The sequence below is a fragment of the Coffea arabica genome, chromosome 10e, assembly GCF_036785885.1.
Source record: "Coffea arabica cultivar ET-39 chromosome 10e, Coffea Arabica ET-39 HiFi, whole genome shotgun sequence".
Lineage (NCBI taxonomy): Eukaryota > Viridiplantae > Streptophyta > Magnoliopsida > Gentianales > Rubiaceae > Coffea > Coffea arabica.
Window position 1 is genome coordinate 13,957,715 of NC_092328.1, and position 72,089 is coordinate 14,029,803.

General features: G+C 36.7%; 5 protein-coding genes across 5 annotated transcripts; 2 read left to right on the forward strand and 3 right to left on the reverse strand.

The window, feature by feature from the left end:
* Positions 1 to 36,165: 36,165 nt before the first annotated feature.
* Positions 36,166 to 36,675, forward strand: LOC113711309 (uncharacterized). The gene has a single exon (XM_027234472.2). The coding sequence runs from the start codon at positions 36,166 to 36,168 to the stop codon at positions 36,673 to 36,675; it is 510 nt and encodes a 169-aa protein (XP_027090273.2).
* Positions 36,676 to 37,281: 606 nt separating this feature from the next.
* On the forward strand, positions 37,282 to 37,665 carry LOC140015120 (uncharacterized). Its single transcript, XM_072067010.1, has one exon. It carries the CDS (start codon positions 37,282 to 37,284, stop codon positions 37,663 to 37,665), a length of 384 nt encoding a protein of 127 aa, XP_071923111.1.
* A 10,556-nt stretch (positions 37,666 to 48,221) lies between these two features.
* On the reverse strand, positions 48,222 to 48,950 carry LOC113711310 (F-box protein At4g22390-like). The gene is made up of 2 exons (XM_027234473.1): positions 48,942 to 48,950; positions 48,222 to 48,818 (listed from the first exon to the last, which is right to left on the reverse strand). Exons 1-2 carry the CDS (start codon positions 48,948 to 48,950, stop codon positions 48,222 to 48,224), a joined length of 606 nt encoding a protein of 201 aa, XP_027090274.1.
* A 1,089-nt stretch (positions 48,951 to 50,039) lies between these two features.
* LOC113711311 (putative late blight resistance protein homolog R1B-17) lies at positions 50,040 to 51,617 on the reverse strand. The gene has a single exon (XM_027234475.1). It carries the CDS (start codon positions 51,615 to 51,617, stop codon positions 50,040 to 50,042), a length of 1,578 nt encoding a protein of 525 aa, XP_027090276.1.
* An 11-nt stretch (positions 51,618 to 51,628) lies between these two features.
* Positions 51,629 to 53,743, reverse strand: LOC113711313 (putative late blight resistance protein homolog R1B-13). The gene has a single exon (XM_027234476.1). The coding sequence runs from the start codon at positions 53,741 to 53,743 to the stop codon at positions 51,629 to 51,631; it is 2,115 nt and encodes a 704-aa protein (XP_027090277.1).
* Between the last annotated feature and the right edge of the window lie 18,346 nt (positions 53,744 to 72,089).

Genomic DNA, 72,089 nt, shown 5'->3' on the forward strand with positions numbered 1-72,089 from the left:
CGGTAACAAGGGGCAATGGCCAGTTCAGCCCAAAAGGCTTACATTCATGCGCAAGTAGCATTTAATCATTTATCATGAAAATTTCACATTGATTTAGGTCGAGTGCGATAAAGTACACACTCGCCTCGAAAACTCGTTTAGCAATCATTGAAAGCAAAATCAATAATAACAAGACACTGATATGCAAGCAAGCATGATATGTAAGAAAACAGTTCCAAAATTAACTTTGAAAACAGCTCAAAAGTAAATAATGCGGGAAAGCGGTTCAAGAGTAAATTTGGAAACAGTTCAAAAGTCACTAATGCAAGAAACGGTTCATAAATAATTTTAGAAAGAGTTTGAGGTCACTCACCTCAATGGCTCAGAAATCATCCATCATATAACATCGCCTTGCTCAAACCCAAGTCTTAGATCACAAACTCAATGCAAACAAGTCCCTTCAAAGTTCGGACAGCACTTCCCCTGAATTTGCTAACTTTTCCAGCCATCATGGCTTATTTCCTCATTCAAACCCAAAGGTACACACACAACAACAAGTTCATCCAATAGCCATTCAGCAAGCTCCAAGTAGTACAAAGACAAGTCAAGCTAGGGAAAAGTCCGAAAATGAACGTTTAGCTCAAACCAGAAAAAACAGTTTTGGACGTCACTTTGCGGTAATGGCACAACTTGCACTACGATTATCGGATTAGGGTGTAAGACCCACCATATCGAAGCTAAGAACCAGGTCTATAACAATGTAGAAGGTCACTCAGTCCAAATCCCAGCACAACCAAGTCAAAAATGCAGAATACCAAACCAGAACCGTAATTACAGGTTTACAAATCACACTATGCTGTAATTAGTCTAACTCAGTCTATACAGGTCCAAATGCAGTGATTCCAAAGGCATACGGTAGCTAAGACATCAAGCTACATTTCATCAGAAGACACCAACATCCAAATCCAAAGCAATTCCAGTCAAAACAGACGATTACAATCGCAGTTCGCACATTCTGATCACCCAGAACAGCAACAGTAAAATCGACATATCTCACTCTACACTACTCCAAATGACCTGAAATTTTGTAGGCACCTCTAAAATGTCATTCCCTACAACTTTCATGTTTTGAGCCAAGGCCAATTCGGCCTCCATCTATGACCTAAAATTTCGGACAGAATGTAGCTTCAAGAACCCTAGATTTTTCAATTTTCTTCCAAAACAGAAATTGGTTGCAATTGTCCACTTTTTCCACCTTCTAGCTTCATTACATAACATTTCCAATCATCATACAAGGCCACAACATCATGTTCATATTAAACCAGAAAAATCACCACTAAATTGTAAACTTCACCATTTCATCCAAAAACAAGAATTAAATCACAAAATTCAACACTTTAGCTTCCACTAAGCACAACTCAAGCTTCATTAAGTGTAGGGGAAAGTTCATATACCACTCACCTAGTAAACAAGAGAGGGGGAGTTGTAGGACACCTTAGCTTTTCCAAAAAACTTCACCAAATCACTCACTAGCACCAAATGGAGGGATTTTATGGAGTAGAAACTAGATCAAGCAAGTGTTTTGGAGGATTTGAGCTAGATAATTGCCAAACTTTGAAGAGGTTTTTCTTCCTTCTTTGCTAGAGAGAGAATCAGCCAAGAGGTTGAAGACAAGAATGAATTTTGTGTGATTTTTGAGATATTTAAGCAATTGGTCAAAAGTCAAGAAAATGAATAGTAAGTCATAAGCTATTTCCAATACAATGGTGAAACTTGTCACCTTTAGGTTTAAAACTTATCTTTCTGTCTCTCCAATACAAATATCTTAACACATTGTAAACTAATATCACTTAATACAAAATTCCAACAAGTTGTCAAAAATATAATGCATTTACCGCACTTGCGGGTCCCACGTCCAAAATACGCTTTTAATTGCTCAAAAACTAACCGATACTAGAAAAATCATTTTAAAACTATTTTTGCTCATAAACTTTACCTGGGGAATTTTCCAAACAAGAAAATGTAGATAAGGCGGGCGTTTAAAAAAAAATAAACCCTAGAAAATTGGAAAATTTTCGGGTTCTCACACTCATACTTTTCGGGGCGTCACAATCTCCCCTCCTTAAAAGAATGTCGTCCTCGACATTCCATCTTGTACCAATCGAGTCAAGACATCCCGCAAAAATCTCTCCAGAGTCAAATCAAACCCACAGTCCGGCATCCTAAACTTCAAGCCTATGATACACTACAGAGATCTGAAGCCTAAGCTCTGATACCAATTGTGACAGCCCCACCTCCCCCTAAGGCGAACCAGAGGGTTCGGCGGGCCGCCTGCCCAGCTCTCGCCGGGACTCAGTCGTTCACTACAATCCTCAAATAAATTACGAGAATAAACCTCAAATATTACAATATAAATCAAATACATCAAATACATCAAAGGTTCCCAAACTTTACATATCAAAAGCGAAGCGTCCACGCTTCCGCAGCGCCACTCTGATCCATGATCCCAATTTATTATACAGGAGGAAATCCAAAACTAGCCTATAAACATCCAATCAATTCTAAACGTTCAATAGAATCCCAATATGAATGATTACACAAAAGGAAATCCAAGTTCAATCCATACATGAGATAATCCATGAATAAACACTACAAGCCCTTCCTTCGTCTTGAGCCCTGTGGAGGGGAATAAAACATTTTGGGGTGAGCTAGAAGCTCAGCGAGTAACCAGTAAAATCAGTTATCAAATCAGTTTCACAATCGTTCATTTCAATGATGTCATTTCAATATGGAGTATCAATAATTCACGAAACATTTACAATGGAAAGCGATAGTAACATTCGTGCAAAGGATACATTCGCTCTCCTGTCATTTCATTGCATTTCATCATTTTCATTCGTGCATTCATTCACCCCGTCCCTGGCTTTTGGCCAGGCTCCACCAACCTACAAGGTAATACTCGAGTATACCGAAACGTTCACCCAAGTTCCTAATCGCCCGACCGAGTCCGTTTCTGGCTCGAGACGACCGGTAACAAGGGGCAATGGCCAGTTCAGCCCAAAAGGCTTACATTCATGCGCAAGTAGCATTTAATCATTTATCATGAAAATTTCACATTGATTTAGGTCGAGTGCGATAAAGTACACACTCGCCTCGAAAACTCGTTTAGCAATCATTGAAAGCAAAATCAATAATAACAAGACACTGATATGCAAGCAAGCATGATATGTAAGAAAACAGTTCCAAAATTAACTTTGAAAACAGCTCAAAAGTAAATAATGCGGGAAAGCGGTTCAAGAGTAAATTTGGAAACAGTTCAAAAGTCACTAATGCAAGAAACGGTTCATAAATAATTTTAGAAAGAGTTTGAGGTCACTCACCTCAATGGCTCAGAAATCATCCATCATATAACATCGCCTTGCTCAAACCCAAGTCTTAGATCACAAACTCAATGCAAACAAGTCCCTTCAAAGTTCGGACAGCACTTCCCCTGAATTTGCTAACTTTTCCAGCCATCATGGCTTATTTCCTCATTCAAACCCAAAGGTACACACACAACAACAAGTTCATCCAATAGCCATTCAGCAAGCTCCAAGTAGTACAAAGACAAGTCAAGCTAGGGAAAAGTCCGAAAATGAACGTTTAGCTCAAACCAGAAAAAACAGTTTTGGACGTCACTTTGCGGTAATGGCACAACTTGCACTACGATTATCGGATTAGGGTGTAAGACCCACCATATCGAAGCTAAGAACCAGGTCTATAACAATGTAGAAGGTCACTCAGTCCAAATCCCAGCACAACCAAGTCAAAAATGCAGAATACCAAACCAGAACCGTAATTACAGGTTTACAAATCACACTATGCTGTAATTAGTCTAACTCAGTCTATACAGGTCCAAATGCAGTGATTCCAAAGGCATACGGTAGCTAAGACATCAAGCTACATTTCATCAGAAGACACCAACATCCAAATCCAAAGCAATTCCAGTCAAAACAGACGATTACAATCGCAGTTCGCACATTCTGATCACCCAGAACAGCAACAGTAAAATCGACATATCTCACTCTACACTACTCCAAATGACCTGAAATTTTGTAGGCACCTCTAAAATGTCATTCCCTACAACTTTCATGTTTTGAGCCAAGGCCAATTCGGCCTCCATCTATGACCTAAAATTTCGGACAGAATGTAGCTTCAAGAACCCTAGATTTTTCAATTTTCTTCCAAAACAGAAATTGGTTGCAATTGTCCACTTTTTCCACCTTCTAGCTTCATTACATAACATTTCCAATCATCATACAAGGCCACAACATCATGTTCATATTAAACCAGAAAAATCACCACTAAATTGTAAACTTCACCATTTCATCCAAAAACAAGAATTAAATCACAAAATTCAACACTTTAGCTTCCACTAAGCACAACTCAAGCTTCATTAAGTGTAGGGGAAAGTTCATATACCACTCACCTAGTAAACAAGAGAGGGGGAGTTGTAGGACACCTTAGCTTTTCCAAAAAACTTCACCAAATCACTCACTAGCACCAAATGGAGGGATTTTATGGAGTAGAAACTAGATCAAGCAAGTGTTTTGGAGGATTTGAGCTAGATAATTGCCAAACTTTGAAGAGGTTTTTCTTCCTTCTTTGCTAGAGAGAGAATCAGCCAAGAGGTTGAAGACAAGAATGAATTTTGTGTGATTTTTGAGATATTTAAGCAATTGGTCAAAAGTCAAGAAAATGAATAGTAAGTCATAAGCTATTTCCAATACAATGGTGAAACTTGTCACCTTTAGGTTTAAAACTTATCTTTCTGTCTCTCCAATACAAATATCTTAACACATTGTAAACTAATATCACTTAATACAAAATTCCAACAAGTTGTCAAAAATATAATGCATTTACCGCACTTGCGGGTCCCACGTCCAAAATACGCTTTTAATTGCTCAAAAACTAACCGATACTAGAAAAATCATTTTAAAACTATTTTTGCTCATAAACTTTACCTGGGGAATTTTCCAAACAAGAAAATGTAGATAAGGCGGGCGTTTAAAAAAAAATAAACCCTAGAAAATTGGAAAATTTTCGGGTTCTCACACTCATACTTTTCGGGGCGTCACAATCTCCCCTCCTTAAAAGAATGTCGTCCTCGACATTCCATCTTGTACCAATCGAGTCAAGACATCCCGCAAAAATCTCTCCAGAGTCAAATCAAACCCACAGTCCGGCATCCTAAACTTCAAGCCTATGATACACTACAGAGATCTGAAGCCTAAGCTCTGATACCAATTGTGACAGCCCCACCTCCCCCTAAGGCGAACCAGAGGGTTCGGCGGGCCGCCTGCCCAGCTCTCGCCGGGACTCAGTCGTTCACTACAATCCTCAAATAAATTACGAGAATAAACCTCAAATATTACAATATAAATCAAATACATCAAATACATCAAAGGTTCCCAAACTTTACATATCAAAAGCGAAGCGTCCACGCTTCCGCAGCGCCACTCTGATCCATGATCCCAATTTATTATACAGGAGGAAATCCAAAACTAGCCTATAAACATCCAATCAATTCTAAACGTTCAATAGAATCCCAATATGAATGATTACACAAAAGGAAATCCAAGTTCAATCCATACATGAGATAATCCATGAATAAACACTACAAGCCCTTCCTTCGTCTTGAGCCCTGTGGAGGGGAATAAAACATTTTGGGGTGAGCTAGAAGCTCAGCGAGTAACCAGTAAAATCAGTTATCAAATCAGTTTCACAATCGTTCATTTCAATGATGTCATTTCAATATGGAGTATCAATAATTCACGAAACATTTACAATGGAAAGCGATAGTAACATTCGTGCAAAGGATACATTCGCTCTCCTGTCATTTCATTGCATTTCATCATTTTCATTCGTGCATTCATTCACCCCGTCCCTGGCTTTTGGCCAGGCTCCACCAACCTACAAGGTAATACTCGAGTATACCGAAACGTTCACCCAAGTTCCTAATCGCCCGACCGAGTCCGTTTCTGGCTCGAGACGACCGGTAACAAGGGGCAATGGCCAGTTCAGCCCAAAAGGCTTACATTCATGCGCAAGTAGCATTTAATCATTTATCATGAAAATTTCACATTGATTTAGGTCGAGTGCGATAAAGTACACACTCGCCTCGAAAACTCGTTTAGCAATCATTGAAAGCAAAATCAATAATAACAAGACACTGATATGCAAGCAAGCATGATATGTAAGAAAACAGTTCCAAAATTAACTTTGAAAACAGCTCAAAAGTAAATAATGCGGGAAAGCGGTTCAAGAGTAAATTTGGAAACAGTTCAAAAGTCACTAATGCAAGAAACGGTTCATAAATAATTTTAGAAAGAGTTTGAGGTCACTCACCTCAATGGCTCAGAAATCATCCATCATATAACATCGCCTTGCTCAAACCCAAGTCTTAGATCACAAACTCAATGCAAACAAGTCCCTTCAAAGTTCGGACAGCACTTCCCCTGAATTTGCTAACTTTTCCAGCCATCATGGCTTATTTCCTCATTCAAACCCAAAGGTACACACACAACAACAAGTTCATCCAATAGCCATTCAGCAAGCTCCAAGTAGTACAAAGACAAGTCAAGCTAGGGAAAAGTCCGAAAATGAACGTTTAGCTCAAACCAGAAAAAACAGTTTTGGACGTCACTTTGCGGTAATGGCACAACTTGCACTACGATTATCGGATTAGGGTGTAAGACCCACCATATCGAAGCTAAGAACCAGGTCTATAACAATGTAGAAGGTCACTCAGTCCAAATCCCAGCACAACCAAGTCAAAAATGCAGAATACCAAACCAGAACCGTAATTACAGGTTTACAAATCACACTATGCTGTAATTAGTCTAACTCAGTCTATACAGGTCCAAATGCAGTGATTCCAAAGGCATACGGTAGCTAAGACATCAAGCTACATTTCATCAGAAGACACCAACATCCAAATCCAAAGCAATTCCAGTCAAAACAGACGATTACAATCGCAGTTCGCACATTCTGATCACCCAGAACAGCAACAGTAAAATCGACATATCTCACTCTACACTACTCCAAATGACCTGAAATTTTGTAGGCACCTCTAAAATGTCATTCCCTACAACTTTCATGTTTTGAGCCAAGGCCAATTCGGCCTCCATCTATGACCTAAAATTTCGGACAGAATGTAGCTTCAAGAACCCTAGATTTTTCAATTTTCTTCCAAAACAGAAATTGGTTGCAATTGTCCACTTTTTCCACCTTCTAGCTTCATTACATAACATTTCCAATCATCATACAAGGCCACAACATCATGTTCATATTAAACCAGAAAAATCACCACTAAATTGTAAACTTCACCATTTCATCCAAAAACAAGAATTAAATCACAAAATTCAACACTTTAGCTTCCACTAAGCACAACTCAAGCTTCATTAAGTGTAGGGGAAAGTTCATATACCACTCACCTAGTAAACAAGAGAGGGGGAGTTGTAGGACACCTTAGCTTTTCCAAAAAACTTCACCAAATCACTCACTAGCACCAAATGGAGGGATTTTATGGAGTAGAAACTAGATCAAGCAAGTGTTTTGGAGGATTTGAGCTAGATAATTGCCAAACTTTGAAGAGGTTTTTCTTCCTTCTTTGCTAGAGAGAGAATCAGCCAAGAGGTTGAAGACAAGAATGAATTTTGTGTGATTTTTGAGATATTTAAGCAATTGGTCAAAAGTCAAGAAAATGAATAGTAAGTCATAAGCTATTTCCAATACAATGGTGAAACTTGTCACCTTTAGGTTTAAAACTTATCTTTCTGTCTCTCCAATACAAATATCTTAACACATTGTAAACTAATATCACTTAATACAAAATTCCAACAAGTTGTCAAAAATATAATGCATTTACCGCACTTGCGGGTCCCACGTCCAAAATACGCTTTTAATTGCTCAAAAACTAACCGATACTAGAAAAATCATTTTAAAACTATTTTTGCTCATAAACTTTACCTGGGGAATTTTCCAAACAAGAAAATGTAGATAAGGCGGGCGTTTAAAAAAAAATAAACCCTAGAAAATTGGAAAATTTTCGGGTTCTCACACTCATACTTTTCGGGGCGTCACAATCTCCCCTCCTTAAAAGAATGTCGTCCTCGACATTCCATCTTGTACCAATCGAGTCAAGACATCCCGCAAAAATCTCTCCAGAGTCAAATCAAACCCACAGTCCGGCATCCTAAACTTCAAGCCTATGATACACTACAGAGATCTGAAGCCTAAGCTCTGATACCAATTGTGACAGCCCCACCTCCCCCTAAGGCGAACCAGAGGGTTCGGCGGGCCGCCTGCCCAGCTCTCGCCGGGACTCAGTCGTTCACTACAATCCTCAAATAAATTACGAGAATAAACCTCAAATATTACAATATAAATCAAATACATCAAATACATCAAAGGTTCCCAAACTTTACATATCAAAAGCGAAGCGTCCACGCTTCCGCAGCGCCACTCTGATCCATGATCCCAATTTATTATACAGGAGGAAATCCAAAACTAGCCTATAAACATCCAATCAATTCTAAACGTTCAATAGAATCCCAATATGAATGATTACACAAAAGGAAATCCAAGTTCAATCCATACATGAGATAATCCATGAATAAACACTACAAGCCCTTCCTTCGTCTTGAGCCCTGTGGAGGGGAATAAAACATTTTGGGGTGAGCTAGAAGCTCAGCGAGTAACCAGTAAAATCAGTTATCAAATCAGTTTCACAATCGTTCATTTCAATGATGTCATTTCAATATGGAGTATCAATAATTCACGAAACATTTACAATGGAAAGCGATAGTAACATTCGTGCAAAGGATACATTCGCTCTCCTGTCATTTCATTGCATTTCATCATTTTCATTCGTGCATTCATTCACCCCGTCCCTGGCTTTTGGCCAGGCTCCACCAACCTACAAGGTAATACTCGAGTATACCGAAACGTTCACCCAAGTTCCTAATCGCCCGACCGAGTCCGTTTCTGGCTCGAGACGACCGGTAACAAGGGGCAATGGCCAGTTCAGCCCAAAAGGCTTACATTCATGCGCAAGTAGCATTTAATCATTTATCATGAAAATTTCACATTGATTTAGGTCGAGTGCGATAAAGTACACACTCGCCTCGAAAACTCGTTTAGCAATCATTGAAAGCAAAATCAATAATAACAAGACACTGATATGCAAGCAAGCATGATATGTAAGAAAACAGTTCCAAAATTAACTTTGAAAACAGCTCAAAAGTAAATAATGCGGGAAAGCGGTTCAAGAGTAAATTTGGAAACAGTTCAAAAGTCACTAATGCAAGAAACGGTTCATAAATAATTTTAGAAAGAGTTTGAGGTCACTCACCTCAATGGCTCAGAAATCATCCATCATATAACATCGCCTTGCTCAAACCCAAGTCTTAGATCACAAACTCAATGCAAACAAGTCCCTTCAAAGTTCGGACAGCACTTCCCCTGAATTTGCTAACTTTTCCAGCCATCATGGCTTATTTCCTCATTCAAACCCAAAGGTACACACACAACAACAAGTTCATCCAATAGCCATTCAGCAAGCTCCAAGTAGTACAAAGACAAGTCAAGCTAGGGAAAAGTCCGAAAATGAACGTTTAGCTCAAACCAGAAAAAACAGTTTTGGACGTCACTTTGCGGTAATGGCACAACTTGCACTACGATTATCGGATTAGGGTGTAAGACCCACCATATCGAAGCTAAGAACCAGGTCTATAACAATGTAGAAGGTCACTCAGTCCAAATCCCAGCACAACCAAGTCAAAAATGCAGAATACCAAACCAGAACCGTAATTACAGGTTTACAAATCACACTATGCTGTAATTAGTCTAACTCAGTCTATACAGGTCCAAATGCAGTGATTCCAAAGGCATACGGTAGCTAAGACATCAAGCTACATTTCATCAGAAGACACCAACATCCAAATCCAAAGCAATTCCAGTCAAAACAGACGATTACAATCGCAGTTCGCACATTCTGATCACCCAGAACAGCAACAGTAAAATCGACATATCTCACTCTACACTACTCCAAATGACCTGAAATTTTGTAGGCACCTCTAAAATGTCATTCCCTACAACTTTCATGTTTTGAGCCAAGGCCAATTCGGCCTCCATCTATGACCTAAAATTTCGGACAGAATGTAGCTTCAAGAACCCTAGATTTTTCAATTTTCTTCCAAAACAGAAATTGGTTGCAATTGTCCACTTTTTCCACCTTCTAGCTTCATTACATAACATTTCCAATCATCATACAAGGCCACAACATCATGTTCATATTAAACCAGAAAAATCACCACTAAATTGTAAACTTCACCATTTCATCCAAAAACAAGAATTAAATCACAAAATTCAACACTTTAGCTTCCACTAAGCACAACTCAAGCTTCATTAAGTGTAGGGGAAAGTTCATATACCACTCACCTAGTAAACAAGAGAGGGGGAGTTGTAGGACACCTTAGCTTTTCCAAAAAACTTCACCAAATCACTCACTAGCACCAAATGGAGGGATTTTATGGAGTAGAAACTAGATCAAGCAAGTGTTTTGGAGGATTTGAGCTAGATAATTGCCAAACTTTGAAGAGGTTTTTCTTCCTTCTTTGCTAGAGAGAGAATCAGCCAAGAGGTTGAAGACAAGAATGAATTTTGTGTGATTTTTGAGATATTTAAGCAATTGGTCAAAAGTCAAGAAAATGAATAGTAAGTCATAAGCTATTTCCAATACAATGGTGAAACTTGTCACCTTTAGGTTTAAAACTTATCTTTCTGTCTCTCCAATACAAATATCTTAACACATTGTAAACTAATATCACTTAATACAAAATTCCAACAAGTTGTCAAAAATATAATGCATTTACCGCACTTGCGGGTCCCACGTCCAAAATACGCTTTTAATTGCTCAAAAACTAACCGATACTAGAAAAATCATTTTAAAACTATTTTTGCTCATAAACTTTACCTGGGGAATTTTCCAAACAAGAAAATGTAGATAAGGCGGGCGTTTAAAAAAAAATAAACCCTAGAAAATTGGAAAATTTTCGGGTTCTCACACTCATACTTTTCGGGGCGTCACAATCTCCCCTCCTTAAAAGAATGTCGTCCTCGACATTCCATCTTGTACCAATCGAGTCAAGACATCCCGCAAAAATCTCTCCAGAGTCAAATCAAACCCACAGTCCGGCATCCTAAACTTCAAGCCTATGATACACTACAGAGATCTGAAGCCTAAGCTCTGATACCAATTGTGACAGCCCCACCTCCCCCTAAGGCGAACCAGAGGGTTCGGCGGGCCGCCTGCCCAGCTCTCGCCGGGACTCAGTCGTTCACTACAATCCTCAAATAAATTACGAGAATAAACCTCAAATATTACAATATAAATCAAATACATCAAATACATCAAAGGTTCCCAAACTTTACATATCAAAAGCGAAGCGTCCACGCTTCCGCAGCGCCACTCTGATCCATGATCCCAATTTATTATACAGGAGGAAATCCAAAACTAGCCTATAAACATCCAATCAATTCTAAACGTTCAATAGAATCCCAATATGAATGATTACACAAAAGGAAATCCAAGTTCAATCCATACATGAGATAATCCATGAATAAACACTACAAGCCCTTCCTTCGTCTTGAGCCCTGTGGAGGGGAATAAAACATTTTGGGGTGAGCTAGAAGCTCAGCGAGTAACCAGTAAAATCAGTTATCAAATCAGTTTCACAATCGTTCATTTCAATGATGTCATTTCAATATGGAGTATCAATAATTCACGAAACATTTACAATGGAAAGCGATAGTAACATTCGTGCAAAGGATACATTCGCTCTCCTGTCATTTCATTGCATTTCATCATTTTCATTCGTGCATTCATTCACCCCGTCCCTGGCTTTTGGCCAGGCTCCACCAACCTACAAGGTAATACTCGAGTATACCGAAACGTTCACCCAAGTTCCTAATCGCCCGACCGAGTCCGTTTCTGGCTCGAGACGACCGGTAACAAGGGGCAATGGCCAGTTCAGCCCAAAAGGCTTACATTCATGCGCAAGTAGCATTTAATCATTTATCATGAAAATTTCACATTGATTTAGGTCGAGTGCGATAAAGTACACACTCGCCTCGAAAACTCGTTTAGCAATCATTGAAAGCAAAATCAATAATAACAAGACACTGATATGCAAGCAAGCATGATATGTAAGAAAACAGTTCCAAAATTAACTTTGAAAACAGCTCAAAAGTAAATAATGCGGGAAAGCGGTTCAAGAGTAAATTTGGAAACAGTTCAAAAGTCACTAATGCAAGAAACGGTTCATAAATAATTTTAGAAAGAGTTTGAGGTCACTCACCTCAATGGCTCAGAAATCATCCATCATATAACATCGCCTTGCTCAAACCCAAGTCTTAGATCACAAACTCAATGCAAACAAGTCCCTTCAAAGTTCGGACAGCACTTCCCCTGAATTTGCTAACTTTTCCAGCCATCATGGCTTATTTCCTCATTCAAACCCAAAGGTACACACACAACAACAAGTTCATCCAATAGCCATTCAGCAAGCTCCAAGTAGTACAAAGACAAGTCAAGCTAGGGAAAAGTCCGAAAATGAACGTTTAGCTCAAACCAGAAAAAACAGTTTTGGACGTCACTTTGCGGTAATGGCACAACTTGCACTACGATTATCGGATTAGGGTGTAAGACCCACCATATCGAAGCTAAGAACCAGGTCTATAACAATGTAGAAGGTCACTCAGTCCAAATCCCAGCACAACCAAGTCAAAAATGCAGAATACCAAACCAGAACCGTAATTACAGGTTTACAAATCACACTATGCTGTAATTAGTCTAACTCAGTCTATACAGGTCCAAATGCAGTGATTCCAAAGGCATACGGTAGCTAAGACATCAAGCTACATTTCATCAGAAGACACCAACATCCAAATCCAAAGCAATTCCAGTCAAAACAGACGATTACAATCGCAGTTCGCACATTCTGATCACCCAGAACAGCAACAGTAAAATCGACATATCTCACTCTACACTACTCCAAATGACCTGAAATTTTGTAGGCACCTCTAAAATGTCATTCCCTACAACTTTCATGTTTTGAGCCAAGGCCAATTCGGCCTCCATCTATGACCTAAAATTTCGGACAGAATGTAGCTTCAAGAACCCTAGATTTTTCAATTTTCTTCCAAAACAGAAATTGGTTGCAATTGTCCACTTTTTCCACCTTCTAGCTTCATTACATAACATTTCCAATCATCATACAAGGCCACAACATCATGTTCATATTAAACCAGAAAAATCACCACTAAATTGTAAACTTCACCATTTCATCCAAAAACAAGAATTAAATCACAAAATTCAACACTTTAGCTTCCACTAAGCACAACTCAAGCTTCATTAAGTGTAGGGGAAAGTTCATATACCACTCACCTAGTAAACAAGAGAGGGGGAGTTGTAGGACACCTTAGCTTTTCCAAAAAACTTCACCAAATCACTCACTAGCACCAAATGGAGGGATTTTATGGAGTAGAAACTAGATCAAGCAAGTGTTTTGGAGGATTTGAGCTAGATAATTGCCAAACTTTGAAGAGGTTTTTCTTCCTTCTTTGCTAGAGAGAGAATCAGCCAAGAGGTTGAAGACAAGAATGAATTTTGTGTGATTTTTGAGATATTTAAGCAATTGGTCAAAAGTCAAGAAAATGAATAGTAAGTCATAAGCTATTTCCAATACAATGGTGAAACTTGTCACCTTTAGGTTTAAAACTTATCTTTCTGTCTCTCCAATACAAATATCTTAACACATTGTAAACTAATATCACTTAATACAAAATTCCAACAAGTTGTCAAAAATATAATGCATTTACCGCACTTGCGGGTCCCACGTCCAAAATACGCTTTTAATTGCTCAAAAACTAACCGATACTAGAAAAATCATTTTAAAACTATTTTTGCTCATAAACTTTACCTGGGGAATTTTCCAAACAAGAAAATGTAGATAAGGCGGGCGTTTAAAAAAAAATAAACCCTAGAAAATTGGAAAATTTTCGGGTTCTCACACTCATACTTTTCGGGGCGTCACAATCTCCCCTCCTTAAAAGAATGTCGTCCTCGACATTCCATCTTGTACCAATCGAGTCAAGACATCCCGCAAAAATCTCTCCAGAGTCAAATCAAACCCACAGTCCGGCATCCTAAACTTCAAGCCTATGATACACTACAGAGATCTGAAGCCTAAGCTCTGATACCAATTGTGACAGCCCCACCTCCCCCTAAGGCGAACCAGAGGGTTCGGCGGGCCGCCTGCCCAGCTCTCGCCGGGACTCAGTCGTTCACTACAATCCTCAAATAAATTACGAGAATAAACCTCAAATATTACAATATAAATCAAATACATCAAATACATCAAAGGTTCCCAAACTTTACATATCAAAAGCGAAGCGTCCACGCTTCCGCAGCGCCACTCTGATCCATGATCCCAATTTATTATACAGGAGGAAATCCAAAACTAGCCTATAAACATCCAATCAATTCTAAACGTTCAATAGAATCCCAATATGAATGATTACACAAAAGGAAATCCAAGTTCAATCCATACATGAGATAATCCATGAATAAACACTACAAGCCCTTCCTTCGTCTTGAGCCCTGTGGAGGGGAATAAAACATTTTGGGGTGAGCTAGAAGCTCAGCGAGTAACCAGTAAAATCAGTTATCAAATCAGTTTCACAATCGTTCATTTCAATGATGTCATTTCAATATGGAGTATCAATAATTCACGAAACATTTACAATGGAAAGCGATAGTAACATTCGTGCAAAGGATACATTCGCTCTCCTGTCATTTCATTGCATTTCATCATTTTCATTCGTGCATTCATTCACCCCGTCCCTGGCTTTTGGCCAGGCTCCACCAACCTACAAGGTAATACTCGAGTATACCGAAACGTTCACCCAAGTTCCTAATCGCCCGACCGAGTCCGTTTCTGGCTCGAGACGACCGGTAACAAGGGGCAATGGCCAGTTCAGCCCAAAAGGCTTACATTCATGCGCAAGTAGCATTTAATCATTTATCATGAAAATTTCACATTGATTTAGGTCGAGTGCGATAAAGTACACACTCGCCTCGAAAACTCGTTTAGCAATCATTGAAAGCAAAATCAATAATAACAAGACACTGATATGCAAGCAAGCATGATATGTAAGAAAACAGTTCCAAAATTAACTTTGAAAACAGCTCAAAAGTAAATAATGCGGGAAAGCGGTTCAAGAGTAAATTTGGAAACAGTTCAAAAGTCACTAATGCAAGAAACGGTTCATAAATAATTTTAGAAAGAGTTTGAGGTCACTCACCTCAATGGCTCAGAAATCATCCATCATATAACATCGCCTTGCTCAAACCCAAGTCTTAGATCACAAACTCAATGCAAACAAGTCCCTTCAAAGTTCGGACAGCACTTCCCCTGAATTTGCTAACTTTTCCAGCCATCATGGCTTATTTCCTCATTCAAACCCAAAGGTACACACACAACAACAAGTTCATCCAATAGCCATTCAGCAAGCTCCAAGTAGTACAAAGACAAGTCAAGCTAGGGAAAAGTCCGAAAATGAAGGTTTAGCTCAAACCAGAAAAAACAGTTTTGGACGTCACTTTGCGGTAATGGCACAACTTGCACTACGATTATCGGATTAGGGTGTAAGACCCACCATATCGAAGCTAAGAACCAGGTCTATAACAATGTAGAAGGTCACTCAGTCCAAATCCCAGCACAACCAAGTCAAAAATGCAGAATACCAAACCAGAACCGTAATTACAGGTTTACAAATCACACTATGCTGTAATTAGTCTAACTCAGTCTATACAGGTCCAAATGCAGTGATTCCAAAGGCATACGGTAGCTAAGACATCAAGCTACATTTCATCAGAAGACACCAACATCCAAATCCAAAGCAATTCCAGTCAAAACAGACGATTACAATCGCAGTTCGCACATTCTGATCACCCAGAACAGCAACAGTAAAATCGACATATCTCACTCTACACTACTCCAAATGACCTGAAATTTTGTAGGCACCTCTAAAATGTCATTCCCTACAACTTTCATGTTTTGAGCCAAGGCCAATTCGGCCTCCATCTATGACCTAAAATTTCGGACAGAATGTAGCTTCAAGAACCCTAGATTTTTCAATTTTCTTCCAAAACAGAAATTGGTTGCAATTGTCCACTTTTTCCACCTTCTAGCTTCATTACATAACATTTCCAATCATCATACAAGGCCACAACATCATGTTCATATTAAACCAGAAAAATCACCACTAAATTGTAAACTTCACCATTTCATCCAAAAACAAGAATTAAATCACAAAATTCAACACTTTAGCTTCCACTAAGCACAACTCAAGCTAGAAAAATTATTTTAAAACTATTTTTGCTCATAAACTTTACCTGGGGAATTTTCCAATCAAGAAAATGTAGATAAGGCGGGCGTTTAAAAAAAAATAAACCCTAGAAAATTGGAAAATTTTCGGGTTCTCACACTCATACTTTTCGGGGCGTCACACACCCACACACACACAATTCACAAATTCTCTCTTTTACTCCACTTCCTTGCAAACAAATATCAACCCAACATCTTTTAACATTCTTAGAGCCTTTTTTACCGATTGAAATTCAAGAAAAACAATCAAAAAAGCGATTTTTAAGAAATTGAAGGTTAAGATTCTTAGTTCTTAAGTTCTTCAATTGGAGGCCAATTGGGGCATTTTTCATAGGGGTTTTTGTACAATCTTCTTCTCCAAACATCATTCTATATGATTGAGATAAGTTTTTTCATCAAATCTTTGTATTTTAGAAGTTGATATTTTTCAAATTTTTGAGTTTTCTGACATCTTCTAATTTCAAATTTTTGATGATGTTTATTGATATTTTCAACCTCTAATATGGTTATTAAGGTTGTTTAAATATATTTACATTTTCAAATGTAACAAATTGATAGATTATTAGTTGTTTGAATTTTAATTTGCTATATTTGGGACAAAATGAGAAAAGTAGATTAAATTGTTATTTGAGCCATTTTGGTTGTTGATTATGACTGAAAATGGTTGGTTGATGATATTTTAGCATGTGCATTGTGTATAGAGAATAATTTTGATGAATTTTATGACTTTTAGGGATAATTTTTGCTTAATCATATTTATGACTAAATGCAAATTATTGTTACTAATTAATGCTTGGTATAAATTTGATTATTATCAAATTCATTAATTAGAACATATTTGTTGTCTATTTCAATAAATTGGTGATTTTGATAATTTTTGACAATTTTAATGTCATGTCTCTCATATCATAATAGTAAGTATTGTTGAACATTTAATTGATTCTTTATAATATGGGGATGTGTATTTGTGATTAATCAAGTCAATGTTAGTTCCTATACATGAATGATAATTCTATAACATACCTATGGCTACTATAAATAGAAATCTTCTCCTTTAGGTATTTTATAAGAAGGGAGAACTGCACCAATCGTCCCTCACATATCACAGATGTGAAAATTTAGTCCCTCAGAACAAAAATGATCAGTTTTAGTCCTTAACAAATAAAAAATGATCACCTTTAATCCCTTTTCACATTTTCGAACCAATATTGGTCGGAACTCACTGGGCCCACATGCAATGCCCAATTTTTAAAGGGTAAAAGTGGCAAATCACGGTTGACCAATTATGTGATGGACCAATTGTGCAAAACTTTAGTTAAACATTCATTAAAAAACACAAAAACTAACCCACCATTATTTTCAATTCATCTCAACCCAAAATCTTAATACCTAGCAATTTAAACAATATAGCATTGGCGTATTCCACTGTGCTGGATTAAAAGAATATGCAGGGAAATCATAAAGAAAGGACTGAACTTAATGAGATGAAGACGATCAAGGAAGCAGATAAAACAAATTTTAGTGTTGGAGCAAGCACCATTACCATTACCGCAGGCATACGATTTACCAAAGTTTAGATGATGACCTTGTTACCAAGTACCGTGTCAAAACAATATTACATGGGACCAAATTAATTTTTTAAGTAATTTAACTTACAGGGGTAGAATAAAAAGATTCATTTTGTATGCATATTAAATTGAGGAAACTACTGTTACACAGAAACAGAGAAGTGGATTCTTACTTCTTACCTCAGATCAGGGGACGACTAATCAACAGAGATGGATTTCAAGTTTCAAGCTTGTGGGGCACCTCTGGAAGAAGAAAGGAATAAAAAAAAAAGAAGATGAAATTTAATACTCCATAAACTTCTCTAAAAACATACGAAAAGGAGATATGGATTGAAAAAGGTAGAGAATGTTAAATAAGAAGTTATGTGCTGAACCAAAAAAAAAAAAAGTGAAGCCTCACATTACCAGATGGAGGAAGAAATTGATTGGAAAGACAAGAGGGAAAAACGTACAATTATTAGCTAGGGAGGAAGAGGAAATAATAAATATAGGAGATATTTCCAAACAAACAAAGGTAGATATGGGGAGTCCAAGAAAGACAAGAAAACTTCATGATTTGACGAATGGGAAAAATTTTTAGTAGTCTGAATCTCCTCCGGCAAGAGAGAGAGAGAGTTTTCCTCTTTCTTGTCCAAGTTTAGTGAGGTGATTTGCCACTTTTACCCTTTAAAAATTGCGCATTGCAAGTGGGCTCAGTGAGTTCTGACCAAAATTTGTTTGGAAAAGTGAAAAGGGACTAAAGATTATCATTTTTTGTTTGTTAGGGACTAAAACTGATCATTTTTGTTCTGAGAGACTAAATTTTCACATCTGTGATATGTGAGGGACGATTAGTGCAGTTCTCCCTTATAAGAATTACTTCTTATATAATAGGTGAGGGGTGCAAAGTTTTGGTCTGATATAAGAAATTAATTATACTTTCTTTTTTAGATACCATGACATGTGGAAAAAAATTTGTTATTCATGAGCCTTCTTCCTTTAGCATCGAGAATAGTGAAGGAAGCGAAGAGATGAAGGTGAGTAAGGAATTCGAAAAAAGTAAAGAAGAGTAGTCTTTTTCGCCCCAACCTATAAGGAGGCGTCAACGGAGGAGTACATCTAGATGCACTGAGACCGATGTTTGTGATACTACTAGGTTTTCAACTTGGAGGAATCAAGAGTGGTGTGAAACACACGCTAACTTGGAATTCATTTTTGAAAAAGCATGTTAGTTCGAAAATTCAGATGGTTTATCATATTTCTGAGGTGTTTACTCAATTTGGTTGGGCGCCGATTCTCATTTTACCGACTCATTACTATCCAGACTTGGTGCATGAGTTCTATGCCAGCATTGTTAACAAGGCAAGTAACAGTGGAAAGTTGGTAAACTCATGAGTGTACGGTATTCGGATTTACTTAACTCGTGATCTCCTAGCGCGTATATTGGGATGCAATAACACTAGTCTAGCTATTGATTTGAAGAAAGGATTCGTTGTTCTCAATAAGAGATGGGATCCATCACACGCATGTCTAAGTTTGGTCTCAAGTACCAACCTTTCTGTTCCTCAAAGAAAGAGATGATAGTTGCTAGCGTTTTTGACACTCACCATCACGTTATTATTTATTTGATGGGGCATAACGTGATCCCAAAGAAGAGTGATCACGGGGAGATCCGAAAAAGTGATATTTATTTTCTAGACTACATGTTTCATAATCGGAAATCCTCTCACGCTCGCATCCCACTACCAAACATTATCATCAGTTATATATGGTCAATGGTGAGACGACACACTACTTCTTTCAAACTTGCGTTTTTCCGTCTCCTGTCTTTAGTGTTCGAGCAGGTAGGAGTTAATTTGCATAGTATAACTCGGGTAGCTGTCTGCCCTAGTACAGAGTTATTAGCTTCTTTACTTCATGCAATGGGAATTGCTATGAAGCAAATTCCTCCGCCTACTCAGGAGTGATGACAGAAAGCATGCCATGACCAAGACGAAACTGGACCCTCCACTGCTGCTCCACCTCCGTCTCTACCTCAATCTAATGGGCAGAGGCTTTTTAGTCGCTTAGATATAATTGAATATTAGTTAGGGTCAATGGACATTCGCATGCGATGGATTGAAGACCATTTGGACATACCACCTCCTCATGATGATGAAGTCACAGATGATTGAAGACGCACTAGCTTATTGAAGTCTTTTGCTTTTGCTTCCATGTTTTTTAGGAGTTTTCTTTTCTTGTTTTCTTTGTATAATGTTTAATTTTGCATATATCATTTTGCACTTGGGGACTTGTGGCAATTTTATTTGATTTTGGTGTTGATTGTCGATGGCTCGTGACTCAAGGTTGAACTGGACCGCAGCCATTGAAATAAAGAGTAACTTGTTCTTATTTTGCTTTATTTTCTTTCCCTACACACTGAAAACAATGTGTATGTCAATTGTGGGGAGAGAAATGTCTTAAGTAGAAGTTACTTTTACGTTTGAATGTTTGGACATGTTATTGAAAAATTGGCTGTATTGTGAATGTTTGGATTTGCTAGCAGGGAGTTTTCGTCCTGTTTTAAGGGGAAACTCTGCCAAAATTTTTTCAAAAATTTGTCCAAATTTTCACTTTTGCCCCCAAAATTTTCATATATACTTCACTTGACTTCACAAATGTATGACGTTTAAGTTCCTTTTTGTTTCAAATTCTCCTATATGAGTGAAATGAAGTAAGTAATTTGAAATTTTAATATTCACTCAACTTGGAAGAAATTATTATGTGATTAGGATTATTACATGTGAGAAAGTGTATCTTGTAAAATAGGAAAAATTATGCCTATAATTTTGCATGATAAATGAAATCTGTCATCTTACTTGCTTTTACATGTAATTGATTTATATAGTTGTTAAAGTGTTTTCTTCCTTATATCTACATTATTGAGGGAATTGTTCAAAAAAAAAAAGAGAGCTCCAACAAATTCTTGTATTGAGTAATCGAGAGTTTTCATCTAAAAATGTTGACTTTCACGTAAAAAGGTATTTGAATTAAGGAGTAATAAGTGAAGTGTCGAATAATCGGGGATCTTCATTAAAAATATCGATTTTCGTCAAAAGACACTTTCACCCTTTCAAGTATGAATAAAAGAGAAATAAAGTGAATAGTTCATTCTTAAAGTTTGTAAAGTTAACATTTCATTTCAAAGGAAGAAACTCTAAGGTGACTATATAGGTTAGTTATTTGTGAGAGTAGGTGAGCGAGAGAGAGAGAGCGATTGACTTTGTTAGATTAAATTTTGGATATAATTATCTCTCTTTTGCATGATATGATGAGCATTGAGAGTGATATGAATGGTTGCATAATGAAAACTTGCCTAGTCGAGAGAAATTGATATTTAAATTCACTTGATTCATCTCACTTCTTAAATCATTGTCAGATTATTTTTCTTATTGCTTGAGGACAAATAATGATTTAAGTATGGGGGAATTTGATAAGTATTTATTATATATGGATAGTAGTAGCATTTTGTGTGTGTTTTTGTATAAATTAGGATGATTTAAGATATAACTTACTCCCTAATCTTCTAAATTTTGCAAGTTTCATTTGAGCAACCTAATGTGCAAAAGTTGGTTATATTTGTAGGAATTGAGGTGAACACTCAACGTTGGATTGAGATGGATTCGATTCAAAGTCATTAACTCTTGATTCAATGGTAATTCAGAAAGTAGAAGATCAAATGCAAGTATTAATGGTGCATTGCATGAACAAGCATCTGGGCATGACGATTAGTGAGGAATTGGAGTAGAAAACAATCTAGAAGGCAATACGAGACCTCAATACGTGGCCTTAGGTTGCATATTGAGTGATCGCGTATTCTCCCCTATCTTTCTACAACTTGTTCTGCAACTTGCTCTATTTTCACACTGCTTTTCAGCTCAATTTTACCTCAGAATTTTGGCTGCACATGCTCAAAATTTCTTAAGGAAGAGAAAAGGAGTTTTATGTCTTATCATTAACCATTTTTTGACTCTCTTAACAATACATATATAAGAATCATTGAAGGGAGAGAGGATTCTTGGTAGTTCTTGGTAAACATTAGTTTTAATTCTTTCTCATTCTCTCTAGTTAGAAACTTATAAGAAAAATTTGGAGAATTCATTGTATCATTCATTTTGTTAAAGAAATAGAAGATTTGGGAGCTTGTTCATCATTTTAGCTAAGCTTTCTCTATCTTTTTCTTTACTTGTGATTCATTATGTTTGCATGCAATGAAGTTATGCTTTTTATTGTCTTATTTCACATGAGCAGTTAAATTTCTAGATTTAGAAAGTAGATAAACTTATGGCTATTTGATATGAAATGAATATGATTTACACTTGTTATATCTTGTAATAACTTGTCTATTTATGCATGCTTACTACTTGTTGTTGCTTGATCACCAATAGTAAGTTTTTAGTTGTTATTATACAATGAAAATTGGTAATAATGATGGAACAATATAAATGGAGCTTAAGGAGTAGACTCATAAGAATAGAGGTACACTTAAGTGGATTAATTTTGCATTTCATGAAGAACAAAGAGTAGATCTAGTTATTCATCATGAGAATAGGAAAAACTAAACTATTCTAAACCACTACATCATGGGTGTGAGTTTTGCGAAATTTGAAAATAAATCTCTAGTTAAACAAGAGTAGTAACAAGAGGTAAATCTATTCACTTATATCTTTGCGCCATAAGTGGACTCTATTTCCCTAAACTCAAGTATTTAGTGGAATTTTTCCATTGTTTTCTTGCAAGTTATTTAGTTAAAATAGTTAGATAGCAAGTATTATTATTTCTTTTGCCTTCATTTGATAGATAATCTAAATAATAAAGTAAGTAAAGGATCTAGTACTTATAATAGTTGCTCATCATGGGATTGACCCAATATGCACCCTAAACTACTATTTGACTTGTATACTTGCAATCAAACGATTATATTTTGGATTAAACTTGCACTTATATTGAGAACCCGTCACAAAGACAGATTGGAATACTCGGATTATGAAATAGCTGGTGAGGATAATGATGTAATTGATGAATGCATAAAATTAGGGCAACAATTTTGTTATCATAAAAATGCAAATGAAGCTGGAACAAGTGCTGCATACCAGAAATCAAGGAAGAAGAGGGGCAAGGAGAAGGAGCCTGCCATAGATGTCAATGCATACAAAGATCTGAACATGGTTAATGTTGATGGCATACAGTCTGAGTATGAATCAGATGTATCCAAGGAGCTTAAAAGTGAAAGTGAATCAGAAAATGAAGATAGTGAGAGAATAAGGAAGAGGCCAAAGTTTCCAATTTTTAATGAGAAAATGGACCTGAAAAAGCCACAACTCAAAGTGGGTCAAAAGTTCACTTCTGTGGTAATATTTAGATTGGCTGTTAGAATACATGCCATTCTAGAAGGAAGAGACATATACTTCAAGATGAATGACACAAGAAGGGTAAAGGCAACATGTAGATGATGTGACATGCAAGGTGAGAGTGCCTTCCAAATTAAAACTCTTTCTGGTGAGCATAGTTGTGGAAGAGTGTTCTGCAATAAAAATATGACTTCTAGGCTAGCAATTAGATTATTTCTTGATCAGGTTAGAAAGATCCTATCGATGAATGTTCATGAGCTCATGATGAAGGTGAATGAAGAGCTAAATGTGGATTTTTCTTTGAAACAAGGTTATAAGACATTGTCGAAAGTGAGGACAGCTATGCAGGGTCTCATTAGAAACAGTACAATATGTTGGAGGACTTTTGTGGTGAATTGAGAAGGAAAAATCTAGGTTTGACTGTGTTTGATGAAACTAAAGGAGAAGAAGATGGCATTTCTAGGTTCAAAAGGCTCTATATGTGCTTAGAGTCATTGAAGAGGGGATTTTTAATAGGTTGTAGGCACTAGATAGGTTTGGATGTGTGCTTCCTAAAGGGCCCCTATGGGGGTCGGTTATTATCAACTGTGGGCATGGATGCTGACAATAAGATGTATTCGATGGCTATAGCAGTGGTTGGTGTGGAGAACTACATCAATTGGAGTTGGTTTCTAGGGATGCTTGTCTAGGACCTAGAAATTATGAATTCCTATAATTGGTGCATAATGATCGACAAGCAAAGGCATGTTTGTCCTGTTGTAACAAAGTTTGTCATTCCAGCAGTTGATTAGATATTTTTTTATTTACGATACTACTAAGTTCACTAATAGTTTGAGGTTTTTATGTGAACTAGGGACTTCTTCAAGCAGTTAAAGACAAGCTGCTATTGGCTGAGCATAGATGTTGTATTTAACACTTGTACACAAACTTCAAGATGAACCGAGGTTTAACTCTAAAAGAGAGGATTTGGAGATGTGCCTGAGCATCTTACGTGAACCAATTTAGAGTTAAAATGGAGCTTATGAAGCAAGAATCTACACTTGCGCATGCCTAGTTGGATGAAAAAGAGCCTACATCTTGGACTAGATCCCAGTTTAGAGATGGATTTGACACTGACATTTTAGTGAATAACATGTGCGAATTAACGCAGTGACATTGAAAGCAAGATCACTTCCTATCATAGAAATACTACAAACTATTTACCTATATCTGTTGTAGAGAATGGAAAGTAATAGGGACAACATGTCCAAGCATGAAGGTTGTCACGCCTCATTTTTGAAATAAAATTTAAATTTAGGTGTTAAAAAATAATTTTTTATTTTAAAGAATAAATAAAGAAAATAAAAGAAAAAGAGCCTAATATGGGACCTAAAATATGCGATAGTTTTGGCTCAAAATAATAGTTTAAAAAGGGATTTTTAAGAAAAAATGGGAGTCACCACTTGGTATTGATTTTAGGTGTATCAAATCACCCAAAGTATTTTTAAATAAATAAATAAAAAATAAAACCCCTTTTAGACTACTCAGGTCTTTGAAAACAAGAGAAGAGAATTCGGGAGTCACGATTAAAGAAAAGGAATGCAAGATTTAATAGAATCAAACTTAAGGCACCCTTTCAATCTAACCAAGGTTAGTTGTGAGATTTAGTTGAAAATTTTCTTAGTCTAACCTATAAAACTTATCACATTAGAATGTTTTTATATGGATGCAAATCTAAACCTACGGAGTATCGGGAGGGTCGGAATGTCGCTTCAAAATTTAATTAGAACTAATCACATTAATTGTAATGCCCAAAAATGATTCTTTAAAGAGGTCACGAATATGCAAAAGATGAGATTTGAAGAAAATAAGAATTATAATATATAAATATACGTGACCTAAAGGAGAGGAATGCAACATAACGGGTATGAGGGACTAAAATTCGTGACTCAATTTTTCTTTTCAAAGAGGGGACACGAGCATGCTAAATCTACGAAACTATACTCGTTCATTTCCTATATTTGAAGGGTGATTTTCTTAATCTAGTCAAGCAAATGAACTAACCTATATCTAATTTTCTAAATGGAATGCAAGTCTAAATATCATGTTTTGCATATATAGGGAGAATGGAGATAATATATAAAGGAAATATCATGCAAGATCAGAAAATATCCTAAAAATGAAAAATATGTATGAAATGCGATGAATGTCACGCAAAAAGTGTGAATCTAGCGGAAAAACGGCCTAAAGGGTCTAGCATTGGGTTAGTTTATTTCTACAAATCTTCACTAGCATTGGACTAGTGAGAAATCGGGGAGAAAGACCACAACTAGCGTTGAACTAGTGTGGTGACGTCATGCATTTATTATAACTAAATAAATCATATAAAATATAATTAAAACAAGTAAACAGATAATGCATATCGAACACATAACACATAGGCATAATTTCTAAATGCAAAACTCTAGTGAAAGCGAATAAACATGTAAGCACACAAGCAAATAAACGCAAATAAAAGTCTAACTATTACATTCGGAGTCCTAACTACAATCTAAGAGGAAAATTTAAAAAAAAATAATAATCTAACTATTACATTTATCTAACTAATTATATTTTTGACAAAAATTAAAACCTGTCTATTACATAGTTTAGCTAAATACATGTTTTGAACATCTATCTATTACAAATTGACATTTAAATGCCTCTCAAATATTCATCAAAATTAAATAGAATAAATGAAACTTAAAATGAATAAAATGACTAATTAAAGGAAAAAGCACTCAAAACATGCAATTACACATAAAAAAATACATAGGAGCACATAAGAGGATTTAAAATAATCATTTGTCCTATTTATACTCCAAAATCAACAAAATGGTCAAGGCACCAATTTAATTAACAAATAAATTATAAAGAAGTGGAAATGACCATGAAATCTACCAATTAAAGCATTTAAATGAAGTATAATTAACAATTAAAGAAGATAAATAACTTATATTTAAGAAATCAAAACTGTTAGGGACTTAATTATAAAAATTAAGAAAGTTTTTGGGGTTAAATTATAATTATTATAAAAATTAGGAGTTAAAAGCAAAGAAAAATAAAGTTCAGGGATCAAAATACAATTAAATTAAGGACCTAATTGAAGGAAATTCAAAATTTGTAGGGCTACAATGAAATTTCTCAAAGGACTAAGGACTTAATTGCAAAATTGTCTTTTGGTTTCTTTAGACAAAAGGCCATCGGGCCATTTTTATGTGATTTCTTGGGCTGAAATCCTCTTTGGCCCAAAGCAAAAAATCGAAAAGGAGTGAACCAGCCCACTAATTTTACTAAACTAAGCCTGGTGAAAAAGGGTTTGGCAAGAACCCCAAGCCCAGTCACAAACCCAAGCAGAAAAGAAAATCTCGGCCCAAATTTTTTAAACCTAAAATGTGTTTTATCAACCCATCATGGCCAGATCGGATCAAATCAAGTAAAACAAATAAAATAAAATCAGAAGGAAATAGAAAGAAAATAGGTGAACAACATTCCAGCGGGTTGACCTGTGGCCGAAAATTCGCCGGAATCCATTTTTATCGGCTTTTAAAGCCGGATCTTGACATAAACATACTCCTCATGATCTTTTGAGTTAATTTAAACATCAAACATCACCATTTAAACAACAAAATCGTGAGAAAAAAAAAAGATCTAAGATGAAAAACCCGTAAAACTCATGTAATAGCTGAAAAACACATGAAAAATGTTAGAATGACCAAGAAAGATGGTTATAATTACCTGAGGAAGTTAGGGAACTAGAATAGATGCGAGAAATCACAGTGAAACGTACCCAGATTCCGAAAGTGAAGCAAAACTCTTCTTGTCGCAGAAGTTTAAGAGCTGAGAAATTGGCAACTTCAGGCTTGAATTTGAATGCTCTGGAAGTGTTTTTTCAGGAAACTTTTAACATGAAAACTCCTCTACTACATCCATAAAGTATCAAAAATCAAGAATCGATCCAAAAGAAGTCAAGACGAAGAAGAAAATGGCGTCTGAATAGGGTTGCCCAGCCCTGGCTCAAGTTTTTCTGGAAAATTTCCTGCTACCTTTTCTTCCTTTTCCCTCTCTGTTTTCTCTCTTTTTCTATTTTTCTGCCCCTCCCCTTTTGTTTTCTTCCTCTAAGGCTGCGTTTTCAAGCCCTTTTATAGGAACAAGAACCCCTCCCCCCCCCCCCAAACCCTCACCTCAAATGTGAGAATGAAAGCTAGGTTTCTTTAGGAATTTTGAGCCATTAGATGGCTTTTATTCTGGAAAAATCTTGATAGAGATCAAAGGGGGTGAGGTGGCAAAGAATTGGGGAAAAAGAAAAATCAAAAAATAAGTGGAATAGGACAAGAAATGGTTGCTGCAATTTCTGGTACTATGGCCTCGTCCATAGCCATGTACGAGTAGGAAGATGATGCATGCGTGGCTTACACGCGCGAGTGGCTAAGTTTTAATTTTTTCTTATTTTTTTTGAAAATCTGATTTTAATCTTCTTTTCTTTTCTTTTCTACCTTTCTTTTTCTTTTTTTTTTCTAATGCCTTCCTAAAAAATGAATTTGGGATGATTTTTTTTTTTAAAAAAAAAGAAATAAAACAAAAATAAAATAAATGACACTATATTTTTTGGTGTCTACAAAGCTGTATATCTCATTAATGTGCATCAATTGGTGTTGGTTTTGTAGTCATTAATTTGCTAATCAGTAGATTAATCTCATTAATGTGCTTGTCCTATTTTGCAGGCTTATTATGTCCAAGAATATTTGATATACTTGAGAAAGTCAAGAATGAGCAATGCATGTGCATTGCCTCCTATGCTGGGATGCAGAGATATCAAATCTCTTGTCCATTTGGGGAGTAATATGTCATGGATATGGGTAACAAAACTTGTACATGTAGGAATGGCAGCTGAGGGGAATCCCTTGTGGTCATGCCGTGGCAGCTATGAATAGGAGACATGAGCCACTTGAAAAGCACGTGTCTCGGATTTATTGGAAGACTACATACCTGGCAACTTATGAGCCTGTCTTGAATCCCGTCACTAGACGTCTGGACCCAATCTATGGGGATATAGACTTGTCTCCAATGAAGCCTCCCAATTATGAAAGGTCACCTGGGAGGCCAAAGAAAGCTAGGAAAAAGGTCCATTTGAAGATAAGACTAGTGAACCGTTTGAGAATCCAACAAAGCCTCACAAGTTGAGCAAGTTTGGCACTAGGATAAGCTGCACCATATGCAAGAAATATGGACATAACAAGAGGAGCTGCCCCGATAAGAATAATTCTGCCCAGCCACCAGAAATGAGACAAGATAGCTCTCATAACAACAAAGACATAGGTGTGAGCATGGGAGGTACACAAGAGAGCAATAGAAGTGGTCTGACTGCTGATGCTATTGAGCTTAATACTACACAAGAGAGTAGTTGTGCACCTACACATGTGGTCTCCAATCCCACCCAAGACAGTCAACAAGAACCACTAGCCAAAAAGAAGAGAAAATGCTCCTTTAACCATAAATCTGGCCATGCCAATAATAATTACAAGTTGAGACAATGGACATTTAGAAACTCATTGGACATGACGGGAGACCTTGGTCTCAACCAAGGCAACAACAGCTCCACCAATATGGAAAAGGGAAATCCAACTGCAAATATAAGTGAAATACCATATGAGCACTCTGTTATATGCAATTGTATGTTTATTCATTCTCATGGAATGCTATGCCATGTAGGTGACCTCAAGTGCTGGTACAAAAATTTATTCCCATAGTCCATGGGTGACCATAAAAGCACCAGCCTCATACATAGAGTAACAGTCACGACCAGAAATAGGAGCAAGATCTCACATGGCATCAGGACTTCATCTATCACCCTTCACTTGGAAGGACAATCTGTGTGTCAATCTGTCCATCTTGTGGGTTGCTGTGGCTCACAAGGCAGATTTAGTTGGCATTGGAAATGTTCAGATCCAATGAAAGGGAGACTGATTATCAGTTGGCAAATAGTTTTGGTCTAGATCTTTTGGTCAAGTCTAGACATTTGCAAATAGTTTTGTGTTGTTTGTTAGCTTTTTGTCCAGATTCATGAAAAAGTAAATATCTGGTGACCATTAAATATGGTGTAGCTTTTTGTGCAATTTTGGTCTAACCATTCATGAAAAGAGAGACCTATTTTTGTGCAAATTGTAAGCCTTTTTTATGCAAATTCATTTTATTTTTGGGATGTTATACTGGATTTGTGCAATCATAGACATATACTTTCTTTTGGAAATAGAATGTTGCCCACAATTTTTGTTATGTGCAATTTTTTTCATGTTTATTAGGCTTTATCATGTAAATTATGCATCCAGGTTAAACTTCAGAAAATGGGGTACTACATTACTCATACTTCATACAAATGGGACACTTTGATCCCTAATGTTTGCAGAGGTAGGATGTTCAAGTCCCTGAACTTAAATAGATAGAAACTTACTTCCCTAAACTACAACAACATCACATGCTTTGCTCCCTAAACTACAACACTCGACCTGCCATCCCTACATAACTATTCTACCAGCATTACTTCTTTAGATACAAGTCAAAGGAAACAAAGGCAGCCTACATCATTCTGCCATTTTTTAACACAAAACCCATTTCTCATTACCGCCTTCTTTTTCTTATCAAGCTTCATTCCGATCCTTAACCCCAGATTTGAACAGAATAGACTGTAGACAATGAAATTTTAATTAAATTCTAAAAATTACCATTGGTCTATAAATTATTTTCATGACTTATTTTTATCCAATCGGATATTGCCATATGTCATGTACACTTGAAAATTTTGGTTATTAAATAACCAATTATATTTCACCATGTGTTAAGCTGAGGTGTTCCAGATCAATTCAAATTACAGGGATATCTCCACCAACCAAATCATATCATGTCACATGTCTGTTGGATAAATACCTAAATATTTATTTCTTATTAAAGAGATAATATTTAGAGTTGTTTAATCCAAATATATTTCTTATATACTACAATAGGTTGTTCAATCAAATGGCGACACGTCACATGTCCCTACAAGCTTGGCCAATCAAGGGGCTACTTATTGGTATTATCTCTTTATTAATGAATATAAAATGAAGAGATAATATTTAAATAGGTACAGTCCTAATATGACTATACGTCTTGCAAGACAAGTAGAGTGGTATACATATCTTCAACCTCTATCTCAAACCACAACTATAAATAGGGGTCTCTCTACCAAGACAGATACACAGAGACATTCAGAGGCATCTCATACGCTCAAGCGTTGAAGCTCCAAGCTACGAAAGGTTCGGGTCTTCAAGCTCTTCAAGTCTCCCATATATCAAGACTTGAGTCTTCAAAATATCTTTCAATTTGTTCAAATCTTCCATATCAAGATTTGAAGGAACTGGTAGTGGATCCAAGAACAAGCTGCGCAGCCCTTGGATTGGCGTTCGAGGAGGAGAATCGAGGGAAATTCTCTACAAATTCGAGAAAATCTCAGAAATTGTACTCACATATTTTTCTAAATTTATATATTACATATTTGTCGTGTATCTTTCTTGTCGTTTTGCAGACTTGAAATTTTTATCGCGTACAAATTTTTGGCACGTCCGGTGGGACCATCTCTGCCTTCCATCTCTTCTCCTCGAATATTCAACTACATATATCACCAATGGCACCAAAGAGCAACAAAATCATGATTGCACGTTCCAAGGCTACTGATGCTAAGTCTGATCAGGAAGCTGCACATGTTGCCACCAATACCCACGCTATTGGTCCTATGACAAGGAGTATGACGAGAGTCTCCACCCAAAGTAGCATGGAAGCTCCATCGGCGCCAACTCCCGTTTTCGGTTCAACATCACCAATGAGCTATTCTTCCGCAATGGGAATCCAAGACGTTCCTGCCTCGATTGAGAAGGCTCTTGCCATGCTCGAATTTGGATCTGAAACCAAATTTTCTAAGCATGATGATGATTAATCAAACACTGGATCAGCCTCTTCACATGAAACTCTTCAATCAAGGTTTTCTATTGAAGATTTTGCTGTTTCTTCTGCTGCAATGCCTGCTATGATGACAAATACTTTAAGTCTCGAAGAACAAGTTTCGAACATGTCCAAAATGATGGAAACCATGATGAAACACATCAAGGACCAAGATGCTCTTATTGCTCAATTGCTCACCTAAAAAGATCACACTCCTAAAGAAAATCATGCGAACCCTAAGGAGCACCAAGAGCGTGAAGTTCCCTCATCTAAAGGCCAAGACAAGGTGAAGGACGTATATGTGACTGCCGATGGAACTATCCCCGTGGAACAACTGAAAGAACTTGTTGAAGGCGTGATCAAAGATAAAAAGGAGGGTGGTTCAAAGTCAAGCTTTACCTACTGTAAGCCGTACACTGCTAGAATTGACAACCTAACAATGCCTGCTGGATATCAACCGCCCAAATTTCAACAGTTCGATGGGAAAGGTAGTCCAAAATAACATGTGGCTCATTTTGTCGAAACCTGCAATAACGCTGGAACTTATGGTGACCTACTAGTCAAACAGTTCGTCTGATCCTTAAAGGGCAACGCGTTTGATTGGTACACTGATCTCACTCCGGGGTCCATCGACAGTTGAGAACAGCTGGAACAAGAGTTCTTGAATCGCTTCTACAGCACTAGAAGAACCGTTAGTATGCTGGAGTTGACTAACACTCGTCAATGGAAAGATGAACCTGTGGTCAACTACATCGATAGGTGGAGAAGTCTGAGTCTCAACTGCAAGAACAGATTGTCTGAACTCTCTGTCATAAAAATGTGCATCCGAGGAATGCATTGGAGTCTAATCTACATTCTACAAGGTATATGCCCAAACACATTTGAAGAATTAGCTACTCGTGCTCATGATATGGAGTTAAGCATCACGACCAATGCAACTGATGGGCTTCCTATTCAAACTCCGGGAGTCCAACCGCCTCGTCAAAGCAATGAAAGGCAAGAAAATAAAAAAGGGGGCAAGCCTCCTTCAAGATTCAGTAATAAGGAGTTCATGGCAATAAACACAACTCCCATGAAAATTGCTACCAAGGTGAACCGAAAAGTCACCGAAAAGGTAGACTCCCCTCAAAATAGGTCGGTAAGAAGACCCACTCTAAAAGAAATTCAAGAAAAGGAATACCCCTTCCTTGAATCCGATTTACAAGGGATATTCGATGATTTTTTCAAGGAGAAGCTCCTTGAACTCCCCGACATGAAACGGCTAAAGGAAGCCGGTCAAGTCAATGATCCAAATAATTGCTGTTATTACCGCTTGATTGGCCATCTTCTCACTAAATGCTTTGTCTTTAAGGACAAAATTATGAAATTAGCCCGTCAAGGAAAAATCCTTCTTGAGGAGGATAAAGTATCGGCAAACCAAACAACAATAATGTTTGGGTCTGTGTATTGTCCGATAGAAATTTTATCCATATCAAGCAATACTTTGTCTAAGGAGCTTGAAAAATTCTTAATTGAAGACGTTATTGAAGATGATAACGAAGGATGGACTTTAGTCACTCGAAGGAGAACTTGCAAGCCAAAAATAAAGAAGTACATCTTTTCGAAAAGCATTCGTTCGACGAAACCTAAAGTGACAGTGAAACAACGAAATGCAACAAAGAAACAAAAAAGAGTGGCAACAATGCCAATTCCTTCAGATTTTCAGCTCCTTCAAGAGATTCGACAGCCCGTGACACTGAGAGAATTTATACCCAAGGGGTATTTAAGTGACGATACTGATAATTCCACTTCTTGTAATGTCGTCAAAGCTGAAAATCCTCAAATCACACAAATTGGCACTAAATTTGAGGAAAAACTCAAAATCGATGATAAACCACCAGTGGATTGTGCAACGACCATCATTTTTTATGATGATGATTTAGCTGTTGAGTTTAAAATCTACAATCGACCTTTGTTTGTTAGTGCGTATGTCCGAGAACAGAAGATGAATCGGATACTCATTGATGGGGGATCTGCCGTCAATATTATGTCCGTACATGCTATGAAAGAATTAGGAATCTCAGGCGATAAACTCTCCCAAAATCGCCTCATGATCCAAGGATTTAACCAAGGGGGGCAAAGAGCAATTGGTCCCATAAGACTTGAATTGCTCATTGGTGAGTTGTCTTCAAGTGCATTATTTCATATCATTGAAGCCAAAACCTTTTATAATATGAAATTATACCATCTACTCTGCATCAATGTTTCAAATATTGTCGAGACGGTATAGTTAAGAAGGTTATTGCCGATGATAAACCTTTCACTGAGGCCGAGACTCACTTTGCCGACGCCAAATTTTACCTTCAGAAAGTAACAAAAAGAAAAGAATCAGTAATGGAAGAAAATCAAGATTTCAAAGTACCCATTTTGCGGTATATTCCAAGATCAATGAGAGAAGAAGGTCAATCTTTTTTTATCAGGAATGATACATTAAATGTTCCGCTCACCAAAATAGAGCCTATTAAGAGTGAAAAATCGAGCTTGCAAGGATTTGTTCGTCCCAAAGAAGAACCGGCGGTAGAACATTACTCACTACCAACTAATCGGACTCAAGAAGGTTTTGATCCAATTGCATATAGACTTCTTGCTAAGGTCGGGTATAACCCAAATGAGAAGCATGCATTGGGCAAATTCCTTCCTGAGGTGACTGGTGAGAAAACTCATGGATTAACACCTACATAGAAAATATTGAAAGAAAAAGGCTATAATATTGAAAGTTCATCGATGGGTCTTAGTTATCAACCGCCTTCTCCAGTGCATATAATGATCAAAAGGGCAAGTTGTAACTACGTGAACGAAGAGATAGAGGTCACAAGCCGAAAGAGATCTGTGTTCGATAGGTTGGGAAATAAGTCAAAGCGTATTTCTGTGTTTGACAGACTTGGCCCGTAACCAAAAAATTTGAAACCGCCTGTCTATGAAAGATTAGGCAGTAAAAAGCAAGAGTACCAAGTTGCCAAGGAAGAAAGTTTTACTCCAATAAAGAAGAACGGACCAAGAAAGCGAGTCTCCAATTTCTTCATGCACTATGGAGATTTATTCAATGTAAGAATTGAAACCATTTTTGAAGAATAGGGTCAAGAAAGTATGGTTTCCTATCATCATATTACGATCAGTGATCTCGAAGAAGAAGAAGAAGATGCGGATGACGCTCCCCCTGAACTTGAACAAGGGGTAAAAAATACAGTCAATGTGCTAAAGGAGATTAACCTTGGCACAAACGACGATCCTCACCCAATTTACATAAACTCTTGTATGACTCCTGAAAAAGAGAAGGAGTATGTTAATTTGCTGCTCGATTTCAGGGACATCTTTGCCTGTAATTACTCAGAAATGGCTGGTTTGAATCCAAGGATCGTCGTTCATAATTTGTCTGTCAAGCGAGGAACAAAACCTGTCAAGCAAACTCAAAGGCGCTTTCGGCCCGAATTGATTCCTCTGATAGAAAATGAGATAAATAGATTGATTGAAACTGGGTTCATACGGGAAGTGAAATATCCAACATGGATTTCAAGCACTGTCCCTGTGAGGAAAAAGAATGGGCAAATCCGGATTTATATTGATTTTCGAGATTTAAATGAGACTTGTTCCAAAGATGATTTTTCTCTCCCCATCACAGAATTGACGGTAGATGCTACAACCGGGCATGAAACACTATCTTTTCTCGATGGATCGTCTGGCTACAATCAAATATGCATGACGCCCGAGAATGAGGAGCTCACTGCCTTCCGCACCCCCAAGGAAATTTATTGCTATAAAGTAATGCTGTTTGGTTTGAAAAATGCTGGAGCGACATATCAAAGGGCAATGCAAAGAATATTTGATGATATGCTCCATAGAAATGTGGAGTGCTACGATGATGACCTTGTGGTGAAATCAAAGAAGCGAGAGGATCATATTCAAGACCTTCGAAGATTTTTCCAAAGCCTTCGGAGATACCAACTGAAGATGAATCCCTTGAAGTGCACATTCGGAGTCACTTCTGATAAGTTTCTCGGTTTCATCGTTCATCAACGGGGGATAGAGGTCGATCGATCTAAAATTGATGCCATTGTGAACATGCATGAACCACGAAATATTCATGAATTGAAGAGTCTTCAAGGAAAGTTGGCTTATATCCGGAGGTTTATCTCTAATTTGGCCGGACGATGCCAACCCTTCAGTCGGCTGATGAAGAAAGGGGTGCCGTTCGAGTGGGATGAATCGTGTAGGAATGCTCTTACAAGCATCAAAACGTAACTCATGAATCTCCTAGTGCTGGCTGCGTCTATTCCAGGAAAACCATTGATTCTCTATATTTCCGCACAAGAACGGTCGGTTGGGGCCTTACTTGCTCAAGAAAACGATGAAGGTAAGGAGAATGCGTTATATTACTTGAGTCGGATGATGGCATCTAATGAGTTGAATTACTCACCCATCGAGAAGTTGTATTTGGCACTTATATTTGTCATTCAGAAATTGAAACATTATTTTCAAGCACACACTATTCGACTCATATCTAAGTTTAATCCCATTAAATATGTCATCGCAAAACCTGTACTGTCTGATCGACTCGCGAGATGGTACCTCCAGTTTCAACAGTTTGAAATTATTTATGTACCTACGAATGTTGTCAAAAGACAAATATTGACAGACTTTTTAGCCGATCATCCCATACCTGTCGAGTGGGAGTTGACTGATGAACTCCCCGATGAAGAAGTGTTTATGGTCGAATCCCCATGATCAATGTATTTTGATGGAGCCGCGCACCGTGACGGAGCTGGTGTAGGAGTTATCTTTTATACTCCTGAATCAGATATATTGTCATACTCTTTCACTTTAACACGTCGGTGTTCAAACAATGTGGCCGAATATCAGGCATTGATTCTCAGTCTGGAAACGGCCGCAGACATGAAGCAGTTGCATCTTAGGGTCTATGGTGATTCCAAATTAGTGGTAAATCAACTTCTGGGTATTTATGATGTCAAAAAGCCTAAATTGATCCCATATTATAAGTATGCAAGACGACTCATGGGATATTTAGATAACGTCACTATAGAGCATATCCCTAGGAATTTCAACCAACAAGCTGACTCTTTGACAAGGTTGGCGTCCATGATCACTCTATCTTCTCATCGAAATCAAATTTCAATATGTCAAAGTTGGGTCATACCTCCGATGTTTGATGAAGAAGATGGTGATGAGGAAGAAAATGCTTATCATATTTTTGTCCATGAGATCGAAAAGGAGGATTGACGTCACCTCATCATTGATTACCTTAATCATGGAAAGTTATCAGAAGATCCCAAGAAAAGGGTTGATATACGTCGTCGAGCGCCACGTTTCATTTACCACAAAGGGACGCTTTACCGAAAATCATTCGATGGAGTGTTTCTGCGATGTCTTGGAGAAGATGAGACCATGTAAGCAATGGAGGAGGCTCACTCTGGGGTATGTGGTGCTCACCAATGTGGCCCAAAATTACATTTCCGCATTAAGAGAATGGGATACTACTGGCCAACGATGGTAAGAGACTATATCGATTTTGCTAGAAGATGTCAAACTTGTTAATTCCATGGCAATTTCATCCGTCAACCTCCTGAACCATTGCATCCAACTGTAGCTTCTTGGCCGTTCGATGCTTGGGGTTTGGATATAGTTAGACCGCTCCCAAAATCTTCTGGAGGACACATTTTCATTTTGACGGCAACGGATTATTTCTCAAAGTGGGCTGAAACTGTTCCTCTAAAAGAGGTCAAAAAAGAGAATGTAGTAGATTTCATTCGCTCGCACATAATTTATCAGTATGGAGTCCCACGTTATATCATTACCGATAATGGTAAATCTTTTTGCAATGTAGTAATGAATAAGCTTGGCGAAAAGTTTCATTTCAAACAATACAATTCGTCCATGTACTACACTGCCGCAAATGGACTTGCTGAAGCATTCAACAAGACCTTTTGTAATCTGTTGAAGAAAATTGTGGATAAATCGAAAAGGGATTGGCATCTTCGAATTAGAGAAGCACTTTGGGCATACCGAACTACTTTTCGAACTCCCACACAAGCAACCCCGTACGCCCTCGTTTACGGTGTTGAAGCTATTCTTCCACTTGAGTGTCAAATACCTTCGCTAAGAATCGCAATTCAAGAAAGGCTCAGTGAAGAAAATAATGTTCGTTTTCGCCTTGAGGAATTAGAAGCACTTGACGAAAAGAGATTGGAAGCTCAGCAACGGATTGAGTGATATCAGGCTCGCCTTTCAAAAGCATTTAATAAGCATGTCCGGCCACGCTCCTTTCCAATTGGAGAGTTAATACTCGCTGTTCGGAAACCAATCATTCTCACTCATGGCGGACAAAAAAAGTTTACTCCTAAGTGGGATGGTCCATATGTTATTCGAGAAGTATATACAAATTGCTCATACAAGTTGGTTGCTAAAGATGGATTAAGGGTTGGCCCCATCAATGGCAAGTACCTAAAAAGGTACTATGCGTAATCGGAACCGCGCGATACTCCTGGCCCGCATGAGCTAAACTGTGGATGGCAACCACCAATAGTGTAGTATGTGGTTAAATTGCTGAAACACTCCACCAAATCTAAGGTGGTAAACAAACAGATACTCTTGGACCGCATGAGGTTAAAATGTAAACGGCAGGAACTACGTGTGATTTGATTCTCTTGTTGGGATACGTAGGCAGTTTGGAGGGCAACTTCTAAGTTCAGTTACACCACTCCAAATCAAATCCTTGTTCCTTGCAAAGAAAAAAAAATAGAGAATCTTCTCATTCAAAAAAAAAAATAAATAAAATGCTCCATTTGAGTTCTTGTATCTTAAAAAAAAAAAAAAAGAGATAAGGAACGAAAAGCATTTTATTAGTCAAAAAAAAAATTCATTACAAGGGAAAAAAAAAGGGAAAAAGTTCAGGAAAAAGACATGGTGAAAAGTCTAAATGTCAAATTTGTAGTCCACTACGACTATTTTACATGATTCTAGTGCAGACTTCATGTCTTAAGTTCCTTCACTGCGTCATCAGTCAAGATGCCGGTACTTTCAATAGAAGAGAATTCATCATGTGCTCAGATTATTTCAGTCTGTATCTCTTCAAAAGTTTCATGCTTTTGATCGATAGTTGAGCTGATTTCCAGGTCTTGTTTCTCCAAATTGATAAGTTCCTGTTGCAAAATTTTCTTTCTATCTTCAATAGACTGCAACTTTTCTTCAAGACTCTGCAGATGACAAGTTAGGTTTTCTTCCTTCGCCTTAGCTCTCTCGAGTTGGGCGGTCACCTTGGAAAGGAGTTCCGCATGTGTTTCTTTACTCATCTTTTCCCATAACGAAGATGCCAAAACATCATATACCTCCGCTTTGGCAAACAATTCTATCAAGAAGTCCTTTAAAGGGAGACCATTGGTAGGATCCGTTATTGTGATTTTCGCAATGATTTCCTTTGCGCACTCTTTTAAAGAGGAGATCTGCTCAATAGGAGTGTCAAGAATCTGCCCGCAAAAATCCATCCACAAACTCTGCAAGTATTTCCTTCGATGCGCTTGGATCAATTTTTGCCCATAAAATTCTGAAACCAGTGCTGGTTTAGGTCTCTTTCGGGTCTCATGTGAACCAGTTAACTCATTCTTACACATTGATGAGGTACCTCCACTGGGGGCAAATTGTTTTGGAGTACTGATAGCTACTTCGTCACTTTTGTTGTTTGAAATTATATCATCAGTTTCGAGTTCGGGTAGTGAATTGTTACCAACACCTTCTTGACAGAATTCAAGAAATGGGGGTTGGAGGAAAAAAAGTTACAAAAAAAAAGAAAAAAAGGAAAAATGGAGAGATGATTACCTTAAGTGGCGACACTCCAACTGATGGTGGTGTAAAGAAAATCTCCTCCAAATCAGAGGATGTCCTCTTCTTTGATCGGTTTCAATGACGGTCTTGACTACTGCTATCGCTCGCCAATGAATGGGCTCCTTAGTGGGTAGATACGATACCCTGAATTTGAGTCCCTTCCTTTTCTATGGCCTCGATAGAGTCACGATCGTTCACCGTTTTGATTTCGACATCTTCTTCTGTGCGAGTCACCGATAAGGATTTTGAAACTTTGGGCGGCGTTTTCTTTGCTGGAATTACTGGTTGCGCCTCTTTGATGGCTTGTCGAGAGTCCTTGAAAAACTTATTTTTTGCGACAATGTTTTTCGAAGGACTGCTAATAATTTTGTTCTTCCGCAAGGTGGATGAGGTAAGACCCGTTACAATTTCTATAGCTCCATTATGATGCACTGAGTCGTTAGCGGAGGTGACCTTACCCTTTTTCAATGATTGCTGAGAGATCTTAACGGTGAGTGTAAAGGGAGTTGAAGAGACACTATTTGACCGAGTCGACCATCAGGCGTCATAGTCTTTTGTGATCAATGAATGCTTCCTGTGCGTGGGTATAGTCATCCGAGATTGTGTCTGCGTGCGAACTAAGGAGTCCCATAGTTGAATAGCCTCACCCAAAATATAAGTATGAGTGATCTATTTCAAGTTGTTGGGAATGTCCTGACAAAAGCCGAATTGTCGGCTAAACCTGCAAGGATTATATTTTTCAATAATGAAAGTATTGTCCTTATGTAGAGTTAAATGGCAAGAGCGTTGACTAATGAAGTAGCTCGTAAGCCTCGATGATAAGGATCCATCGTCGATCAACACCTTTTCTTCATTCTCGGTCCAGCACAATTTGGGAAGCATCAAAGGATTCACTTCTTTGAAGATTTTCTCAGCTTCTGATCGGCTATAAAATATTGCCATTTTCTTACCACTAAATCTTGTCATGCGCGCGTGGTGGCTACTCACTTGATTGTTTTCATAATATACATCGAAATATTGCCCAATCCAAGCATAGACGTAATGGATTGGAAAAGTTACCCCACATTCTCCAAGGTTAGGGGCATGGACGATCTCCCTCAACCCATGATATATGCTCGCAAGAACGGGAATTGCAAGGCAAAATCTTTTTCCTGTGGCCATTAATCATGCAACTTTGAAGACACTTGGACGAATACGGTCGACCTTTTTGCTTGGCAATAGGAATTTGCAAATCCAACAAGCTATGAATGCCGCGATATAAATTTCTTTTCTCAAAAACTCTGGGATGTTCAATGCGTCAAAAGGGACGTCGAAATCCTTGGTATCAACAAGATCGTGAGACTCTACGCTTCCAGAAGGGTTATAGGTCATCTTTGGTTTAGATGTGATCTTTCTTCTATTCGCCCTACTCGGAGGAGCCCTATACCTAGCATCTCCTTTGAACCAGAAGCGAATCCAATCTTTCATCCATACCCCTTGGTCGTTCGTCCAAAAGTGGTAGTAGGCGAAAAAGAGATGCTTGCAACTTTGAGGGAGAAGTGGCTTCCCTTCTTTGTCACGAGTGAGAAGCTCCTGCACCGAAAGAACAATTTCATCAAAGAACGAGCCATCGATCGAAAGGCCACCAAATCGATAAAGGTCCCAAAGCGTGATAGACAACTCCCCAACGGGGGTATGAAGCGTATTTGTCGAGGGGCACCAACATTTGAAGAAGGCTCGCAAGATATTCTCACAGCAGTCGTAAGAGTATTTAGACGCGTAGACAGCTTCAAATATGCCAGTACGGGTGAGCACTTCTTTATATCTTCCAAGAATGTCCTCAACACACTCCCAATAATGAGAGGTGAAGCACGCCTCGCCAAAGAAGGAAGAAGGAATTTTCCATGTAGTCTTATCGATATTGAATCCCACGAACGGAAGCGTGAATTTGGCTATTTCTGGATCTCCATTGTGAAGTGACGAATTTAATACGATCACTTCTTCTTCTCTCGACGTGGTGGAGAAAGTCGATGGTGCCACCACTTCCTTAGTCCACTTGCTAGTCCAATTTTCGAGATGAAAACATCCTTCAAGGGGTATGAAAGACTCAGCGAACGGGCCGATTGCTAGTTTATGAACATGTAGTGACAAACTCTTTGATTGAGGTCCATCCCGTTCGTCCTTCAATGAAATATGTGGCAATGGCGTGGCGTAGTCTTTAATTTGCATGTTTGCTGAAATTTTGAAAAAGAAAGTATTAGACGATGAAGGGAATTTCTTACAAAATTTTGGTAATTAAATTACCTAATTGGTGGCTTTCTTCATATCCCCGAAATTGTTTCAAACTCCCTTTCAGGCATGAGATGGGTTATCTACAGGAGAACAAGTTAGTAAAGATGAAATATTGACATGGACTCGGGCAAAAAAAAAATCAATTAAGGTTGGAGTTCTAGCAGAAGAAGGGAAAATTTTTTCAAGTATCATATTTGGTATTATCCTAACAGACGAGGAAAAAAAAAGAAAGAAAGAGCTCAAATATCATATTTGGTATTATCCTAATGGATGAGGAAAAAAAAGGTACGGAGATTGGGATTAAATTTTCAGCCATGAGGAATAGCTCAAATATCATGCTTGGCGTTATTTTAGTAGATAAATCAAAGGGCTAAGTTGCCTTGTAAATTGTAATATGTTGGGGATACAAGTCAAAAGCACATGTCAAGTAGACAACTAAATTCCAAGGGCTGATCGTGTTCAAGGCATCAAACAATGAAACACGTAAAAGCCTTGACCAAAACTCCTTGCAACAATTAAATGTTGTGAGTGAAAAAAAAACTTGAAGTACCTGACAAACAGAAAGTGCTTATTGGAGTATAAGCAGTGGATGATGGCTGTCCCGTGCAGCAGTGGCGGCTTGACGATATGGCTGAAGGAAAAAAAAAACTCGATCAACAGTCGTGGCCCAAACGTGGCTATTTATAGGGGAAGGGCCGGTGTAAATCTGAGCCAAGAAGAAAGTTTCCTCCACACGAATCTGTGAGAAAGTTGAGTCCCTTTTGAAATCGACTTTATTGATCCGAAACCGATTTGTCAAAGGTCTCCTAGACTACGCCGGCTAAAGTAATTTGCCACGGTCAAGAATTCTAATTTGGCTTGGGATTGGTCAATCATGGTTGGTATGGAAAAAGCCTTGTGAGCCACGAGAGAGTCATAGTGCAAATTGAAGCGCCAAAACTTGTCAGATGATGCACAGTGGACTTGAAGCTTTGGCACGGTACGTTTGACCCTGGAATTGATATCACTAATGTTGCATGAATTGGTGGACCCCACATGACCATCTTATGAGCAAAGTTCACGAATTGATATATGAAGTGCAAAACTTTGAATAAAGCTACGGAATTGCAAAACTTTAAGTCCATCCACGGGCTCTATTATAAGACCTCAATATGAAGTAATCCGGCCTCGGGAAATTGGAAGCGCTAGTGGTCTTAGAAATTGAGCTCAATATGGGATGCTTTGGTGGTATTCCACGTAACTATCATATGTGACACAAGTAATTGATATGAAGTTTGCAAAGTTTGAAGTTTAGCCCGTTTATGGGTTTTACTTGAAAACTAATATGTCAACGGTGTTCAAATTGAAGCAAAAATATATGTCAAAACTTGTCCGTTCAAAATTTGCTCCGATATCCAGCATTTACACACAAGTTTCGAGGGGGCATTTGTAGACAATGAAATTTTAATTAAATTCTAAAAATTACCATTGGTTTATAAATTATTTTCATGGCTTATTTTTATCCAATCGAATATTGCTATATGTCATGTACAATTGAAAATTTTGGTTATTAAATAACCAATTATATTTCACCATGTGTTAAGCTGAGGTGTTCCAGATCAATTCAAATTACAGGGATATCTCCACCAACCAAATCATATCATGTCACATGTCTGTTGGATAAATACCTAAATATTTATTTCTTATTAAAGGGATAATATTTAGAGTTGTTTAATCCAAGTATATTTCTTATATACTACAATAGGTTGATCAATCAAATGGCGACACGTCACGTGTCCCTACAAGCTTGGCCAATCAAGGGGCTACTTATTGGTATTATCTCTTTATTAATGAATATAAAATGAAGAGATAATATGTAAGTAGGTACAGTTCTAATATGACTATACGTCTTGCAAGACAAGTAGAGTGGTATACATGTCTTCAACCTCTACCTCAAACCACAACTATAAATAGGGGTCTCTCTACCAAGACAGATACACAGAGACATCCAGAGGCATCTCATACGCTCAAGCATTGAAGCTCCAAGCTACGAAAGGTTCGGGTCTTCAAGCTCTTCAAGTCTCTCATATATCAAGACTTGAGTCTTCAAAATATCTTTTAAGTTCTTCAAATCTTCCATATCAAGATTTGAAGGAACCGGTAGTGGATCCAAGAACAAGCTGCGCAGCCCTTGGATTGGCGTTCGAGGAGGAGAATCGAGGGAAATTCTCTACAAATTTGAGAAAACCCCAGACATTGTACTCACATATTTTTCTAAATTTATATATTACATATTTGTCTTGTATCTTTCTTGTCGTTTTGCAGACTTGAAATTTTTATCGCGTACATAGACCACACAATGACAACCCATTGTAGTATCAAGTAAAACTTAAACCTCCTAGATTTGGCTTGCTGCATCCTTGACTGCTCTTGTAACCTTGCAATCTCATCTTCCATCTTATTTTTGCTGTTTGGTACCACACACAACAAAAATTATGGCTGATGATTTCCATTACCTTGTAATTTGGACAGCGATAGAACCTTCTTCCCGGGTTCATGTTCCGCCAAGCTGTGACCATTTCTATTGGTTTTCGGCAATTACAAGTTTCCCTCACTATCAATCCTTTGCACTTTCTTTTTACCTTGACTGTTCTTCCTTCGATTGTGAAGATGTAGCCGCTGGTTTCTCTTTGTGTAGGGTAGCAAAGGCCACCCTTTTATAACATGGGTCAAGTTAATTACTTGATCCATATTTGGTGGTTAAATGGAGGGAAATTTCCCTCCTTTGTTCTCCTTAATTTTCTTTTTTTCCAGAAAAAGGATTTTTCCCAAATGCCCCTCACTAATGGCGTGTGTTTTACACGCCCCAAAAACCCTAACGGTTTTATGGACTCTGTCAATGATTTTCCTTAAATGAGATAGATTTTAAAATTTACGGACTTAAGTGTCCCATTTTGAAGTTTAGGACTGAAGTGGAAAATCGTGCATACTTTAGGGGGTCAAAATGGAATTTACCCATGTTATTATATATATTTTACATATATAATTAGACTCATATATGAGTCGGATTTTAATCGAACCTAAGCCTAGTACCGCCCAAGCTCAACTCATATTTAGTTCAAGTTTTAATATTTAGGTCCAAATTCTGTTCGGCCCAATTAAAACTTAAGTTCAATGAGTTTTTTGCGAGTCGATCAGGCTGACCCGACCTCATTGACAGTCTTTGCCGCCAGTGAATAAAGAAATATTACATCCCTAGATGACAAGTCCTAATGGTATTTATATACCCATAGAATTAACATACAAAGATTATAAGGCAGAATATTTTGTTGCATACATCGATAGTGGATTAGGATCTTGCTTATGTAAATGATCTTGGTTTCCTAAAAATTATACTAAAAAATTAAAAGAAATAGTCGGACCAGATATATCAAATAATCCAATTCATCTTTCTGAAGGAGTATCTTCATGACAGATATTACTTGGAGATTTTCTAGTTAAATATCCACCTTTTTACTTTCATGATACAGGAACTAATATATTACTTGAAAATAATTTCTTACAATTATTTCATAAAAGTCTTATTTGATACATTAAAACAGCATATTTAAAACCCTATGTGGACATTGGATTATAGTAAACTGCAATGCTAAGGCTTATGCACGAAAACACCGATTAATTTTCGTCCTCACACAACCCAGCGTGGTGGTATTAGTTACAAAGAAACCACTTTTTCCTAAAGGAAAACCGCAATTGAAAATAGAAAATATAATAGATTTGACAACCAAGCAAATAAAGATAATAAAAGAAGAACTAGAAAAAGTAAAAGACAAAATAAATCAATGCTATTCAGGTAATCTTTAGAATTTTGGGATAAAAATAAAGAGGAAGCCCAATTAAAACTAATAGATAAAACCAAGATAATTAGACTAACGTTTATGAGATATAATTTACAAGACCAAGCGGAATTTAAAAAACAACTAGAAGAATTACAAAAATTAAAGATAACACAGCCAAGTAAGTCTCCTCACTCATTCCCTGCCTTGATGGTTAGAAACCATGTAGAATTAGTTAGAGGAAAAGCTGGAATGGTTGTCAATTGCAAAAAATTAAATGATAATACTGTCTTTAATGGATTTTTTTACTACATAAAGAAAGTCTAGTAAATGCCACAAGAGGGAAAAGGATATTCTCTAAATTCGATTGTAAAAGTGGTTTTTGGCAAATAAAAATAGCTAAAGATAGTATTCCACTAACAGCATTCTCTTCCACACAAGGACAACATGAATTGTTAGTAATGCCATTTGGATTAAAAAATGCTCAACAAATATTCAAAAGAAAATGGATAATATCTTTAAAAAATATGATTTCTGTCATGTATATGTTGATGATATTCTTATAACTAGTGATAATATTGTGCAACATAGTATTCATTTGAATACTTTTGCAGGTCTATGCTTAAAACATCGATTAGCTCTTTCCGAGAAAAGACAAAGATATGCTTACCAGAAATAGAATTTTTAGGCATATAAATAAATGGAAAAGAAATAAAAATGCAAACTCATATACTTGAAAAGATTACTCAATTTCCATACCAACTTACTGATAAAAAGCAGCTTCAAAGCTTTCATTGAGTTTTAAATTATGCCCCAGATTTTATTCAAAATCTCACTTAATTAAGATAGCCATTTCAAAAGCTTTTAAAGAAAGACCGAAGGTTTGAATTCTCACCGTACTTAATTGACCAAGTAAAAAGGATAAAATTACTCTGTCATGATTTATCATTACTAAGTCTACGTACAGATGCTTCACACTCTAATTGGAGTGGAATTCTAAAGAAAATAAATTATGATGATACAAACTAAAAGATTGGGAGCCTTTGTGCAGGTATTGTTCAAGTACATTTTTAGGCACTCAACAATGACTTCATATCAACGAAAAAGAGTTGCTTGCCATGGTAAAAGATTGTAGAAAATTTTATTATTTTCTTTTACCAAAAAAGTTTCTTTTAAAAACCGATAATACTCAAGTCAAAGGTTTTATTCAAAACTACCTTTTCTAAACTGAAATATCGGAGACTAATTAAGTGGCAAACACTTTTGTTTGAGTACACCTTTGATACTGAAATAATTAAATCAGAAGAGAACGTTTTAGCAAATTTTTTAACTCGAGATGGGAGGTCCTGATTTAAACAACAAATGCATGATTTAATTGCCCAAATGTCTGAAAAAATAGATACACTTCAAGGGACACTTTGAGATATTACAAAGATAGCAAATTTTGGAAGTATTCCCAACAAAGTTTCTGATTTACTTATTTCACTTCGATATACATATATATATATATACACACACGCGCACACATACATACATTTACATATATATATATATATACACACACACATACATTTACATATATATATGTGTGTGTATATATATATGTAAATGTATGTATGTATATTTTTAAAAGTTTTATGCCTAAATAAAATTTTTCAACGTTGAGGGGAGTAATTGCCCACTCTCAACTCCATTTGACTCTGCCTCTGGGATTAGACTCCTCTCCATTACCTTTTCTCTCCAATTTCCTGAATACACCCTTGGATGACACATTTATTAAATATGGATCTGTCTAATATATGCATTATCGGCACTCATTAAGATATATTTCTGATGTTATATTTTTTAAAATATAAGATTAATTAGAAAAAATAAATAAATATAAGGAAGGATAGGTAAGATTAAATAGGAAAAGCATATAATATACATGTAAGGGAGAGTAATAATTATTGTATATACATGATAGGTTAGATAAATGTTAAGTGCGTTAATGAGTGCCCTGTGAGCACCCGTTAGAAAAACATATTAAATATTTATAAAGGGTTAGGATTACTTTTATCTAACTATGTTTCCAAACACGAGGGTAGAGTGTTAATTATGACATCATTCCATTAAGTTGTCTACTTAGGAAAGTTCCTACTAGTTTTAATTATCAAGATTAGAATTGATCTATGTTTTCTGTTTTAAAGATTGAAATTGATATATGTTTTCCTCACTTTTAAGAAGACTAAAAGAAACGAAAATAATATAAATAGTTGTGATATATGAAAAATCATATGCATCCCATAAAACCAAAAAAATTGATTTTTGATTAAATTTATTGCTCATTCTTTCTCATTTCTTTCTCTTTTTTTATTTTAAAAAATCAACAAGTCTATAACCAATACTCCACATGTTATCCCCACCTTAGAGAGGATTGGCAGCCCAAAGGGAATCCAAAGCCACCAATTTCACATTTTCTAAACAGTTTCATTCTTGACAAAACATATAACATGGTTTGCATCATTATTTGATTCAAAATTTTGCATAGTCCATTATGAAAATCCTGTATACAACAAAATCATGAAAAAGAAGAAATATAGCATCATATACATGCCAATTCTCATGCCTTGAAGAGTAACAGCAACATATATCAAAATCATGATATTTATTCATGGATGCACTTACTTTGCACTATGCAGCTATTAAGAAGCCGCATTATTTTGCATTAAATCTAGAACAACACTGAAACTTTGGCAAATAATATTCATTCCACTAACATGGAGAATCTGTTAGTAAGAATCTTGCAAACTGCAGCAGTCAATGCTTCTGGATTCTTAGCCACTTTGGCTTAGGTACTGAAAGTAAGAGAACATGAGATAATCAGCTAATTTGTCCATCATTGGCATCAGGCAAAACTAAACTTTCATCATAGATGTCCACCCGAAGATCATCACCAACATGTGGTGAATTATAGCTAATAGTACAATCCTCGTATGAATCATCTTCAAGATTGTAAAGGACTAATCTGGACCCCAGTTTCAGCAATAACTTACCATTAATTGATAAGAACACAGGTTGCATTGCACAAATGGCAGATCGCGAAAATTGACATTTAAGATCATCTTCAGGATAAGGAATCATCAACATTTTAGTCCAAGATTGTCCAACTCCATAGTCTGTCATAATCCATAAGTTCACATGTTCCTGAACATGGTGCCAAAGCAAAGCCAGATACCCTTCCCCTAAAACTCGTATACTCCATTTCATAGAACCCGTCATCACCGTATAATTTTCTGGCAGTTCTATATCTCCGTAAGTCTCATCAACCAAATCAAAACTAACAATTTTATTCGCAGGATAGAGGCCTCTTTTACGGCGAGACTTTGCAGCCCAATGATGCTTCCCATTCACAAAAGCGCCCCCATAATTAACACGCCAATCTTTTAGGGAAAGGTGATTCCTGGAACCCTCAATCCTCTTCCAAGAATTTTAGACCTTCGACTATAAATTTTAAGAACTTGATCCTTGGGACTGTCCATTCCCCATGAGGAGTCACATACGAGTGCTACGAATTTGTGATCATCCTGCAGCTCAAAATACCGAACCCATATATTCCAAGATCCGATCTTTTAAATTCAAAACTCCAATGAGGAAGTCTGCTGAATGTCCTGATATATGGGTTCCACAAGTACAAACATCGCTCCTCGCAAACAATAAACCTGGTGACAATGCATATCAACCCATTAGAGAAACCCACAATTTCAACTGACTTCCCCGCGGCTGGATGCTGAATTTTGCTAGCCGGAGTCACGGATGAAGCACACACGGAATATGATGCAGAATTAAGATGACATTATGTTAGGTAACTATTAAAGAAGTCGAAGGAACTCGAGAAAATCAACTTGCGTTGGGCAGTGTTGTCTGCCTTGGATGATTTTTTGAGATGGCTTTCGATGAATTCTGGGCTTTTGATCATCGACTGCCAAGAATTCGAGACGCACATGAATCTCAACAGGGACTTGACTGGGAGTCGTGCAAGGATATGGAAGATGAGATCAAGAGGGAGTTGAGGATAAGTAGCCTTGCAAGCCTTGCTTCCCATTACCAAAAATATCCAAGAAACAGTGCCCTAAGGGTTGGGGGAAAAAAGATTAGCAGCAAAGGAAGAAAGAGCGGCTGGCTAAACGGAAAATGCTAAGAAGACCAAAAAAATTTGAAGGATATGGCGGGAGGAAAGATAAGAGAAAGCAGGGGACGGGAGAGGAAGAAAGAGGCGAGAAAAAGCAGGGGAAGGGGGACGGAACGTCGCACTACCTGTTTAAGGATTAAACGACTATGTCTAAGAACAAACCGCTATGGCCTGTAAAGTTTGTGATGGTCTTCTAAACAACTAATTCGTTATTTGGTGTTCAAGTGCACAAAATTTTGTAGTGGGAGTTTAATAGATAACTTCAAATCTAATTAAGATTTGAGTACATAAAACATGACATGGAACCAAAATAAGCATCTCAAACACAAAAAAGCCTTATATGAACAATTCACATGTCTATTTTCAAAAAGTAATTTTCTACTACAATTCTTAATTCTTTGGTCTTATTTCCATAATGAAATGATTTTGCTACTTCAACATGTAATTCAAGGTACAATTGAAACTAGAAGGAAAAAAACAAAAAAAAAAAACAATTGTACTATGTCATTCTAGGAGGTGAGGATATCAATCTGCAGGTCTTCAGTATCTTGTTCTTCCTGAATCTCCCGTACTAACCTTTCAACCGAGGGTGAACACCCGCAAACTTCAATCTTTTCAAGAGATGAAGTAGACCCTAAACAAGAAGGGATTTCTTTCATCCCACAGCTCTGCAATATTAATTTCTGAAGACGTGGAAAATGATCACCTGATCCTGTCCACCTGGTGATACCCAAGCTACGCAAATGTAATATTCTGAGGTTGGGAAATTCAACTTCAACTGGTATCTCCCATGTTCTCTCCTTATCAGCGCTGTCCGACGATAATGTCAGAACCTCAAGATTGGGTAGTTCCCAAATTCTGGAAATCATATTCCACGAAAAGAAAAAGAGATGCAACTTTCTGAGACTCGATGGAAAGTGAAACTGAAGACGACATTTTTGAGCCCACATAAGAGTAACACTGAGTGATTCTAGTCGACTCAGATGGTCCATTTTCACTATCCTACTGCAATATGGAACACAATCCTTTGAGACAAAGAGATGGAATTTTAGCTTGCGGATGTTTGGGAACTTCATTAGTATCTTTTCCATGCTCTGCCCATGATAAAGCAATATATTGGAAATACTGCTCAAGTTATATAGGACAGAGTTGTTTTCAAGAATGCCATTCACCAGACTAACTTTACCCATACTCCAATTCACGCTTATATGCCTCAAATTCGTCATATTCCAGATAGTGTCTGGCAACATAATAGTAACTTTAAATCCTTTCACAAGAAAAATTTTCAAATTGTAGAGCTTGGCTATTGATGACGGGATGGATTGCATCTTGCCTCCGATGGCCAAGTACCTTAACTCAACAAGCATCTCTATTTCAGCGGGAAAATGTTCACCAAAGACAACTTCTCCCAAATCCAACACTTTTAGCAGTTTGCAGATTCTAAAAATGAAGAAGCTATCACAGGGTTGTATTGGGTACACTTCACCATGAGGAAAGAACATTAGACCACGTATCTGGGGACAAAACAGCCTTGACTTCTCAAAATACTCTTGCTTAGAGTATATGCACAATCTTCTTGTGTTGTATGACTCGCAAAAAGTATAAAGCCCATCATAGCCATGCAGCAACTGCAAAAAATTCTCCACTCTACCTTTTGTTGCCAAAAACTCATGTATCAAATCATGTACACGACAAGTTTTAATCCCACCAATAGATGTTTTCTTAGCAACCATGACTAAGCTTCTGCCAATTAGATCATTCATGTAGCCCTCTGCCACCTCCTCTAGTTCCTTGTGCTCAACTTGTTGCACGAGCCCTTCAGCGATCCACAACCAGATCAACTTTTGCATTGGAATTTCTAGGCCTTGTAGAAATGCTACAAAGTAAAGAAGGCAAGGCTTCAAGTAATCTGGTATGTGCCTATAGCTCAACTCTAACATATGCTTGCATTGATCTGATGCGTTAAGAATACGTGTACTTAGCCTTTCCGCATATTCTTTCCAACCATCTTGTTCTGTAGTTGAAAGAATTCCAGCTATGATGACAACTGCAAGAGGTAGCCCACAACAGCTTTTTGCTATCTGCATCCCAACTGTGGCTACTGTAAGAGGACAGGATTCATTGGGAAAGAGCATCTTCTGTAGCAACTCCCAGCTCTCATCATCAGTGAAGTGGCGTAGATGGTTAGGTTCACATGCTGTTTAACTTGTGAAGCAACTTCATACAGTCGGCTTGTTATGAGTATTCTACTTTTATTTGAATCATCTGGGAATGATTCCTTCAAGCCATGCCATGCCTTTATGTCCCATACATCATCCAAGACGATGAAGTACTTATTTAGCTTCAGGGATTGGTAGAGCTTCAGCGTCAAATCATCTGCTTCCATCTCAGAATATTGCTTAGAATTCTCAGGATAGATACAACCCAAAATCTCAAGTAATAAATCTTTCTTGCGATATACTTGAGAGACATTGCACCATGCCCAAATATGAAAATTGTTTCTAATTGAACGATTGTTGTACACACGTTTGGCTAAAGTTGTCTTGCCGAGTCCGGCCATGCCGACAATGGATACAACGTCCAATTTCTGCGACCCATATTTGACTTGATTAATTATTCTTTTTGTCTCATCATCGAAACCTACCACAACATGATTTAGTCTTGGGATTCTTGCTTGTAATGAGCCATAATTAGAAGTCTTGGCAACTTTCTTGGCTTCAGAGCCATACATGTCATCAATCTCTTTGGCTTGAGTTTTAATTTGCAATAGTTCTTCTGAGATGCTATCAAAGGACAAAGGAGAAAGATCAAAAGAGCTAATTAAAAGCATTACCTTGTTTGCCACCTCAATAGCATGACTCCAGAGAGCTGTGAGCTTTTCATTCTTGTTGCGCTGCTCATCAATCTTCTCAAAAACAGATCCCAAGATTACAAAATCTTTCTGAACTATCTGAATTTGATCCCTTGAATGGGCAACTAAATCAAGCCTTGCCAGCTCAGTCAGATTGTCTAGAAGAAACTTTATAAAGCCAAGCCCATTGGTCCCTGGGGAGTCAAATGTTGATGTTACTATCTTGATAAGCTTAATCTTCTCGAGAAAATCAAGAAATGCAAGACCCAGATCCTTCAGTAGATCTCCTTCTATTCTCTTTGTGAAAAGCGAATAAATCAGGATTCCTGCATCATTGACACTAGCTCCTACAAGATCCTTCATTTTTTGGTGTAGCAGATTGAACTTTTCCTGCTGCATTTTGAGAATGGCTCTCAAGAATCTGAGTCCATCATTGAGCATTTGCATCTGGTCTCGCTTTGCAACCGCAAAGCTGGTACCACAGTTTAGAACCTCCCACAGCATATCCAGCAGGGAATCAGCAAAGTTCCCAACTATACCCATATCTGTCTCAAAATCCAGACTGTGCAATAATCCTGTTAATTTTGCAGCTCTTAAGACCCGGGCACAAGTCTTGCTAAATTCAGGATTAACAGGCCTGATCATCTGTAGTAGTTCAGAAATCAGAAATTGAATTTCAATAAACACTTCATCATAGCTGTCAAACCAACACATGTAAGACAGATGGGCTGCCTGGACAGCCACAAATTGGAAGCGGGCCAACAGATCTTTCCACAGACTATGCTCAACACCTTCCCATGTTACAAAGAGGATCAAATCCTTCAGGAAGTTTAACTTCTCTTTGAGGGGTTCCTTGGGTCCTAAAACATCCCCCAGATTCTCTAGCAGGGAGTCAATGAATTCCAGAAGTACATCATCCACCATAGAAGAATTCGATAGCAATACAAAATCCAACAAGCTCATGTACAATTCGCTGAATTCTACCTCAAAAGTTCTTAAGATGGCCCGAAATTTAGACAATACCTCGAGGTCCTCGATCATATCATATTCGTAGGGGAGATCATCCTCCGTTAGAGCGTAGAAGGCCTCATAGTTGTTTAGAACAATAAGTTCACGTTCAAGGCTGGATAAGAAAGCTTCAAGGCTTCCATGCTTCCACCCGTCGAAGCTCCATTTTCTTGCACACAGAAGAAAAGTTCTTACAAGTTTTAATTCCAGCTTCACAATCATCACAACTTTCAGCTCCTCATCATAAATCTCCGCAAAGTCTGCATATAAGTCCTCAAATTTCGTTAATCTACCGAACAATTTCTCGAGGTTGTCCAAGACTGAAGCAATAGAACAATAAGTCAAATAAGTCATCTCGATCTTCATGTTTCTTTGCAATCCTCGAGCAAACTCTCTAGATCAAGAAGTACCCTGCAGAATGCAAAATGGAGTTTTTCAACATTTCAGTCAACTCCTTTTTTCCACGAGTCAAAAGCTACATGGGAAGAGCTTTTGACCGTTCGGCGGTGGCAGCAAGGGGCCTGTCCCCACCAAAATTATAAAAACTTGAAATTTTACAATTTTTATATGCAGTTCATTTTTTTTCTTGTCCATTATAATTATGATCTAATAGTATATATTCCCACGGTCCCACCTTCCTTCATTTTTGCCTTGGAGGAAAAGTCAATGTCCACTCTTTTTAAAGCTTATATCCGTTTGAACCGAGTAATTTGACAAAAGATTTGAAATCCATCCAAATCTTCTTTGATGTTTGAATTATTTAATAGATATTTTGATTTATAATACAGTAATTATTAATTATTTTCAAATATTAGAATAATTTATAATTTTTAAATCAAATACTTTCTAAATAATATAAATAACTAGAGCAATTTGAAAGAATTTCAGATTCTTGATCAAATCCCTCAATCTCAATCTAAACGAAGCCATTCTAGTATTTATATTCAATATTCACTAGTCTCCTTTCTTTTATATATTCCTAGCTCTGCCACTCAATACAACTTGACTGGAGTTTCACGTTAATGTTCTTCTAAACTTACTTAGGAAGGTTGGAAAAGAAAAAGTAAATAAATTATTATACATTGAATTTTGTAAAGCTCGGAAAATGAAGCAACCATATAGGAATTAGGAAAGAATGGCTCGTTGCCTGATTACTCTAATTGTTATTTTAGTTTTCAAAAGTTGCCCCAATGTTTTTGCAATGCTAATCTTTTTGCTGTCTCACAATATTAAAATTATAATTTAGCCCAAAAATTCATAATGAACTTCATGTTCCCAATCAACTTAACCTTTTTCTAAGCAAAATATTTACACGATAGCTTAACCTGAATGAGTTTATATTGTTTATTTATGAAATTAAAAGTACATATCTTCTCGACATCTTCCTTGAATGAGCTTATATTATTTATTTATTTTTGCAGTTCTGTTAAACATACCAAGCCACTAAGTGATATGGGGGTGGTAAATTCAAGGCAATCTTGGGATACTAATGTGTCAATAGCGAATGAACTGACATGCAACTATAGATGGAATAGAGCAATGATCAATAATTTCTTTTGGGCAAACAATAATATAACTTTCATTGATGTAGGAAAAGATTGTACGATATTTGAGGATATCCTCGGTAATACACTTTAAGCCATTAAAACTAGGATTGATCTTTAAAAACATAATTGTATATGTTACCAGTTTCGGATCAATGATAATTATACAATATTTGAATTTGAAATCCAACTTTTGCACATGTATTATATATTCAACAGTGATAATGTATATGCTCTCAGTGTATATAAGATTTACTCTTAAAACTATGCCCAGCCTACTTACAAGTATCAAACCAAACAAATAATCCCATGACTCAAACTCCATTCTAAAGCTATCATCCAGTTAGTTTGATTCCTCAGGAAGCCCTTCCATGTACTAGTTAAAATTTGGATCTCCTTCACCACATTACCCACCGGAGCTATAGCATTACACCTCTTTTCACTAAAAACAATATCATTCTGCGCTCTCCACAAGTGATATACAGTAACTACAGAGAGAGCTAGTTTCAACATATTTTCAGCAAAGCTTGTTTAAGCTACATGCTGTGTCAACCATCCAGACCCCTGTTGCCAACCATTTGCACCCCTAAAGACCAGAGAAAATAATTGAATCTTTCCCAGATCATAGCAGTAATTGGACAGTTAAAAAAAATAAGTGCCCCTGTGTTTCCTCTTCCAATTGCAAAAGGCACACATTGTATCAAAGTGTAAGCCCCATCTTCTTACTCTATCCTTAGCAGACAGCCGTCCTTTACACAAAAGCCACGTACCAAAAGCAAACCTGGGAACACTTCCTTTGAACCAAACCAGTTTTTGCCACTCGACTACCACTCCAGAGAGGACTGAGTGCCTTGACTGCAGATGCCACAGTGAACACTCCAGAATCATGGGCTAACCATTTAGCTCTATCAGCCATATGCTTCCTTGGGTGGAAGTTTACAAGAGTACTCTCAATCAATCTCTGAACTTCTGCATTGATTCTCTTGAATAATGGAATCTAATGTAGCAGATAGACAACACCCAAAAGCATATAGTAGCCTACTAGAAAACATTTTCACTAGTGGGCCACAAAGGGTGCCTGTTGTCAAACCACAGAGAAGTGGATTTCCCATTCCCCACCACTATTTTAATCCGCTTATGAGCCATATTTCGTATTTGCAAGATCTTCCTCCATATCCATGAGCGATCTGAAGAAATTCTAACATTCCAAAAGCATTTTCCTTCAAGTAAAATTTCATGCAGCCATTTGATCCACCGTGAATCTTTTTGACACAAATTAACCAAGTGTGTTTTAAAATCAGTCATTTATTCCTCAAACCAAGATCAATCAACCCCAAACCACCCTCCTTCTTTAGTTTACATACATCAGCCCAAGCTACTTTTGCACAGCAGTGAGATTTAACTTCATCCGATTGGAAGAAAGCAGCCATCAAACTCTCAATTTTCCTAATAATCTTCTTTGGTAATATAAAAACACTGGACCAGTCAGGATTGAACACTCTGCAACAATGATTGAATTAGTTGTAATCTACCCCCATAGCTCAATCTCTTTGTTGCCCAGCTTTTAGTCTTGATCTCACATTTAACCACGATAGCTTGACAATCTTTATAAGCTAGTCTAGAAGCAATCAAAGGGAGCCCCAAGTAACAGGTAATGCACCCAAAGGCATTCCCAACTTCCAACAAATCTGATCTTTTTTCTTAACAAGGAACCTCTGCCAAGAAAACACTACATTTCTGTATATTTGGACAAAAGCCAGATAGATCCCAAATTCTTGTAGGCTGCTATTGATTATGTCAAGAGAAGTGGCAGTAAGAGAGCACGTAATGAACAAATCATTTGCAAATATGATATGTGAAAGTGCAATTTTCTGACATCCTGGATGAGACACATAACCTCTATGTTGTATGTTTGATTAAAACAACACAGTGAAGCACTCCATGGCCAAGAGAAAAAGATAGGGAGAAAGTGGATCACCCTGCCTTAATGCTCTTTCATTGTGAAAATAATCTACCGTTGGACTAAAAATAATCTACCCTGCCTTAATGCCTTAATCCTTCGTCATCATTTAGATGAAAGATTAAAAATAGAGTATCTTACTGACAAAGATCCTCTTGTCCTTTGGAGAGATTTGAAAGAAAGATTCGATCACCTGAAATTGGTCGTTCTTCCAAAAGTCCGATATGATTGACTTCACTTATGCCTACAAGATTTAAAATTTGTCAACGAATATAATTCAGTCATGTTCAGAATTACTTCTCAATTATCATTATGTGGCGAAAAAATCACTGATGAAGATATGTTAGAGAAAACATTTTCTACTTTTCATGTCTCTAACATGCTCTTGCAGCAATAATATTGAGAGAAAGGATTTAAAAAATATTCTGAACTTATTGCATGCCTTCTCTTGGCTGAACAAAATAATGAATTATTTTTGAAAAATCATGAGTTCCGAGCAACTGGTGCAAGTCCATTCCCTGAAGCGAATGCGACTCAATTTCAAAATTTTGGTCAAAAATCATGGACGTGGTCGTAGAGATGGCTGTGGAAGAGGCCGTGGACATAGTCGTGGCCATGGACGCGATCATAGTAAATTTGTGCCTCGTGAAAATTATAACCATGGCAAACAACAAAATATTCCCCAAAAGAGAAATAATAACTACGATCAGAAAAATGGAGAAAAGAAAGTTTATGAAGAAAAATGCTACCGGTGTGATATGGAAGATCATTGGTCCTGTACTTGTCGTACGGCTGAACATCTTGTTGATCTCTATCAAGCATCATTGAAAAAGAAAGACAAAGGTATTGAGATAAATTTCATTGATCAAAAGAATAATTATGATGATGGTGATGATGCTGATATGACACACCTCGTTGCAGCTGATTTTTTCGAGCATCCTGAATATGTCAACAAATATCTCATGATTATTTAGATATTTTATGATGCTTTATATCTTTCATGTAATTTTCTTTCTATTTAATATTTATTTTCGCATCTTTATTAATATTTATTTTTATTTAAAATTTTCTTCCTGAACAAGAAATGGATTTCAAATATTTGGAATTAAATAATGGTAATAATGATATTTGTCTCATTGATAGTACTACTACGCATACTATATTGAAAAATAAAAAATATTTTTCTTATTTGAAAATAGGAGAGACAAATGTTAATACCATCAATGGTAGTGCAAAATTGATTGAAAAATTCGGAAAAGCCACTCTATTTCTCCCTGACGGGATTAAAATTGTCGTAAATAATGCACTACTCTCTCCCAAGTCTCGGAGAAATTTATTGAATTTTAAAGATATCCGCGAAAATGGATATCATATCGAGACAATGACTGAAACAAATGGAGAATTTATATTAATCACAAGTATCATTTCTGGGCAGAAATGCGTAGTAGAAAAATTACCTTCTCTTTCTTCTGACTTATATTATGCACAAAGTAGTGCAGTTGAAATTTATCACCTATTAGACCAGAAGTCTACTCATCCCAATGATTTTATGGTTTGGTATGATCGTCTCAGACATCCTGGATCTATAATGATGAGATGAATAATCGAGAATTCACATGATCAATCATTGAAAAATCAAAAGATATTAAAAATAAATGAATTATCCTGTGTTGCTTGTGCCCAAGGAAAATTAATTATTGGACCATCACTAGCTAAAGTTGGGACTGAATCCCCTACATTTCTAGAATAAATTCATGGTGATATATGTGGACCTATAGATCCACCATGTGGACCATTTCGATATTTTATGGTGCTCATTGATGCATCAACTAGATGGTCACATGTATGTTTATTATCTACTCGCAACCTGACGTTTGCGAGATTGCTTGCTCAAATAATTAAATTGCGAGCACAATTTTCAGATTATCCAATAAAGAAAATTCGTCTAGATAATGCTGGTGAATATTCATCACATGCTTTTAACAATTATTGTATGTCTATTGGAATAACTGTTGAACATCCTGTAACTTATGTTCACACACAAAATGGTTTAGCTAAATCATTTAATAAACGGTTACAATTAATTGTTAGACTATTATTGATGAGGTCTAAACTTCTTTCATCTGCTTGGGGACATGTTGTATTACATGCAGCAACACTTGTGAGAATTAGGCCGACAAGTTATCATACTTATTCTCCCCTACAATTAGCTTTTGATTATGAGACCAATATGTCTCATTTATGAATATCTAGTTGTGCGGTTTATGTTCCAATTACACCGCTCCAACGTCGTAAATTGAGCCCCCAAAGAAGATTGGGGATATACGTCGGGTATGAATCACCTTCAATTATTAAGTATATTGAACCATTGATAGGTGAATTATTTACTACGAGATTTGCATATTGTCATTTTGATGAATCACATTTTTCGATATTAACGAGAGATAAAAATCACTTGAAAAAGGAAATCACTTGAAAAATATCATTCAATTTCCTCGATTCTCGTACTAAAGAATATAAATTAGAAGTTCAAAAAATTATACATTTGCAAAAAATTGTAAATCAATTACCGGATGCATTTAATGATACCAGAAGAGTTACTAAATCGCATTTCCTACTGAAAATGCTCCGATTAAAATCAATGTCCCTGAAGGACAAATTACAAGTGCTAATGAGTCTAAAGCACGCTTGAAGCGCGGGAGACCTCTTGATTCCAAAAATAAAAATTCTCGAAAGAAAAGAGGAGTAGATGAGTCAACAATTAGTGATAAAATTCAACCTCCTGAGGGCTCCTAAAGAGCCAATTCTTAAAGAGAATGAAATTATAGAAAATTCAATAAATTTTGTTATTTTAAGAAAAAGTTGGAACCGAAAAGAAATAATTATTGATAGTATTTTTGCATATAATGTAGCACTTGATATTATAATAGAGGACGAGAATCATAAGTCTAGATCGGTTGATGAATATCGACGTAGAAATGATTGGCCAAAGTGAAAAGTTGCGATCCAATCTGAATTGGACTCATTGACTAAAAGAAAAGTTTTTGGACCTGTAGTCCAAACACCTGAAGGTGTAAAGCCAGTAGGATATAAATGGGTATTTGTGAGGAAAATAAATGAGAAAAATGAAATTGTGAGGTATAAAGCAAGACTTGTAACTCAAGAATTTTCACAAAGGCCTGAATTTGATTATGATGAAATGTATTCACCTGTAGTAGATGCTATTACATTTAGATATTTTGTGAGTTTTGCAATACATGAAAAATTAGATATGCGTCTAATGGACGTCGTTACTGTATATTTATATGAAAATCTTGAAAATGCTATTTATATGAGAATTGTCGAAGGATTCAACATGCCCGAAGCATGCAAATCAAATTCTAAAGATATTTATTCTATTAAATTACAAAGGTCTTTGTATGGATTCAACTGCATCAATGAATGTTTAACTAAAGAAACTTATACAAATGATCCAATATGTCCATATGTTTTTATCAAGAAATATGGATCAAATTTTATGATAATTGCTGTATATGTTGATGATCTAAATCTGATTGAAACCCTTGAAGAGATTCAAAATAATGTTGAATATTTGAAGAAGGAATTTGAGATCAAGGATTTTGGAAAAACAAAATTCTGCCTTGATTTACAAATTGAGCATTTGAAAAGTGAAATTTTTGTCCACCAAACTGCTTATACCCGAAAGATATTAAAGCGGTTTTATATAAATAAGGCACATACATTAAGTACCCCAATGGTCGTCAGATCATTAGATCCTAATAAGGATCCTTTTAAACCGCGAGAGGAAGATGAAGAGATACTTGGTCCTGAAGTATCATATCTCAGTGCAATTGATGCACTAATATATCTTGCTAATTGTACAAGACCTAATATATCATTTGCAGTGAATTTATTAGCAAGATTTAGTTTCTCGTCCACAAGACGACATTGGAATGGTATTAAACATATTTTTCGTTATCTCCAAGGAACAATTGATCTTGGCTTATTTTATTCAAATAAATCTAAACCTGAATTGTTTGGTTATGCTGATGCTGGATATTTATCTGACCCGTATAAAGCAAGATCTCAGACTAGTTATCTATTTACATATGGAGGTACAACCATTTCTTGGTGATCTACTAAGCAATCATTTGCCGCCACTTCATCGAATCATGCTGAAATAATAGTAATTCATGAGGCCAGTCGAGAATGTGTTTCGTTAAGATCAATGATTCATTATATCCGAAAGAATTGTGGGTTATCCTCCGAAAAAGAAAACCTCGAACTATATTATATGAAAATAATGCAGCTTGTATAGTTCAATTGAAAAGAAAATATATTAAAGGAGATAGGACGAAACATATTTCACCAAAATTCTTTTTTCCTCATGATTTGCAAAAGAATGGTGAAATTGATGTGCAAAAAATCCGATTAGATAATAATTTGACAGATTTATTTACCAAGGCATTGCCGACTGTAACATTTGAGAAATTGGTGAAGAATATTAGAATGTGACGATTAAAAGATCTCAAATGATGTTTGCATCAGGAGGAGAAATTAATACACAGGAATAGTGTACTTTTTTTCCTTCACTAGGGTTTTTGTCCCGATGAATTTTTCCCTAGTAAGGTTTTAACGAGGCATATTCTTTGTGTAATGGATATCAAAGGGGGAGTGTTATGAAACAATTAAAAGTGTGGATGTTCACTTATATTCTCAAGAGAACTAATTCATAATTCATTGATCCCAAAGGAATTAATTCATAATTCATTACTACATTATGTAAAGGGGTTACAATAGATGAACGGTTTCAATCCATAAACCTATTTATGTATTGGAAGAACCGTTTCATAGACTATTCATATTCTTGTAGTAATGAGTATTTAATAGAATTGATATACCTTTAATTTTGTAGTACAAATATATAGAGGTACCTTGGCACCTCTTGGGATTACTTTTGTATTAGTTGGAATAATAAGAAAATCATTCTCCATTTCTCTATTTCTTTCTCCAATATTTCAATTTCTATTATAGTAGTTCATTTTATTAGTTTTACAACATAAGAACAATAAAAGACTTTTGTCTTTATAGCGTGCGCCGCGGTCCTTATAACTTAGTCTTCTGACATTTTAATTGGAAGATCCTTCTGTACATAACGTGGGGCATGCTTTTTAGAGCTAAGTTTTCTGGCATTTTTCTACGAACATCATGAAACAAGACATGACACGTGTTATAAATTTTAATTTACCAACTTTTGAAATTTTTTTTTCCATTTACACCACATCTGCACTACGTCTTATAGAACCTCATTTTCTACCCAAAAAAATAACATTATCTTAATACAAACAAAACTAAGAACAAAAATAAACAATAACAAAGAACATTAAATTCAAAATAAACTAAATCAAAATTAATTGGGTTACCTCCCAGTAGTGTCTTTCTTTAATATCTTCGGCTAGATATTACCATGTGCTCAATCAGGGTGTAATTCAATCATCTTTGCAACTCTTGACATTTCTTACGAATCCAAACTGTGATTTATTATATCTTTCAACGCATCTCTACCATTTAATTCAAACTTTTGTTGCATAAAAGGGTCAAGTACAACTAGAACAAAAACAGAATGTGCCTTATTGGAACATTTCATGGCATCACAGATATTGAATTTTATAACTTCGCCATCAAATTTCATAGTCAAGGTTCCTGAATAAACATCAATTTTTGTTTTAGCAGTACTCATGAATGGTCTACCCAAGAGAATTACAGCTGAATTGACAAAATAATCATCATCCATGTCAACAATGTAAAATTAGCAGGAAAAATAAGTTTATTAACTTTCACTAGAACATCCTCAACTAGGCCTTTAAGATAAACATTAGACCTATCAGCTAGTTGAATTATTACCCTTGTATCCTTAAGAGGTCCTAAATTTAAGGCTTTAAATATTGACAAAGACACAACATTAATGGATGCCCCTAAATCAATCCAAACCTCTTTCTATTCTTTTTTTGCCTATAATGCATGGTATTGTGAATATACCTGGATCCTAGCACTTTTGAGGCAACTTCCTTTGGAGGACTGCTAACACATTCTCATCCACGCTTATTTTAATATAGGACAATCTTCCCAATATAATATAGGTTCATCTCATGTCCCAAAGGAGTAAAGCGGTCTAGTGGTAAGTTTGTCTTCCTTCTAGGTTCTTTCCTTTTTTTATATATGGGAAAAAGTTTGAGTGGGCTTGGTTCCGACTACCACGAATCAAGATGTGTCTTCGAAATCATAAGTTTAAGGATGGGTGCCCGTTCCATAAGGGGTTAATAGGGCCTAGGGATCAATGGAGCGGGGCGGGGCAGGAGGTCATCTTCTCCCCCCATTAATGGGGTCCCCATCCAAATATGGGGTCCCCTGTCCCATCTCTCATCCCCATCACCGCCTAATATATATATAACATATTTAATATTATTAGTTATAATAATTATATTATTAGTTATAAGTATCAGATTATGTATATGTAATATAATTGATATTATTAATTATATTAATCATTATATATTTGTACTAATACAAATTATTGATTAGTTATACTAATACATTTAAACTAAATTACTAATTATACTTTTTACTAATTATACATTTATTCTATTATACACTTTTTTACTAATTATACATTTAAGTGGGATGGGACAGGGTGGGGGCCGGGCATTAGCGGGGTTTGACATTCCTACATAAGTCGCTTATTGAAATTTTTATAGATTACTCACCAACACGGTGCACACATCAATACAACCATTTATGAAAAAGTGACCTGAAACAATTGAGTTAGCATGTGTTGGCTCCTTCTGGGTTCATGATTCCATGTTTGAGTCCCCTTCTAATGCATTTTGACAGACATACTACTAAGGCACTCCGTCAACAGAGGAATTAGGTCAAGTGCTTCATTATCGCAGGTCATTGATGTGGGTTCGGTTTAATTGGATGGAATCATGCAAATAGGTCATTTCATGCAACTATAATTGAGGGCTGGAAACAATGTTTTGAAACTCAGACCAGCTATCGACTCGGTCGAGATCAAGGGTCAGAAGTCAATGGGTTCGACGGGATCGAACCGATTCAAGAACTGGATGACGTCATCATGATGTCATAAATATATTTAATTTAAAAAATTAATATATTATGTAAAATTTCTAAAAACATGTTCATACTAAGAAAGGTAGGTTCAATGTATATTTGATGTTTCTAAGATACTTTACAAGAAAATACAAATAAGGTAGTATAATTAAGTAGCAATTTATGCAATTTACAATTTAATGCATATTCAACAAGTTTAGAACCAAATTGAAGAGGTTATTTGAAAAGTAATACAAGAATTTAGGGGTGTAGCTGTAAGTTCTAAAATGTTTCTAGGTGTAATAATAGTTTTCTAGTACTCTAGGAATCAAATCATAAAATTGATAAATATTTCTCGGTAAATTTTTTACTTTTTTTTTATGTTTTATCCATGTTTGAACTTAGATCTTGCACTGGAGTTGTTTGAGAGAGATTTATGGCAGGATATGTGAAGAGATTTGAAAGTAATTAAAAGAAAGAATCAAAAAAGGAAAACAAAAAAGGTCAAAAAGAAAAGGATGGAAAAAAATCCAGTTCGAAGCGGTTCATCCGGTTTCTGGTCAAACCCGATTTTTGACTGGGTTTGACCGAGTTTTTGTTTGATGGTTTTTTAGGATAACTTGGCCGGATGTCTACCCGATTCCTTGTTGAACTTGGGAGGACTCGCAAATTTATCTATTTTAAACTCCTATTAATTAGCTTATTTAAATATTTCATTGCCCGTTTACTCCGAATATTTTATTTCAATCTTTTTAGACCCAATTACATGAAACTATGACTTACTTATATTTTTAAAATGATTCGTTTCAAAATTTAATTTTAGAAATCTAGTTAAGTGAGAATAGTGAATACGCGTTTGGAGTCAATAATCGATTCGAGAATACAATAAACTTGAAAAATTAGAGACTTGTACATTAGTCTTGAAATAGGTATTTTTATGTTTAAGTGTTCAATTATTACTTAGTGATACTATCGTTATAAGAATTTCTTGGAAATTTCACTTTATCGCGTACAATTCAGAAATACGCGTTTTCGCGTGCGCGATTAATTGAGGGACTTTAGACCTTTATTTTTAGACTATTAAGAGTGAATAATAATAATCTGAATGGAGGTGCATTAGAATTTTAGTACACAAGTGAAATAAACTCGAAAGGAATCGAGCACGAAACGCGCGCGTGTGCACGCGGGGAGAGAGTTGACTTTTGAGGCATTCTTAGCCACACATTTTAGCTTCTCAAGGAAGCTTCATTTTTAGGAGGAAATGTCTGAGGTGCAGTAGTATCGAGCATAAGTTTTCGAATTGCCCTAAAACTTCTAAGGAAGAAGGAAATTCTCAATCACCTGCTAAATCCACTGCAAATCAATCGAGTACCGGAAGGAATAATTAATACCGGTGATTGTAAGAGAGATCCGAGTAGTGGAAACTCTACGAGTAGGGGTGAATTTGACTCCACTCGACAAATAGGGATTGTGATTTTACCCTAATATAGACTAGCACTTTTAAAGGTTGTAATCTTTTGTATAGGGGATGACATCCTTTTGTGGTATATTGCGACTTAGCATGTTTTGATCTTGTTGTTTCCCCTTTTCTTTTGAAATGGTTTGATGAACTTATTATAATTTAGTGTAACTATTATGATCTTTTATGATATATGAAAATGTACTTTGCTTTTAATTGATTTTACGGTTTATATGTATATGTACTCTATTGCTCCATAAGATCATGAATGGCACCTGAGAATAGTTAAGTTTAATAAGTGTGAGTTTTGAATAGGAGAATTAAGAGTGATGAAAATTGTTCACGGGAGGAGAAAGTATTTGGGGTTATTTATAAATCAAGGTATGAATTTCGAGGACGAAATTCTTTTTAAGGAGGGAAGGATGTGAGGACTCGCAAATTTATTTATTTAAACTCCTATTATTAGCTTATTTAAATATTTAATTGCCCGTTTACTCCGAATATTTTATTTCAACCTTTTTAGACCCAATTACATGGAGCTATGACTCACTTATATTTTTAAAATGACTCGTTTCAAAATTTAATTTTTGAAAGATCATTAAGTGAGAATAGTGAATACGCATTGGAGTCAATAATCGATTCGAGAATACAATAAGTTAGAAAAATTGGAGACTTGTACATTAGTCTTGAAATAGGTATTTTTATATTTAAATATTCAATTATTAGTTAGTGATACTATCATTATAAGAAATTTCTTGGAAATTCTACTTTATCGCGTACAATTCGGAAATACGCGTTTTCGCTTGCGCGATTAATTGAGGAACTTTAGACCTTTATTTTTAGACCATTAAGAGTGAATAATAATAATATGAATGGAGGTGCAATAGAGGTTTAGTGCACAAGTGAAATATACTCGAAAGGAATCGAGCACGAAACGCGCGCGTGTGCACGCGGGGAGAGAGTTGACTTTTGAGGCATTCTTAGCCACACATTTTAGCTTCTCAAGGAAGCTTCATTTTTCACTAAACACTCTCTCTCTCTTGCTCTAAGCTGGCCAGCCAACCCCAAGGAAGAAACAAGACCAAAAGCTCTCTATTTTCTTGCTCATTGCTTGTCCAAATCATCTCAAAATTCACACATAACTTGCAAATCATTTGGTGATCAAGCTAAGCTAGGAAAGGGGCTTCATTTGCATGATTTTCTTGAGCTCCATTGGGCCGAAAATTTCTGCCTTAACCATCTAAGAAAGTATACAACGATCAACCTCTTGATTCTTGATTAATGGAAGTTATATTGCACTTGTGATCTCATAAATTCATATGGGTAACTTTAGATGGTTGGAAATTTGGTGTGTGGGCTCTATGAAATCCCACTATGTCTTGATGGACTGATTTGATGAGATTTGATGTTGTTTATGCTGGATTAGTGTTTAATCTAGTGAAAATAAGTTGTGTTGTTGAAGAAAGTTCAAAGGAAGTGAAGAGGAAAATTTTACCCATTCTGCCCTTGTCATTGCCGTGACCCTTAGTGCATTTTTTTTTAGTTCAAATGACTGGATTTTGATGTATATGTGTAATATAGGTTGTGTAGAAAGTTTCATCAAAAAATTACTTGATTTGGTTGGACAAATGTTGAGATTTCGAAAATTTGTCGAAACTGGAATTGTGTCCCGTATTGCTCTGGCAGTGATTTTGTTTCGGTCATAACTTTTTGCTCCGACATCAAAATTGAGTGTTGTTTGCTGCACTAGAAACTAGACATTCCCAGTTTTCCAATGGTATAAAATGAATGCCCTGATTCCACCTGAGTGATCCGTACCAACCTTGTAAAGTTGACTATTTTGTTTCGCATCTGTACTGGAAGCTCTGTTTTGAACTGTGACTTGATACTCAAATATGAGCTAGTTGTGCATAGAATTTTAAAAAGATTCTTCTAAGAAATTGTAGCCTTATGAATTTAGTTTTCAACGCCACTGACCACGCTCAATTCCGCGTTGAATTGAGTGAGATGTGGCCAAATTTCAGAACTATCTCCGTGAAAGAAAACCCTAATTCCAAACTGATTTTTAGCTAATCTTGATTTGGGACTTGTTATTAGAAATCCTTGCTGTCAATCACCTACTAAATGTATTTTGGATATTTCTTAGACATTGTCTACACAAATGAATCATATTTGAGATGTTTTGTTGGCCAAACGTTTGGGAAAAGGAAAACGGAACTACAAGGCTGTTTTGCCTTGGAAATTCTTGGAGTTTTAATGACTTGGTTAACTGACTTTCCATTCGAATTTTTGCATGAAAATTTACAGTGGAATAGCTCTCATATGGTAGTGTAATACTGCTTATTTTGGTGCCATTCCAAGTTCATTTGGATGCTCAACCAAAGTACCAAAGCTCAAATTTTAAACATGGAAAACCTCTGTTTTAGGAGGAAATTTCAGTGACTTTGAGCCATTATATCTTGGTGTTCAAAACTCCAATTCTTATTCCACTTGTTGTGTTGAAAACTTTGATTTAACTCTAATTGAGTTCCAAATTTTAGATACTAGTTCACATTGTGTGAATTTTACCGAATTTCCAAACTTTGCCGAGAATCAACCCAAATCTGTCTTGGCATTCCAAAACAGCCACTTTGAGCCAAATTTTGAATATCTTCCATTTGGAATCATGGAAAGGTGTCTTCTAGGAACATTTAGTATTTTGGAAGCAGTTTCCAACGGTACCAAATTTTCTAATTTTGGACTTTCAGAGAGTGAGTTATGATTTTTCCAAGAATGCCCCTAAATTGGATAATTCCTAGCCTTTTGAAAAATTTTCGCGCTGGAACCATTTTCAAAGAATCCGGCTGTATATCCGGCCAGTTCTTGGCTGGATAGTTGGCCGGATTGGTGGTGAAAATTGAAAAAAAATTCGGTTGCTCTCTGCCTCGAATTCGACCGGATATCCGGCCAAATCTTGGCCGGATTGTGACGTGTCCCTTCTCAGTCCAGCTTCGGTCGTTCGTTTGGAAAATAATTTACATGATTTCATACCTACTTACTTCCATCCAATGATTTTAAAGATAAAAGTCAGATTTTCTTGTGTTCTTGGACCCCACCTTAAAACCTTGATTTACAAGAAGATTTTAGGCTCGTGTTCACGATATTTTCTAGATTGTACATGTGTACGACCTTCCATGATAATTGGGATTTATAAGTGATAGTTTGTTATCAATTACTCAGGCACCCAAGATGACCTTCAAGAGGATCCCACGGTGAACGCCTGAACCTTCAAGTGGACACTTCCTTGTTTCTTGTATTGGTGAGTGTCAAGTGCATGAATTTGTTGCTAAGTGGTTAACTGTTTCTTATCCGTTATGTGAATTTGAAATTAAGAGACGAGTGTGTACTTTACCGCACACGTTCTCTTTCGAATGAAATTATATTCGTATTTTGCTATGTGAATTCATATTCGGCTTGTACATAGTAATGCGGATGTGATTCATATTTGTGATTCTTATTTGGAATCGTCGGTTTCAGCGTTACTCATCGGCCTATAACGGTATTTGTCGATTGGACTGAATGTTATCAACCATTATAAGTATAATCGTATAATCGGGTCTCTGAGCGATAGCATGTACCACACCGATTCGGGTGGGAGGTACCTCTCATGTCGGCTCAAAACCTTAAATAAATGATCGGTTCTCTGAGTGATAGCATATACCACATCGATCCGGGTGGGAGGTACCTCTCATGTCGTCTCAAAACCATAAACCATCCTAAGTCGATTGGAGCGATGTCTCATCGACTACTGGGCGATAGTATGTACCACACCAATTTGGGTGGGAGGTACCTCTCATTTGACTCAGAACTATAAGCAAAGCATAAGTCGATTGAAGCGATGTCTCATCGACCACTGAGCGATAGTATGTACCACACCGATTCGGGTGGGAGGTACCTCTCATTCGACTCAGAATCATAAACGTATAATCGACCACTGAGCATAGTATGTACCACACCGATTCGAGTGGGAGGTACCTCTCATTCGACTCAGAATCATAAATGGAATAAGTAAAGTTCTACGGACTATTGGATTGAATTTTGGCAAAGCAAGTGGAAATGAGCTCTTAAGAGCTCCCGTATCCTTCTTGAATGTGTTTTGTGAATATTCGGGAATTGCTTGAATGTTATAGTTTTATCTCTCGTACCAACTTTATTGCTACTTGAATTACCTGCTTGCATGTTTTTCTTGGCCTCACGAACATTCGCTCACCCCGTTAGATTTGTTTTCCTTAACAAAAGCTGAAATGAGAGGAATTTTGGAGAAACTTACTTGATGGCTCATTTGATTAGAATTTTGAATATTTGTTTAGACAACTTTTGGAATTTGTATATTTTGGGAATGTAATGTATTTTTGATAGTTTTTGATGTATGACTTGAACGTTTAGTAAGGAATTGACCTTCCTTTATATCTTCGACTTCTAGTATCAATTGGTTATTTTTAAGTTTGAATTGAATTTGTACCTAGTCCTGGCGAGAGTTGGGCAGGCGTCCCGCGGATACCCTTGGGTTCGCTCTTAGGAGAAGTGGGGGCGTCACAGAACTAGCCAGGCCGAGTTTCTAGACACGAAAACACATCAAATGCATATTTTGATGTAATAATTGAAATTTTTAATGTAAAACCTTTTATAAGTGCAATATACTAAAAAATCTTGAGTTATTAATTGTTAATCGTTAGTATAAATTAAATGGCTTGTTAAAAAAAATATTGTTGACAATAATAATGATTCATCTCTCTTGTTCATGCACTAGAGTTACTACTAGATGTTTAACTATAAAAAAATAGTTACTAAATGAAATCTCTTTGCATAAATGACGAGATTATATGAAAGCTAAAGCAATTTTAAAACAGCTACATCATCTGAATTTTTCGTCCATAAAGAGCCACTCCCAGCCTCCCCTCTGTGTGGCTTGCTCTCTCTCCCTCTAATTATTTCCCACTTCACCAAGTATGAGAAAACCAATTCCATCAAATCATTTCACCTGAGAAAACTAACTCCATGAAATTGTTTCACTTTCTTCAATGGCTTCCAAAAGTAAACACAAAGTTTTTGATAAGTTTTTCTAGTAATTTTTGTTATAATTTTTTCATTTAGACAAGCAGAAATATATTTTTTTCCTGATTTACTTCTGAGTCAAAATAAGTCAACTCGGATGTTTTTACTAGTTTTTTAGTCTCCGAGTCAACTCAGTCCGAGTTGTCCAAATTCAAGCATGTCGCCGCCAATCCTGGTGTCTCCGATGTGTATGGGGTCATTTTCTGAATGGCCAGCCAATTTCTGGTGACGACTCGGCTGATCCGTCTGCTTCTCCATCCATGATCACAATGTCACTAACGGCTCCAGCCAAGAGCCCGGCCTAAAACCATTCGTAAAATTCAATAAATGGCTTAATAAGACAGTGTATATAGTACAAAGCTATGTACTGCGTACAAAGAAAATGTGCATGGCAAAGCATAGGAGAAGGAAAAACAGAGAAGAGTTAACAATCAACTCAAAAAGGATAACAAACTTGATATGCAGCTCCAAGAGCAACAGCTTCATCAGGGTTCATAGTAACTTTAGGCTCCTTGCCAGTCAGCTTTCTGACAGTATCCTGGACACCAGGTATTCTTGTTGATCCACCAACAAGAATTACTTCATCGGTACCATCAAAAGAAAGCTTTGTATTCCTCATGGAAGTCTCAACAGGTGTCTTTAGCCTATGAAAGACATCTGCAATCATCAGGCGCATACCAAAACTATCAACCGCAATAGAATAAAGCATCAAATTCAATTAATGAAAACCTGAACAGCCAAAATTGGTACTGCCAAAATTACCATATCGACTAAATATATACCTGTCCAGTAAATCTGAACACAATTCTTCAAATTTGGCCCTTGTAAGTGTCGTTTGGATATGTTTTGGACCATCTGCATTTGCAGTAATACAAGGTAGACTACAAAACAATCCCACTCGGTGAAAATGGATATTGGACACAGAAGGAGGTGAACCACAAATGTAGTAGTAAATACCGAATTTTAGTTTCGGTTGAAGAAGACAATTCTATCTTTGCCCTCTCAGCTGTTTCTATGAGACGTTGAAGAGCTTGTTTATCTATAAGAAAATCTATTCCTACATTTCTCTTGAAGTTCTCAGCAAGCCAATCAACAATTCTCTGTACAAAATCACGCATGGTATATCTATCAATAATCGGATATTCAAAAAGGTGGTCATTACAAGATTGGTTAGGCCATCTTATACCTCATCAAATAAATCACCACCTAGATGTGTATCAGCTGCGGTTGAGTTAACTTAAAACTCTTCACCCGTCATCCGAATAACTGCAGGCAAAAACAATGTCCAATCCAATAGTTAGCTGGAAAAGATAATAAGAACTAACCAACCATCCAAATATTCCCGAAATGACCACAATTCTCTTAAGGGTGCATTTGTTCCCCATAGAATTGGGGCCTAGAATTGGAAATGGGGCTTCATTCTAATATTCTAATTCGACGCAGGTCCAATTCCTAAGTTTCAATTCTTTGGTTGGACCAAAGATTTACAATTCCAATTCTACAACCAAACCTCCAAAAACGCCGGTAAACACG

Bases quoted from the DNA above. Each gene is read 5' to 3' on its own strand.
- LOC113711309 (XM_027234472.2), top strand. From the start codon at position 36,166: ATGTATTTTGATGGAGCCGCGCACCGTGACGGAGCTGGTGTAGGAGTT.
- LOC113711313 (XM_027234476.1), bottom strand. From the start codon at position 53,743: ATGACTTATTTGACTTATTGTTCTATTGCTTCAGTCTTGGACAACCTC.
- LOC113711311 (XM_027234475.1), bottom strand. From the start codon at position 51,617: ATGCAGATAGCAAAAAGCTGTTGTGGGCTACCTCTTGCAGTTGTCATC.
- LOC140015120 (XM_072067010.1), top strand. From the start codon at position 37,282: ATGAATAAGCTTGGCGAAAAGTTTCATTTCAAACAATACAATTCGTCC.